Here is a 72,089-nt window from a genome sequence, read left to right on the forward strand (position 1 = left end):
TTTTTGTTTGCTTCTTCTTTTGTAGGTCTTTTTAGGGTTGCTTCATTATCTTTTATGGTTGTCTTTTAACTATTGCACTTTTCTGAGTTCTTCATGGAAACAAACTCCTCTTCCAGTTTCCTATTTAACTCTCTTCTAGCTGAAATAATCTCAAGCTCTAATCTCTCACACTATACCTATTTCTCCTTTCGCTGACTAGTCATCATCTCTTCAATTCTCCTTTCCTCTTCAAGCTGGGTCTTCAGACTAATAATTTCTTCCTTGAATTGATGTTCTTTTTTTCTTCTCCTTTTCAACAGTGCTACTACTAGTGTCTCCTTCATGCGTGAGTTGTAACTTTTCCCAAATTTCTTTTGCATAATTTAAATCTATAACCATCTCAAGATCCTTATTTTGAAGATTGTTACACATAACAAATTTTTCCTTAGCATTCCACTAATGTTCTTGCACGGAGGGAGATTCTTTGTAGTAACTATCACATACAAGTTTCCATACACCAGGTCCATAAGCCATCAGATATGTTTTAACCTTATCTCTCCATTCATGAAAGTTTGATGTACCAAGCACAAATACAATTTGATAGTCAATGACTCAACCAAACCTACATTCAAGTTCTTAGGCTTACACCAAACTAACTTGGCTTTGATACCAATTGATGAAAACTTGACTAAACTGAGGGGGGGTGAATCAATTTAGTCCATTCAAGGACATTAAAACAAAAAAATAACTTATTGACACATAATGACTAGCATATTTATTATGAAAACAAAAAGTAATAAGTAAACCAAAAACATCACATCAACACATAATAGCAAAAAATATGGACACCATATATAAGTGGAAACTCATAAAGGGAGAAAACCATGATTTTATGATGCAAAGGAAAGCTCCTACTCCCTTATTACATCTAATTTTATGTAGGATCCAACCTACAGGAGGTCACTACCTCAATTTTTCTGCAAGCTACAACATGCAAGGAAGCTCCAACTCCCATAATTTTTCTATAGGATACAACCCACAGGAAGCTTCTACCTCAATAGACTCCAACTTCTTGTTTATCAAGCTACAACTTGAAAGAAGACTATAATCCCTCGATGCAAACAAAAAACAACAATGTGCTATTTTACCTGGTCATCAATTATGCATATCTCCATCTTCATCTCTGCCTCTTCTTCCCTTCAAATTTGCTTCACATAAACTTCATATGTGCTAAGTAACTAATTCATAACACCTCAATCATCTCTCACATTCTTTAAATCCCTAACCCTTTTAGCTCTCCAACCTGACACAAAGTTATAAATGAGCTTTGATGTTTATTAGTATTTCGTTCACATGAATATGAAATGACAAAATTTGTCTCTTTGCATTCCAAATGTGTCTCTTCAATTCCAAGACTACTTAAACTTAAATATTAAAATACATAAAAGTAATTTCATCATGTCCAAATGTCATGAATTCATACTCTTCCTGTCAATAAAATAAATAAATAGCATGCAATAACACAATCTTTCATTCATATTAAAATAGCCTTACATCATAATATGTTTTCATGTCTTTGCTTTTCCATTGTTGTCATGGAGTCTTTCCTTTGCCTTACATCACAACAATTCAGCTCAACCAAGCCATTCTTCAAATCATCCTTACACAAAACATGTTTGTAAGCATAACTCAATGCACCATATCAACCATATCTAGTATACCTTGTTTATTCTATGTGTTTCTTGCTATTAGTGTTGCTATCTGGAAGGATGTTGCAAGAATTCATGATGATAGTTGAGGTAAGTTCAACTGTATGGATGAAGGATATTGAGGGAAGGCTCAATATCTAGTACTTGGCAACTATGAAGTCAAGATATGAACACTTTTGGATCAAAATGTAGCAGTGAAAAAAGATAACCTAGAGGTTAAAGTAAGATCACTTTCAAGAAGAATCCATGATCAACTTGAATATTGAGAAGGCTCAATGTAATGCCTTCATATCAAACAATAAATTGATGAGCAAGAAGATTGGCCTAGAACCTGTCACAAGATTGAAGAGAGAAGGTGGCTCCATAATACCTCGAAAAGAAGCAAGATTGATGCATGAGATGCAAAAGAAAGAGGGAGCTATGCAGCTATGAAGAACTGGTGGTTGATACTCTGAAGAAGACAAGCTATGAGGCTTATGGTGTTGACTTCTCAAATTGAAAGGAAGTCGGAAATCTCCTTAGATTTAAGAGGGAGAAAAGGAGTCTCCTTGAATAGGAGCAAGGTTCTACTCTCAAGATTAAGGGAGAATAAGGATGTCCTCTCAGTTTGAGAGGGAGTGATGTTAGACATCACATGTGACTTCTCCTCTTTAGGTGATGAAGAGAGAATGGCAAAGAATTGGATAAGAATATGTGGTTTCCTTAAGGATATATCATCCAAGAAAGGGAAGGTACTGACACTCTTTGAGGATGGGATAGGTATCCAAGAGAAGAGTGGTTGAAGAGGATCGATATTCTTTGAGGGCTCAAGATTAGAGATCCAAGATAATAATAGTCCTAAAAGGACATATCTTGTAGACATCTATATGGGTTATGTACCTTGTATATGTAGTGCAGTATCACATGTAAAGCCTCCCAACATAATCCTCTTGATTAAAGTAGAGCTTGTCTATTTAGGCCTTCGAGACAGTGTTGGTCATAATGATGATGCTTACAGTATGGCTTATCAATCTGACTCTTCTTGTGAGAACTCTTCAATTTCAGATATGATGTTGTACTGGTTGTACAATTATGAATACCCCCCTAGTTAAGAGGGAGTTTTGAAAATGTAACTAGTTTCGGTCTTCATAATTGTTGTACTCATTTCAATATGTATCCTATGCAATAAACAAGACAAGAAAAGAGAAAAAAATTATTCTAAAAGCATGGGTTTCATGCTCATTATTGATGTTCTTCTAGGTAAAAGCATGTTCTTCATGCTTCTAGGGTTTGTTAGGTCCTAGGATTTATTGTTTTGAGTCAAAGAAGTCAACATCATATTTATAGGACCCTTCTGGGAAAAAATATATATTTGTAAAAAAAAATTATTTTTTAGTCTAAAAGGGCTTGGAAGCTCCAAAATACAAGTTAGCCTTGGGAACATCAAGTTGGCCTAAAGGAGGGAATTCGACCCCTTGAAAAGGCAATATAAAGAAGCAGTTCGACGTTATTTAGAGGCACTCACTCACAAGTTTGATCTACAATAAAGAGTTTTATTTGTAACTAGGAAGGATAGAAAAAGGAGAGCATGATGAAATTTCTTGTTTTTGGATCTATCTCTCTCACACATGTGAAATTTTAGGGTTTATGGGTTGCAGAAACGGGCTGAAGTTGCAAGTCTGAATTGCAGTATGAAAAAGTGCAAAACTTGGTAACTGGAAGAGGTAAAACCCTTACCTTGACCTCATTAATGTTTGGAGAGTTTTATTTCTCTAAGTAGGTATCAGGAAGATGTTATATTAGAGTTTCCAATAAGATGCAAGGATGAAGTTGCTGGGTCAAAGTTGAAAGCCGAGTAGCAATGTTGTAGCTAGCAAGTCAAAGTTGCAGGGTGTAGTAGTTTGCTGCAGAATAAAGGAAGGACATGAGAAAGGGATGACTTGGTACTGGGAGAAGGACTTGGTCTAGAGATTGGGTCTTCGTATCTCATTTGAAGCAGATTCTAAGAAGAGAAGAGTTTATGGGTTTTCCCCTTGGATGGGGTTTTGCCCTGGATGAGAGCCTAATATATGTGTCATCTATTGTTGCAGTTTATGTTCTTGGTATTGTTGGATGAAAGATATAATGAAAAGAAAACAAGAAAGCTAATAAGTTCACAAGAAAATATTAAGGTTAAGGAAAATAAGATTAATAGTTTCCACTATTGATTTTTTCCAACATGGAAGAGAGGTTAACCTGCAATCTTTAGTCAAGTGTCCAAAATTGTGGCATTTATAGCATTCTATCTCATTGTTCAAGTAACTAAACTTGTTATAGGTTTTATTTTAATCTCCTTGAGGATTTCTAGGATAATTAGTCCTAGAGTAACTTGCAAGGTTGCTTTTATTCCTATTATAGCCCTTGCAATTTGCAGCTTTGTGACTAAATTTTTTGTAAGAATAGCAAACACCAAGAAACATGGTTTGATACCTAAGAGGGGCAGATATTCTTTGGGATGTTGTTCTCCAAGAACCTTCTTCTTGAGGTTTCTTGATGTGAATAATTGATCATGTGCCTTATGAAGATTTCATCCTTATTGATGGATCCTTTAATGATTTATGCATAAGGTTTTTGTTCATCTCGTTTCTATGTTGTTGAGGAACTCAATTCGTTCACAAATGCTTCCTTGTAGCCTATTCTTGTCTTATCATTGCATGGCCTTTTACTACTGATGATTTCATCTAATGCCTTACCATTGTTTGTAAAGATTTGTTGGACATTTTTCCTTTATGCTTCCTTTTGTAGAGAGACTACTTCTGCTTCTAATCTTCCCTTGCTTTGTTTCTTTCTTCTATTTCTCTTCTGAGTGATTCTTCAATTTTTCTAGCTTATTCCAATTGCACTTTAAGGATTATTATGATCTCTTCTAATTCTTTAGTCTTTTTATTAAGGCTTCTATTATGTTTTTTCAATCCCTTAAGTTCAGCTTCTAGTGATTTCACATTTCCTCTTTCAACCTTGAGATCCTTTATAACTCTGAGAATCTCCTTTTCAAATTTGACCTCGTCAGCTTCTTCTTCTTCAGGAGCTTCCTTCCTGTTATCTCTAGCCATGAATAACACTCTTCGTGTGTCATTTTCTTCATCACTTTCGCTTTCTTCTTCATATGAGGAACTATCTTCTTTTGAGTAGAAGCTTTTCTTAAAGCCCTTATTTTTACCTTTGTTGAATCTTATTTGATTCTTATTTGCTTTCATAGGAACTTCTTCTTAACCATCAAATTTATTATGAGGACACTTAGCAAAAAAGTGACCAATATCACCACAATTGAAACAAATTAAGGGAAGTCTTCCCTTGAATTTCCATGTTCCTCTTTCCAACTTTCTCACAAAGTAACTTCTTCATCTAAGTATTTGTATTTGCAAGAGTTGGAGCTTTGTGTTGATTCTTGTTTTTTTTTCCTGATATCTTGGATGTGGTGAAGGCTTCTTCTCTTTTAGATATATTTTCTTATTATGTTATAATTTCGTAAGTTACAAGTATTCTATGAAATTTGTCCATACCAACCTTTCCTAAATCCTATATTTCTTCTAACACTAAGACTTTAGCATCGAACCTCATTGGAAGTGATCTTAGAACCTTTCGGATGGATATCTTAGTAACCATTGGTTCTCCCAATCCTTATATGGAATTGACAACTTCATTTATCCAGAGAAAATAGGCTACAATATTTTAATATTCATTGATTTTCAGTTGCTCGAATATTCCTCTGTAGGTTTGGAGTTTGGCCTCATTGACCTTCTTGTCCCCTTCATATATATTTTGGAGCTTGTCACAAATTTATTTTGCTAATTTATAATGCATTAGTTTGATGTGTATTGATTCTTTCAAACCACTTAAGATCGCACTTGTAGCTTTAGTAATATTGTCATATATCCTTTCACTATTATCATCTACTAGGGGTTTTGAGGGTTTTGTGTATCTAGTCTTTACAGATTGCCAGACATCATATCCTTGTGATTTCACATCTTCTTTCATCCTTCCACTCCAAAGTGCATATTTCTATCCATTAAATATTGGAACTCCAGGCTTTATGCACTTCATGATCTCTCTTCTAGTGGTTAAACTACTTGTGAAGGGAGCTTTCTCTGATGCCAATTGTTAGAAATATGGAGAAGGGGATGAATCCATATTTCTTATCAATTAGTAACTTATTAAAATTTTAGAGCATTAAAAACATATAATGAATCAACACATCAAGAGAACAGTGCACAAGAAGTTTTTAGGTGGAAACCCTTATGGGAGAAAAACCATTGAACGATTTTCTAATAATTTTATGAGTACATAAAATTCTTCAGCTCCAACTGAAAATGGAAGCCCCAACTCCCTAGTACTCTACAAAAGCATTCAATTTTATAGGTCTAACTAGAAGGACGCTCCAACACCCTTGTTTTATCAGCTGCTGCTAAAAGGTTCCTCCAACACCCTTGCAAGATCCAACTTGCCCTAGCACCAGCCTACCACCCTGAAGTGTTTTCAGGCCACAACCTGAAGGTGACTTCAAACACCTGCCTAGAACCACCCAACCACCCTAAAAATGATAATAAATCATACCAACTATTGTGGACTCTTGTACGAGGGATAATGACACACTTAGAAGATATGGTGGGCTCTTATACCAAGGATAATGACCCACTAACAAGATATTTGATCCAAACTTAAACAGGAACGCAACAACTTATAGATATAATCATAAACACAGAGATGCAACAGAAAAACACTTCATTCCATTAATAGAAAAATACTGAACTATCCTTACAAACAGAACGGAAATAAGATAGCTTAGGCAATGGTAGCTTATCTCTGAGAAGAGATGTGGTGCTACCTGCCTTTGAACTGGGTTACAATGAGGCTCAAGGGCCTTTTTATTATTGAACAATAAGAGAAAACCCTAAACAACTAAAACCCTAACCCGAGGAGTTGTAACACCAAGATTTTATGGGCCCTGTTGGGGTTAGTTGGCCAGCCAACTTCCCAGGGTTGTAACTTGGTCACATTATCTCCATTTGACGCGTATGATACCTCGTTGGAAATATCTCTTCGAGGACTACAGTTGCCAATGTGATTGCCTAGCCAATCACTACAGCAATTTTGCCAAAAAACAGTTGTTTAGGGCCTCAAAACGGCTCCAGAAGTTCAAGACCCGAAAAACTGCCAAAAATAGTAAATTGTGCTACAAATAAGGAAACTGAAAAATTGAAAGAGACAATGGTGAGGTCCAAGTGGGATAGGCAGGTGGCCACCAATATCCACCTAGATCATTCATCCTCCCTTAGGAAGAAATGGTCCCCATTGAGTTGAGTTCCTCCATGAGATGAGGAAACTTCTACTAGTGTTAGTTGTTCTGCAATGTTTGATGTGTCCAGTAATGGTGGGAAGCATGGTCAAAGGCGGTCCACATTGAAGGTTGGGTGCAAGCCAAGGAATGGGGGGCTATTGCACTTCAAATCATTATCTCCTACATCTTTGGTAATGGTGTAAGGACCATATCGGAGTGGTCTGAGCTTCCGATGGGCTCTGGTAAGGCATTCTTTCCACAAATGCAACCAAAATTTGTCGCCCACTTGAAACTTGTGGGACACTTGATGTTGATCATGTCACTGCTTGTACTTGGCATTTTCCACAATGGAGTGGTGATATATCAGCCTGTTGAGTAGAGGTGCTCCGGGAGTCAGATCGAATGAATGCTTGACCTGACAGTGCAATGGTACCCCTGTGGGTGAGGAGAAGATGTCCCTATATTCTTTCATGATCGTATCCACCTACTTCTGCTGCATGGAGGAACCCTTTCCGGGGTTCATGGATGTGGCTATGATCTTCCCCTTACTTTGAGAGCAAACCAGAAAGAAAATGAATTTCTTAGACTGGGAGATGATCTCACTGCATTTCTTAGCAGAGATCAAAGAGGTGGCGGTAGGTGGGGCTACCTCTGGTATCCTGTATAATGAATTACCCAAAAGTAATCATAGAGAGAGGTCTAGACTCATATATAGCATGTTGTTTCCACAGTATGTGTCAGGCCAGGCAATAACTCCATAAGGCAAAAATGATTTGTGTGTTCTATTCCATCAGGTAGGTGTTCGTTATATACATGAGGGAGAGACTATTCAGTTCATCTCCCAATGACTGTTCATATTTCAAATTTATTTATTTACATAAATTCACCCAATCACAAGGATTAGGTGTCAACATTCCCCCCCCTTAATCTGAAGGGATGTTGGTGAGTCTAAGCATCATTCTGAATCGTTCAAGCTTTTCTCTTCCAAGCGCTTTGGTGAAGATGTCTGCAATTTGCTCATTTGTAGAACAATGATGGAGATGGATTGTTCTGGCCTCAACATGATGTCGAAGCAGATGATATTTAGTATTGATGTGCTTCGTTCGATCATGGAATTTTGGGTTCTTGGCCAACTTTATTGCAGAGGTATTGTCAATCATGAGTGGAGTTGATTGTACTTGTTTTACCTGCAAATCTTCAAGAATTTTCCTGAGCCACACAATTTCTTTTGTTTCTTCAGCTACTGCCACGTATTCTTCTTCTGTTGTGGAATATGTTGGAACTAATTGTTTGCGTGATCTCTAGGAGAAAACTCCTGATCCAAGACTCATAGCATATCCTGAAGTTGATACCCCAGTTTCTTTGTCTCCATCGAAGTCTGAATCAGAGTATCCAATCAAGCTGAAGTCATCCACCTATGTATACTTGATTCCAAAGTCTTGAGTTCCCTTCAAGTACCTTAGAACTCTTTTTGCAGCAGACCAATGTCCCTCACAAGGTTTTTGCATAAACCTGAAGAGGATTCCAACAACAAACGAAATGTTTGGTCTGGTAGTAGTTAGGTAGTTGAGACTTCCTAAAAGTTGTCTATACTTTGTTGCATCCTCAAATTCTTTTCCTTCAATAGATGTGAGCTTTAAGTTTTGTTCCATTGGAGTAGTAAGAGGATTGCACTCTGTCATGCCAAACCTGTTCAACAGATCTCCAATGTATTTCTTTTGAGAAAGAAATATGGACTTTGGATGTTGGGTTACTTCAATGCCAATATAGTAATGAACATAGCCCAAATCAGTCATTTCAAAACTTTTCCCCAATTCCTTCTTTATGGATGCAATCTAGCTTTCATTGTTCCCTATCATCAAAAGATCATCTACATATACCACAAGATATACAACTGTTTTGCCAACTTTCTTGACAAATAAAGTTGCATCATCAAGATCAAAATGTTTGAAATTGAGTTTCAGAAGATGCTCAGTTAGTTTTTCATACCAGGCTTGCGGTGCTTGTTTGAGGCCATACAAGGACTTCACAAGTTTTCATACTTTATGTTCTTGTCCTTTAACAGCAAATCCTTTAGGCTGGGACATAAAAGCATTCTCTTTTAGATCTCCATTCAATAAAGCAGTTTTTACATCCATTTGATGGACTTTCCAACCGTTCTGAGCTGCTAGTGCAAAGAGTGTCTGGATGGTAGCCCATTTTGTTGTGGGGGCAAAAGTCTCCTCATAATTGACCCCTTCCTTCTGTGCAAAACCTTTTGCCACAAGCCTAGCTTTGTGCTTGTCAAGTGAGCCATCAGCTTTATACTTGTTCTTGTAGACCCACTTGCAGCCAATTGGTTTGGTTCCTAATGGAGGATCAACCAGCTTCCAAGTGTCGTTCTTTATGAGGGCATCATACTCCTTTTGCATCGCTTCTTTCCATTCATCATGAGAAGTAGATTCTTTGAAGGAAGTTGGTTCAAAATCTATAGACAAGTTCAATTCACAATCATAAGAAACATCCATATCAACAAGTGAATTAGAGTCATCTACATCACCTCCATTTTGCCGGTTTGAATTTCTGGTTCCTGTCTTTCCAAATTCATCAGGATGAACACTTTCAAGTGTCTTTGTCACCCACTTTGGGGGACCTTTTTTAGATGGTCCAGGCTACTCCATTGATTGAGTTGGGACTGAATCAAGATTGAGTCTCCCAATTCTATCAATTACATCACTTAAAGCATCATCTGTTGTTGGAGTTTCATGCGGGGGAGAGTGTTCTTCAGAAGAAGATTCCACATGTTGATCTAGTATAGGAATCCCCCCTTCAAGATGTGGAATCTGATTATCAAATTCTTGAAATGATTTTGCTTTTGTGAATCTATCCAAGCGATCAAGTTGCCGCTCAACAACATTGTCAGTTTTGGATGATTCAAGAAAAACTACATCTCTAGATACAACAAACTTCTTATTTACTTCATCATAGAGACGATATGCTTTGGAGGTGTTTGAATACCCCAGGAAGATACACTTACGACTTCTAGCACCAAGTTTGTTTCTATGTACCTTTGGTATCAAGGCATAACAGGTGGAACCAAAGACCCTCAGATGCTTTACTGAAGGAACATGTCCATACCACATTTCATATGGAGTCTTGTTTCTTATAGCATTAGATGGAAATCTATTCTTTATATATGCAGCACATAGAACAGCATCAGCCCAAAACATTATCTTTACATTTTTGAAGAAGAGCATGGATCATACCATATTTAAGATTGTCCTATTCATTCTTTCAACTACACCGTTCTGTTGGGGATTATAAGGCACAATTGTTTGATGTTTGATCCCAAGTTGGCGAAGATAGTTTTCAAATTCATTTGATGTGTATTATTTTCCATTATCAGTGCGAATAGACCCAATATGATATTGTGCATCATTTTCAATCCATTTATGAAAATTCTTGAATGTTTGAAAAGCATCAGATTTGTTCTTCAATAAATAAACCCAACACATTCTGGTGTAGTCATCAATAAATTTCATGATATATTTATTTCCATTTGTAGAAGGAACAAGCATTGGACCACATAAATCTAAATGAATGAGTTCAAGTTTTCTATGTGCTCTTGAATGTGAATCATGAAAAGATTGTTTGCTATGCTTTCCTAGAATGCAAGCATCACATTGCTTAAATTTCCTAGGAATTGTAGGCAAACCAGCAACACCATTTTTCTTCAACAAGCGGAGACTATCATAGTTCAAATGTCCAAATCTAGCATGCCATAATAAACTTGATGGAAGTGTACCTTCTTCATGATAAGAATTGTATGAGAAATGTTGTGCATGAGTAGAGGTTCCTTGCAGCTTGAGAAGCCTTTCTTCTTCTAATCCCCTCATGACAAGTGAGTGGTCAAATGCTTTTCTTACCTCAAGCTTGCCATCAAACATATGAATGGAGTGACCTTACTGGCGGATGTGGACCAGGGACAGCAAGTTTCACTTGAGCTGTGGGAGATATAGAACATGATGCAGAAGAAAGTCTAGAAGACCAGGCAGTTTAAGCCTGATTGTGCCAAGCCCTAATGGTTTGATTTTTGATTGGTCTGCAAAGTATACTACTCCATCAACATTGTCAGTGAAATCTTCAAAAAAATCTTTTCTATGAGTCATGTGGCAGGTTGCTCCTGAATCAAGCAACTAGTCATTTTTCCAAGAAGCAAGTGAAGCATTAAATAAATCTTCATTTACTCCAATGTTACATTTTGCCACAACATAGTGAGCGGATTCAGGTGCTTTACCTTTGTCTGTATCATCAGTTTTACCTTTTTGTTGGTTTCTTTTCTACTCAATTTTGTCCCATGGTAGCTTGCATGTAGAGGCATCATGTGATCCATTTCTTTTGCAGCGAATACAGTGCAAATCTGCCTTATCTCCTTGAGAATGTCTGCCCCCCTGCCTCTGAAATATCTTCCTCTTCCTCTTCGACCACCTCTTCCTCTTGTAGAATCTTGAGAAGGATGCTTTTCTTTATGAGCAAGGCACACAACCTCTTCAGAAGATTCAGGGGCTGTCTTCTTTCCAAAATCTTTCTCTCTTTCAGCAAACTTTTTCACAAGAGAGTCAAAGGTTATATCTTTGAGATTTCCATTTGCTTGCAATGACTCAAGATAATTGGAGTAAGTAGGATAAAGTGCCTTGAGAAAAGCAATAAGAGGAATATCCAATTCAACCTTAGTGGATTTGATATCATGCATTATAGACTTTACTTCAGATGCATGAGCAAGAGGATCATTATTTTGCAGTTCAAGAGTGAATAGTTTAATCATGAGTTGAACAACTTCAAGTGCAGAATGTGAGTCATAGAGTTCTTTCAGCTTTTATAAGGCTTCAAAGGCAGTTGAATATGACGAAATATGGCGACTCACCTCTTCATTTACAGATGTTGCGATTAATGCATAAGCTTTGTTTTTCTTGTTTTGCCAAATGACAAGCTCTTTGTCTGAGGTAGGTTGTACTAGTTCATTGTCTCTGTCTCCAACACACACTCCTTTCCACAACTCATTGAAAATGAGGCTGTGTTTTATCATCCGGGACTATTCAGGATAGTTCTCCTTGCTAGTGATAACTATTCCCACCATGGATATGATTGAATGCATTCTGTAAAAAAAAAACTTCTGCTGATAGAAAAATACCTCTGCCAATATACTGTGAAATTGTACTTCTAGTGGTAAATTTTTTATTTTTATTTTTTTTGACAGCAAAATAGTTGTAATATTTATCAAAACTTCAAGAATCACAATACCATGTTAGGCTATGTGGAGCAGGCTAGTAGTGTTCAGGTGAACAGGCAACGTTCAGTCTACGTGGAGCAGGCTAGCAGCGTTTTGTATGGACAGCTATTTTGAATGGAGAGCAGAGGAGCAGAGGAGCAGAATAGGGAGTTACAAAGGGCATAAAAGCTGAAAAAATGGCGTTGGCTTTGATACCATGTCAAGCCAGGCAGTAACTCCATAAGGTAAAAATGATTTGTGTGTTCTATTCCATCAGGTAGGTGTTTGTTATATACATGAGGGAGAGACTGTTCAGTTCATCTCCCAATGACTGTTCATATTTCAAATTTATTTATTTACATAAATTCACCCAATCACAAGGATTAGGTGTCAACAGTATGGTTGTCCTAATAATACATCACAAAGGTCAAGAGGAGCAACAACACACAATACCTCATCTGTGAAGGACTTGATGTTGTAAGGAATGTGACATTGTTGGCTAACTCGGAGATCTCGTCCTTGGTGAACCCACCTGATGTTGTAGAGTTGCAGGTGTGGTACAGTCAATAGGCCCAACCGCTTCACGACCTCTGCTGAAATGAGGTTCTTTTGGTTTCCACTATCGACAATGAATTGAAGCGGTGAACCCTTCACCCACATTTGTGAGTGGAAAAGATGCTCCAACTCCTCTAGATCTTCGGGCTCATTCTTTTGGATCTTGGTGGTGGAAACAATGGTACTAGGCTTCGCATCAATAATCTGCTTCCCTTTGTCATTCCTCTTGTCGATTTTTGACTCAAGATCAGAACATGCATCTGATTCTAAAGCCTTCAACTCAGCCACCAACGATTTATTGGTCCAACACTCACTTGTGTTATGAGAGGGGCTCTTATGGAACTCACACCACTTTCCTGTGTCCTTCTTTGACTTTGTGGTTGTGTTCTTCTCTTGCAGCTTCGAAGAGTTGTCTTAGGTCACCCTGCATTGGTTTTATCCTTTGTTCTTCGAATTCGCAAATCCAAAGTCTCACTTCTGTTGTTTAAACTTTTGCTCGATCTTGATAGTGTATCATTACGTCGTGCCAAGCGAAGAGATGTACAGGAACTACATCTTGTCCTAGATGTACCTATGTAGGTAGCCGCAGTATTTGGTACTACAGCCATAGTATTTGAGTACCAAATTCCGCTCAGAATCCTTAATACCCAACTTTGTGCGAAGGGTATGAAAAATATTGGTAAAAGTCGACACGCCTTAGTCCCTTCCTTGGTACAACATGGTCCACTTTATGTATTTATCCTCATAGCTTTCGACAGGGTAGTACTACTCCTTGATGGCATCCCGGAATGAATTCCAAGTGGGTGCAGTTGAAAACAGTGAGGTCATACTTTCATCGTTCTGCTCGCAGTAGGTTTCCCACCAGTCCTTCACGTGGGGGGCAGCATTAAGGAGTGGAAAAGTAATCTTTTCCTAGAAGGAAAAATAATGAACAGAAAAATATCCTTCTAGCATATTTAACCATTTATATACGGCATCTTCATCTATTTGACCCTCAAATATGGGAATGTCAAAGTTAACTTGTACCTTAAAGGGTGTGGCACTTCCAGAGTAGCTGTTGGAAGTAGATGCGTCACCCCTGGGTAGTCGCTGAAGGATATGGGCAAAGTTGTCCATCATCACGTTCATTTGTCGCTTGAGGGATTCCTCGAGCACAATTTTGATAGGATCTTCTATCCCCTTGTCTTTCTTTTCATCTGCCATGGGAGACTATCGGGATTTGTGAGGCTAGTCTTGCAAACGTTTGACCAGTTCAAGCCTTAATGCCTTATATCCCGACCTCGTTGGGGACACGCAAAGAAGAACATAGAAATAGTAGACCGCTCTAATACCACTAATTCAAACTTAAATAGGAACGCAAAAACTTACAGATATAATCATAAAAACAGAGATGCAGCAGAAAAGCACTTCATTTCATTAATAGAAAAATATTGAACTATGCTTACAAACATAATGGAAATAAGATAGCTCGGGCGATGGTATCTTATCTCTGAGAAAAGATGTGGCGACTACCTACCTCTGAACTGAGTTACAATGAGGCTCAAGGGCCTTTTTATTATTGAACAATAAGAAGAAACCCTAAACAACCAAAACCCTAGCCCGAGGAGATGTAACACCAAGAGTTTATGGGCCCCGTTGGGGTTAGTTGGGAAGCCAACTTCCTGGGGTTGTAACTTGGTCATATTATATTCATTTGACGCGCACGATACCTCATTGGAAAGATCTCTCTAAGGACTACAACTACGAACATTATTTCCATTGCAATCATTGAAGAAATTTTTCCAAAAAAGAAACATTGTTTAGGGCCTCGAAATGGCTCTGGAAGTTCAAGACCTTAAAAACTGCCAAAAATAGTAAATTGTGCTACAAATAAGAAAACTGAAAAACTGAAACAGACAATGGTGGGGTCCAAGTGGGATAGGTTGTTGACCACCAATATCCACCTGGATCATTCATCCCCCTTTAGGAATCAACGGTCCCCATTGCGTTGAGTTCCTCCGTGAGATGAGGTAACTTATGTCGGTGTTAGTTGTTTTGCAATGTCTGATGTGTCCAGTAATGGTGGGAAGCATGGTCGAAAATAGTCCACATTGAAGACTGGGTGCAAGCCAAGGAATTGGGGACTATTTTGATCCAAAGCATTGTCTCCCACATCTTTGGTAATGGTGTTAGGACCATATCGGAGTGATATGAGCTTCCAATGGGCTCTGGTAAGGCATTCTTTCTACAAATACAACCAGACTTTGTCGCCCACCTGAAACTTGTGTGACACCTGATGTTGACCATGTCGTTGCTTGTACTTGGCATTTTCCACAATGGAGTGGCAATATATTGGCCCATTGGGTAGAGGTGCTCCAGGAGTCAAATCGAACGAATGATTGACATGACAGTGCAATGATACCCTTGTGGGTGAGGAGAAGATGTCCATGTATTATTTCATGACCGTATCCACCTGTTTCTGCTGCGTGGAGGAACCCTTCCTGGGGGCCATGGATGTGGCTACTATCTTCCCCTTACTTTGAGAGAAAACCAAAAAGAAAATGAATTTCCTAGTTTGGCAGATGATCTTACTACATTTCTTAGCAGAGATTAAAGAGGTGGTAGTAGGTGGGGCTACCTTCGGCATCCTGTATAATGAATTACCCATATAAATAATCACAGAGCAAGGTCTAGAGTCATATACAACATGTCGCTTCAACGGGTATGGTTGTCCTAATAATACATCACAAACGTCAAGAGGAGCAACATCACACAATACCTCATATGTGAAGGGCTTGATGTTGTGATGGAAGGCGGCACTGATGGATAACTCAGAGATCTCGTCCTTGGTGAATCCACTCGATGTTGTACGAATTCAGGTGTGGTATGTTCAATAGGCCCAGCCACTTCACGACCCTTGTTGAAATGAGGTTCTTTTGGCTGCCACTATCGACAATAAAATGAAGCGATGAACCCTTCACCCACATTTATGAGTGGAAAAGATTTTCCCCCTCCTCTGGATGCTCAGGCTCATTCTTCTGGATCTTGGCAAGTGGCAACAGTGGCACTGGGCTCCGCATCAATAATCTTCATTCCTTTTTCATTCCTCTTGTTGGGTTCTGATTCAAGGTCGGAACATGCATCTGATTCTGAAGCCTTCAACTCAGCCACCAGCAATTGCTTGGCCTGACACTCACTTGTGTTGTGAGTGGAGCTCTTATGGAACTCACACCACTTTCATGTGTCCTTCTTTGACTTTGTGGTGGTGCTCTTTTCTTGTAACTTCGACAAGTTGTCTTGGGTCACCCTACCTTGGCTTTGTCCTTTGTTTTTCAGATTCGCATATCCAAAGACTCGCTTCCTTTCTTTAAACTTCTGCTCGATCTTCACAGCGTATCGGTATGACGTGCCAAGCGAGGAGATGTCCATGAACTCCATCTTGTCCTAGATGTACCTGTGTAGGCAGTCGCGGTATTTGAGTACTAAATGCCACTTAGAATCCTTGATACCCAACTTTGTGCGAAGAGTATGAAAAATACTAGTAAACTTTGGCACGTCTTGGTCCCTTCCCTACCACTGCGTGGTCCACTTTATGTATTTATCCTCATAGCTTTCGACAGGGTAATACTGCTCCTTGATGGCATCCCAGAATGAATTCCAAGTGGGTGTGGTTGAAAATAGTGAGGTTGTACTTTCATTATTTTTCTCATAGTATGTTTCCCACCAGTCCTTGACGTGGGCAGCGGCTTTGAGAAGTGCAAAATTGATCTTTTCCCGACTGGAAAAATCATGAACAAAAAAATATCCTCCTAACAGATTTAACCATTTATCTATGGCATCTGCATATGTCTGACCCTCAAATATGGAAATGTCAAAGTTAACTTGTACCTTAAAGGGTGTGGCGCTTGCAGAGTAGTTGTTGGAAGTAGATGAGTCACCCCTGGGTAGCCACTGAAGGATCTGGGCAAAGTTGTCTATCATCGCGTTCATTTGTCACTCGAGGGCTTCCTCGAGCAAGATTTTGATAGAATCTCCTGCTCCCTCATCTTTTTTTTTCATCTGCCATGGGAGCCCGTCGGGATTTGCGAGGTTGGTCTTGCAAAGGTTTGACTAGCTCAAACCCTAACTCCTTATATCCCAACCTTGTTGGGGACATGCAAACAAGAACAAAGAAAGAGCAGACCGCTCTGATACCATTGATCCAAACTTAAAGTGGAACACAAAAACTCAGAGATATAATCGTAAACACTGAGATGGAGCAGAAAAACACTTCATTTCATTAATAGAAAAATATTGAACTATGCTTACAAACAGAATGGAAATAAGATAGCTCGAGCTATGGTGGCTTATCTCTGAGAAGAGATGTCGCAGCTACCTACCTCTGAAATGAGTTACACTGAGGCTCGAGGGCCTTTTTATTATTGAACAATAAGAGAAAACCCTAAGCAACCAAAACCCTAACTCGAGGAGATGTAACACCAAGATTTATGGGCCCCGTTGGGGTTAGTTCAGCAACCAACTTCCTGGGGTCGTAATTCAGTCATATTATCTTTGTTTAACGTGTATGATACCTAATTGGAAATATCTCTCTAATGACTAAAGCTACCGATGTGATTATCGTTGCAATCACCAAAGAAAGTTTGCCAAAAAACGTCGTTTAGACCCTCAAAACGGCTCTGGATATTCAGGACCAAAAAAACTGCCAAAAATAGTAAATTGTGCTACAAATAAGGAAACTGGAAAATTGAAAGAGACAATGGTGGGGGTCCAAGTGGGATAGGAAGGTGGCCACCAATATCCACCTGGATCATTCCTCCCCCCTTAGGAAGCATTAGTCCCCATTACATTGAGTTCCTCCATGAGATGAGGAAACTTCTGCTGGTGTGAGTTCTTCTACAGTGTCTGATGTGTCCAGTAATGGTGGGAAGCATGGTCGAAGGCAGTCCACATTGAAGACTAGGTGAAAGCTAATGAATCGGGGACTACTGTGCTCCAAATCATTGTCTTCCACATATGGTGTAAGGACCATATCAGAGTGGTCTAAGCTTCTAATGGGCTCTGGTAAGGCATTATTTCTGCAAATGCAACCAATCTTTGTCGTCCACCAGAAACTTGTATAACACCCGTTCTTGATCATGTCATTGCTTGTACTTGGGATTTTCCACAATGGAGTGGCGATATATCGCTCTGTTGGGTAGAGGTGCTCTGGGAGTCAGATCGAACGAATGCTTGATCTGACAGTGCAATGGTACCCCTGTGGGTGAGGAGAAGATGTCCCTATATTCTTTCATGATTGTATCCACCTACTTCTAATGCATGGAGGAACCCTTCCCAGGGGCCATGGATGTGGGTACGATCTTCCCCTTACTTTGAGAGAAAACTAGAAAGAAAATGAATTTCTTATGCTGGCAGATGATCTTACTGCATTTCTTAGCAGAGATCAAAGAGGTGGCGGTAGGTGGGGCTACCTCTGATATCCTATATAATGAATTACCCAAAGAAATAATCATAGAGTGAGGTCTAGACTAATATACAACATGTCACTTCCACAAATATGGTTGTCCTAATAATACATCACAAACGTCAAGAGGAGCAACATCACACAATACCTCATCTATGAAGGGCTTGATGTTGTAAGAAAGGCGGCTATTGGATGACTCAGAGATCTCGTCCTTGGTGAAGCCACCTAATGTTGTACAGTTGCAGGTGTGTAATGGTCAGTAGGATTAGCCACTTCACAACCTCTGCTGAAATGAGGTTCTTTTGGCTACCACTATTGACAATGAATTACAGCGACGTACCCTTCACCCACATTTGTTAGTGAAAAAGACGCTCCCCCTCCTCTAGATCTTCAAGCTCATTCTTCTGGATCTTGGCGGTGGCAACAGTGGCAATGGGCTCCACATCAATAATATGTTTCCCTTTGTCATTCCTCTTGTCAAGTTCTAACTCAGGGTTGGAACTTGCATATGATTTTGAAGCCTCCAACTCGGCCACCAGTGACTTCTTGGCCCGACACTCACTTGTGTTGTGAGTGGGGCACTTATGGAACTCACACCACTTTCATGTGTCCTTCTATGACTTCGTGGTGGCGTTCTTTTCTTGCAGCTTCGACAGGTTGTCTTGGGTCAACCTGCCTTAACTTTGTCCTTTGTTCTTCAGATTCACAAATTCAAAGTCTCGTTTCTTTTGTTTAAACTTCTTCTCGATCTTGACAGTGTATCAGTACGTCGTTCCAAGCGAGGAGATGTCCAGGAACTCCATCTTGTCCTAGATGTACCTATGTAGGCAATCGCGATATTTTATTACCAAATGAGACTTAGAATCCTTGATACCCAATTTTGTGCGAAGGGTATGAAAAATATTGGTAAACTCCGGCACATCTTGGCCCCTTCCCTACTGCAGTGTGGTCCACTTTATGTATTTATCCTCATATCTTCCGACAAGGTAGTACTACTCCTTGATGGCATCCCAGAATTAATCCAAGTGGGTGTGGCTGAAAATGGTGAGGTCATACTTTCATGCTTCTACTCGCAGTAGGTTTCCCACCAGTACTTTATGTGGGGGGCGACTTTCAGAAGTGCAAAAGTGATATTTTCCCAATTGGAAAAATCATGAACAGAAAAATATCCTTCTAACAGATTTAACCATTTATCTATGGCATCTACATCTATCTCATCCTCAAATATGGGAATGTCAAAGTTAACTTGTACCTTAAAGGGTGTGGCGCTTCCACAGTAGCTGCTAGAAGAAGATGTGTCACCCTTGGGTAGCCGCTGAAGGGTCTGGGAAAATTTGTCCATCACCGTGTTCCTTTGTCGCTCGAGGGCTTCCTCGAGCAAGATTTTTATAGGATCTCCAACTCCCTTTTCTTTCTTTTCATCTGCCATGGGAGGCTGTCGGGATTTGTGAGGTTGGTCATGCAAAGGTTCGACCAGTTCAGCCCTAACTCCTTATATCTCAACCTCAATGGGGACATGCAAAGAAGAACAGAGAAAGAGAAGATAGCTTTGATACCACTAATCCGAACTTAAATAGAAAAGTAACAACTTACAAATATAATCATCAACACAGAGATGTAGAAGAAAAACACTTCATTTCATTAATAGCAAAATATTGAACTATGCTTACAAACAGAATGGAAATAAGATAACTCAAGCGATGGTAGCTTATCTCAAAGAAGAGATGTGGCGGATACCTGCCTCTGAACTGAGTTACAATGAGGCTCAAGGGGCTTTTTATTATTAAATAATAAGAGAAAACCCTAAACAACCAAAACCCTAACTCGAGGAGATGTAACACCAAGAGTTTATGGGCCCCATTGGGGTTAGTTGGGCAGCCAACTTCTCGGGGTCGTAACTTGATCATATTATCTATGTTTGACACATATGATATGTCGTTGGAAATATCTCTCTGAGGACTACAATTCCCAATGTGATTGCAATAGCAATCACCAGAGCAATTTTGCCAAAGAAAAACGTCGTTTAGGGCCTCAAAACGACTACGGAAGTTCAGGACCAAAAAAACTACCAAAAATAGTAAAGTGTGCTACAAATAAGGAAATTAAAAAACCAAAAGAGACAATGGTGGGGATTCAAGTGGGATAGGCAGGTGGCCACCAATATCCACTCAGATCATTCCTCCCCCCTTAGGAAGCAATGGTCCCCATTGCGTTGAGTTCCTCCATGAGATGAGGAAACTTCTGCTAGTGTGAGCTATTTTGCAATGTCTGATGTGTCCAATAATGGTGGGGATCATGGTCAAAGGTGGTCCACATTGAAGACTAGGTGCAAGCCAAGTAATGGGGGACTACTGTGCTCCAAAGCATTGTCTCCCACATCTTTGGTAATGGTGTAAGGACCATATCGGAGTGGTCTGACTCATCATTCCTCTTGTTGGGTTCTGACTCAGGGTCAGAACATGCATCTGATTCTGAAGCCTTCGACTCGGCCACCAGCAATTACTTGGCCTGACACTCACTTGTGTTGTGAGTGGGGCTCTTATGGAACTCACACCACTTTCCTGTGTCCTTCTTTGACTTAATGGTGGTGTTCTATTCTTGCAGCTTCGACGTGTTGTCTTGGGTCACCCTGCCTTTGCTTTGTCCTTTGTTCTTCGGATTTGCAGATCCAAACTCTTGCTTCTTTTGTTTAAACTTTTGCTCGATCTTGATAGCGTGTCGGTACGTCGTGCCAAGTGAGGAGATGTCTAGGAACTCCATCTCGTCCTGGATGCACCTATGTAGGCAGCCATGGGATTTGAGTGCTAAATGCAGCTTAGAATCCTTGATATCCAACTTTGTGTGAAGGGTATGAAAAATATTAGTAAACTTCGGCACATCTTGGTCCCTTTCTTGCCGCAGCATGGTCCACTTTATGTATTTATCCTCATAGCTTTAGACAGGGTAATACTACTCTTTGATGGCATCCCGGAATGAGTTCCAAGTGGGTGCGGCTGAAAATAGTGAGGTCATACTTTCACCCTTTTGCTCACAGTGGGTTTCCCACCAATCCTTGACGTAAGGGGCGGCTTTGAGAAGTGAAAAAAGTGATCTTTTCCCAACTGGAAAAATCATGAACAAAAAAATATCCTTCTAGCATATTTAACCATTTATCTACGGCATTTGCATTTATCTGACCCTCATATATGGGAATTTCAAAGTTAATTTGTACCTTAAACAGTGTGACGCTTCCAAAGTAGCTGTTGGAAGTAGATGCGTCGCCCCTAGGTAGCCGCTGAAGGATCTAGACAAAAATGTCCATCATCGCGTTCCTTTATCACTTGAGGGCTTCCTCAAGCAAGATTTTGATAGGATCTCCTGTGCCCTCGTCTTTCTTTTCATCTTCCATGCGAGGTCGTCGAGATTTATGAGACTGGTTTTGTAAAGGTTCGACCAGTTCAAGCCCTACCTCCTTACATCTCGACCTCGTTGGGGACATGCAAAGAAGAACAGAGAAAGAGAAGATCACTCTGATACCACTGATCTGAACTTAAACATGAACGTAAAAACTTACAGATGTAATCATAAACAGAGAGATTCAGCAAAAAAACACTTCATTTCATTAATATAAAAATATTGAACTATGCTTACAAACAGAATGGAAATAATATATCTCAAGCAATGGTAGTTTATCTCTGAGAAAAGATGTGGCGGATACCTGCCTCTAAACTTAGTTACAATGAGGCTCAAGGGCCTTTTTATTATTGAACAGTAAGAGAAAAACCTAAACAAATAAAACCTTAACCCAAGGAGATGTAACACTTTATGGGCCCCGTTGGGGTTAGTTGGGTAGTCAACTTTCGGGTTTGTAACTTGGTCATATTATCTCTGTTTGACTCGTATGATGCCTCATTGCAAAGATTTCTATAAGGACTATAGCGGTTGACTTGACTATCAAGGCAATTGCCAAAAAAACGTCGTTTAGGGCCTCAAAATGGCTTTGGAAGTTCCGGACACGAAAAACTTCCAAAAATAGTAAATTTTCTACAAATAAGGAAACTGAAAAACTGAAAGAGACAATGGTGGGGGTCCAAGTGGAATAGGCAGGTGGCCACCAATATCCGCCTGGATCATTCATCCCCCATTAGGAAGCAATGGTCCCCACTTCGTTGAGTTCCTCCATGAGATGAGGAAACTTCTGCTAGTGTGAGTTGTTCTACAATGTCTGATGTGTCCAGTAATGTTGGGAAGCATGGTCAAAGGCGGTCCACATTGAATACTGGGTGCAAGCCAAGGAATGGGGGACTAATGCGCTCCAAATAATTGTCTCCCACATATGGTTTAAGGACCATATCAAAGTGGTCTGAGCTTTCGATGAGCTCTAGTAAGGCATTCTTTCTAGAAATGCAGCTAAACTTTGTCGCCCACCTGGAACTTGTGTGACACCTGATGTTGATCATGTCGTTGCTTGTACTTGGCATTTTCTACAATGGAGCAGCGATGTATTGGCCCGTTGGGTAGAGGTGCTTTAGGAGTCAGATTGAATGAATGCTTGACCTGACGGTGCAATGGTACCCCTGTGGATGAGGAGAAGGTGTCCTTTTATTCTTTCATGACCGTATCTACCTATTTCTGCTACGTGGAGGAACCCTTCCCGGGGGGCCATGGATGTGGCTATGATCTTCCCCTTACTTTGAGTGTGAACCAGAAATAAAATGAATTTCCTAGTCTAGGAGATTATCTTACTGTATTTCTTAGCAAAGATCAAAGAGGTGGTGGTAGGAGGGGCTACCTCTGGTATCCTGTATAATTAATTACCCAAAGAAATAATCACAGAGCGAGGTTTAGACTCATATACAGCATGTCACTTCCACAAGTATGGTTGTCCTAATAATACATCACAAACTTCAAGAGGAGCAACATCACACAATACATCATCTGTGAAGGGCATGATGTTGTAATGAAGACAACGTTGTTGGCTGACTCGGAGATCTCATCCTTGGTGAAGCCACTCGATGTTGTACGGTTGTAGGTGTGGTATGGTCCGTAGCCCCAGACACTTCATGACCTTTGCTAGAATGAAGTTATTTTGGCTGCCACTATTGACAATGAATTGTAGTGGCGAACCCTTCACCTACACTTGTGAGTGGAAAAGACATTGCCCCTCCTCTGGATCATTAGGCTCATTCTTCTGGATCTTGGCAGTGGCAACAGTGGCACTCAGCTCCGCATTTATAATCTGCTTCACTTTTTCATTCCTCGTGTCGAGTTCTGACTCAAGGTCAAAACATGCATCTAATTTTGAAGCCTTCAATGCGGCCACCAGCTATTTATTGGCTCGACACTCACTTGTGTTGTGAGTGGGGCTATTATGGAACTCACACCATTTTCTTGTGTCCTTTGACTTCATGGTGGTGTTATTTTCTTGTAGCTTCGACGAGTTTTCTTTGGTCACCCCGTCTTGGCTTTGTCCTTTGTTCTACGGATTCGCGGATCCAAAGTATCACTTCTTTTGTCTAAACTTCTACTCAATCTTCACAGCGTATCAGTACGCCTTGCCAGGCGAGGAGATGTCCAGGAACTCCATCTCATCCTGGATGTACCTATTTAGGTAATCACAGTATTTGAGTACCAAATGCCGCTCAGAATCCTTGATACCCAACTGTGTGCAAAGGGTATGAAAAATATTGGTAAACTCTGGCACGTCTTGGTCCCTTCCCTGCCGTAGTGTAGTCCACTTTATGTACTTATCCTCAGGGCTTCCTACAGGGTAGTATTGCTCCTTGATGGAATCCCAGAATGAATTCCAATTGGGTGTTGTTGAAAACAGTGAGGCTGTACTTTCATCCTTTTGCTCACGGTAGGTTTCCCACCAATCCTTGACGTGGGGGGTGACTTTGAGAAGTGTAAAAATGATCTTTTCCCAGCTGGAAAAATCATGAACAGAAAAATATCCTTCTAGCATATTTAACCATTTATCTATGACAACTGCATCATCTGACCCTCAAATATGGGAATGTCAAAGTTAACTTATACCTTAAAGGGTGTGGCGCTTTCAGAGTAGTTGTTGGAATTAGATGCATCGCCCTTGGGTAGCCGTTGAAGGATCTGGGAAAAGTTGTCCATCATCGCGTTCCTTTGTTGCTCGAGGGCTTCCTCGAGCAAGATTTTTATAGACCTCTTGCCCCCTCGTCTTTCTTTTTATCTTCCATGGGATGCCGTCAAGATTTGCGAGGTTGTTCTTGCAAAGGTCTGACCAGTTCAAGCCCTGACTCCTTATATCCCAACCTCATTGGGGACATGCAAAGAAGAACATAGAAAGAGTAGACCACTCTGATACCACTGATCCAAACTTAAATGGGAACGCAACAACTTACAGATATAATAAAAAACACAGAGATGCAGCAGAAAAATGCTTCATTTCATTAATAGAAAAATATTGAATTATGCTTACAAACAGAATGGAAATAAGATATCTCGGGCAATGGTAGCTTATCTTTGAGAAGAAATGTGGTAGTTACCTGCCTCTGAATTGAGTTACAATGAGGTTCAAGGGCCTTTTTATTATTGAGCAACAAGAGAAAACTTTAACCCAAGGAGATGTAACACCAAGAGTTTATGGGCCCCGTTTGGGTTAGTTGGGCAGCCAACTTCCCTAGGTCGTAATTTGGTCATATTATCTTCGTGTGACGTGTATGATACCTCGTTGGAAAGATCGCTCCAAGAACTACAGCTATTGATGCGATTGATTTTACCATTTCCAAAGCAATTTTGCCAAAAAAACGTCGTTTAGGGCCTGAAAACGACTCTAGAAGTTCATGACCCAAAAAACTGCCAAAAATAGTAAATTGTGCTAGAAATAAGGAAACTTAAAAACTGAAAGAGACAATGGTGGGGGTTCAAGTGGGATAGGCAAGTGGCCACCTGGATCAATATTGGATGAACTCCTTACTGCAAAACAACGAAACACTTACTATAAATGCAAAACTTCAATGATAAGACATTGTAACCCTTACTGCTAGACTATTGTAGGATGATATTTGGAAGAAACCCTTATTGTTGCATGATGATGAGTCGGCGAAATATGAAGCCCTTATTTCCTACTACAAAATCATGAAACACTACTACAAAATGATATTATGGTGAAGATATTGTTACAAGATGTAACTATCACCCCTTAAATATTGTAGCAAAAATATGATGATGCAAACTACTACAAACAAACTTCTCACTGCTTAAGAGAATGTATATCATTGTATATGGAATTAAGAAATTATTTTCTCATGATTAGTGCATAGAAAGGATTTTCTAGTTTGTCACCAAACAAGAAGAACTATCTAGAATATAACCATATCGTCGCAAATGGAACCTTCACTGAACAAACTGAACTTTAATGAAATCTTCAAATACTAACCTCTATCCTCTAGCTTGATTGCAAGAGAAATGTACCTTTAGAACAATAGCGCTAACAATTTGCAAGAGTGAAACATACCTTCAAGTATTGTTAGGTGTTGTCAAATTAGCCAGCGTCCCAGCGGATTTCTTAACCTCATTAACCACTCAATTCAAGAAGCATATCACTTCATTTGGACGTTCACCGCAGGTTTGGACTTTGGATTGCTTAGAGGGGTACCTTAACTTATTGTTTTGGAGTGATCACAATCTTGACAAACCAATGCTCATACCCTTCACTGTTGTTCCTCAGATGCAAATAATAATGTGCTTTAAGGTCAAAATTATAGGACGCAACACTTTAGGATAAGTTTATAGATTGGATTGCTACAAGAGTTAGCCCTAACTAGGGTTGAATCATAGCACTAAATATAAATCAAGTCCACTAAGATTAGGCAATAATGTCACTAATCTTCAAAGGTCCTGGAATATACTCAAAACCCCAGTGCTAAATGGAACAAGAAGCCCTTATGCTCATATTTTTAGATTCCAATCGCGGGCCTAAAAGTATTTAGGTCGTTGCTTAAGGTGATCACAATTCAAGTTGCAGTACCTTAATTTACTGTGCATTCAACTGTAGGATTAGACAAGCCCTGACCCATAAAATTTATGCCAAAAAGCCACAATACTAAGTTGTTCCTCAAGGCCGAAGTGCATAGAAGTTTGCTTCAAGGTGTATAGTCCTCAGTCCTCTTTCGAAGGAAGGCTAAATGGCCTAGGGTATTTTTGGCTGGTCTGAGGAGCCACAGAAACAAGAGACCAAACCCCTCATGCACAGATATATTTTCCTAACAAGGGTCAAAACCACAAAGACAACCCCTTTGCCTACAAGAAAAATCGTCGAATCCCATAACTAAATGCCAAAAACCAAATGCAAAACCTCTCAAAAGCCTCTCATTAGATGTGACACTTCTCCATAGGGTCCAAATGAATTTCAAAGCTTTCTTTCCTTACGATCTGTGTTCAAAATGCATGCCTTGGAGAAATGATCGAATGTCATTATATAGTTTTTGGAGGGCACCAAATAGGGTAACCGGCTTAATGTTTTAGGAGGGAAAGCCACATTTAAAATTCAAAATTGTTGCAGGGGAAATCCCTTTGTGATGAGGCCGACTAGAAGTTGACATTTTTTAATTTGAAATTCAAATGCCTTTGGTGTCAAAACCCTCACATTCTCTTAATTTTAAAAACATTTTTTCATAATAAACTTTTTGCCACAAGAAACATTATTTTAATTCTTGGTGAAGAGCCTTATCACTTGAGCATTTGTCTTGGCCAAAGAAGAGTTTCCACATCATCAATTTTTTATATTTTTTCCCACAAGTTGGGGCTTCAACTTCAATCAAGCATATTTCTCAAAATATGAAGGCTCTTGTGGTGTGCCATATACCACTGGAATCAGCACGACGAGGAGAATCCAACAAAGATGGTTCAGACTCGAGAAACTATTATTTTCTATGTCATTTTGGTCAACAAAGGAGGGGCATATTCTAGCATCGCTTGGGTTGACAACAATGACAACCAAATTTAAACACAACCATGTATTTTATACTTCCATTTGAGCTAGCTAACTGGAGTAAAAATACATTCAAAGATAGGGCATCCAAATGGAGGATCAAAAATCCAAAAAACCATTTATCTTCAACCGTAAGGAGTTAGAGGGAGTGTCATATACCATTGGAAAGGTGTTTATAAGGGCTACATGATGATATAGTCCTTCCTTGAATTTTCTTTAGCTTTGACCACCTTTTCCTTGATTTTATTTTGACTATCAGTTTTGCATTTGAGGGCTTAAACATTTTTTTCTCTATATTGATTCTTGAACTATTATCACATGCTTTGATCATCCCAAAGCTAGGGAATCATCCCTAAGATTGGGCCTTTGATAACATTGACAAAATTACTCAACAATGACACATTCACCATTTACATCAATGACAAATTTCATCCAACAATCTCCCCCTTTGTCATTGATGTCAACACTCATGATCCCCCTATCTCCATGCTTCACTTCTTGTGTATCCATATTGCACTTCCTTTTCTCTCCCCTATTGACATCAATGGAAAAAGGTGAATTATGTCTTTGGGGTTGCTCCCCCAAAAGTTATGGCACTCATAAGGACTTTCATCTTCTTATCCTTCCCTTCTTTGTTGTCCTTAGGGTTCTTTTGATTAGCTAGATTTTTATTTCGCTCTACTTGGTTTACAACAAATATGTTGTTTGGTCTTCATGTGGCTATTACAACCAATCTTCCTGAGTCTTTTTCTTTGATTTTACACTTCTGAGATTCAAACAAGATATTATACCCTTGATCACACATCTTTCCAACACTAAGAAGATTGTGCTTCAAATCCTTAACTAGAAAAACATTTTGTGCCTTCATATGTTCACTTCCAAGGCTTGCTACACCTTTTCCAAGTATCTTGACAGAAGAGTTATCTCCAAACGCAACACTAATGCTTTTTTCTTTTAGGCTGACAAATTTGTTTTGACCTCTAGTAATATGTTTCAAACATCCACTATGTATCGTTCATCTTCTTTATCTTAATCAATCAATGTTATATTGCAATTGTCCTTCTTTTTCTTCTCCCATGTCATAGTTGGCTTCTCTGTCTGCATGATTCAATAATTCTCTTTCACAAGCTTGCAATTTTGTGCCTTGCGACCAAGATTATTTCACTTGTAGTATACAATGCTTTGGTTCATTAGTGGTTCAAATGGATTGTAGTTCCCATGGACATTTCTAGGTCTAAATCCATAACTGTTCATGTTTCTTGCATAATTGCATCTTGTATTGATTTTACAAGGAATTTATTTATGCCCAAAAATTCCACAGGAGTAACAGTGACTAAGAAAGGTATTTTCATATCCGGAAGAGTAGGTTGATCTTATGAAGTTTTCTTTCCTTGGAGGAGGTTGAATCCACATTCAATTTCCACGATATTAGTGTCTGGGATAGGATCTTAAATCTATGATGTTACCAAACCAAGAATCACAATGAAACTACTTTGCACAACAAAATATATACAATGGTAAATCTACTAGTGCACAAAATATAGACAACTTTTTACAAAATATTGTACAATAACCCAACATCGTTATATTGATCCCACTAAATAATACAACAATCTAAGGCTCCCATACGAAGGATAATGGCCCTCATGCATTCACTTATATAAGAATGCAAACCTGGGGCTTAGTGTCAATCCATCGACAACCAATATACCATCAACAAGATATTCTGACCGTCTAGTTGATTTAGAGCTCCTCACCACTGCCTTGGTCATACCCTGTACCTGCCCGGTCCTTCAGCCCCTAATCTGTAGTACTACCTCTATCAACGATCCAAGTCCATCTGGCCACTAAACCTTGGCTCTCCAATATTCTCACTAGTTAATCGTTCATCCATCAAACGCGTCAACACATTGAGAATCTTGTTGAGTTGTTCACAACTCTGTTTTTGAACAACTCACAACTACCCACTATTTCTCCTCATCTACTCAGGGACTCCATCCCACTATGGTCTTCCTGCGCTACTCCAATGAAGACCAACATAAGGCAGAAAGGGTTACCGCCTGTTACTGCAAGATGTCCATCTCCCACAATGAACACGGGTGAGGAGGACTTCCCATCGTCCATTCTATATGTCCTTCTCCACACAAGTTTAGGGTTGTTCAACTGCTCCTCTGGATGATCAAACCTTCAACTGAACTTCTACCACTCTAGCAACCATCTAAGTCCATGAAGATGGTGCACACCAGCCTCCAACTTGGAAACTATCACCATATCCTCCACCAAACCATAAATTCCCACTCCTCATTCACACTTTCTCCACTCTCATGCTCCTCTCCAACAGACAACGAGTGACCAATCCCGTTGTAGCATCTGCTCCTAGTTAGGGCATACACCCAGGAAACCCTCCTCTTGGCTACCAATATACTTCTCAACTATCCAACCCTTAGACACCCATCCAACTAGAAAATCACATCACCAAGATACCATCTTCAACCAATCTGTTGTTTCCTTCTTTCCCTTGGGATTTGTGCACCTTTGAGCTCTAGTTAGGGCATCACAACAACCCTACTTTTTCTCCAATTCATTGCAACTCCCTTTCCCAAATAGGTTTCTTATCCTTGTTATCCTTTTAGGCATCATTATACATCATTGTTGGCCTTGGAACCTCCACAGACCACCCAACAACATACAGACTTGTTCTAGCAACACAAAGAAACCCTCTAGCAAAGGTAACCACCATTTTTTGGGTTGCGGCCTTCTTTAAATTTCTGCGACTAGGAGAGAAGGTATCACTAACCCTCTTGGCCCTCACAAAAAATCACAAAAACTTGTTGGTGTAGCAACCTTTCTCTACAGCCCAAAAGAGTGACAAAAACTCCATGAAAACATGCACAGAATTCACTCAAACTCACCTCTAGAATGTGGCTAGGATCTGCACCTTTGGTCTGCTACAATGCTAATCAAAAACATGTCCAAAACACTCTTGTTGGATGCTCCTGACCTGCTTCCTTGTAGATCAAGGAACTCGCACCCTAAGAAGATCCAAAAGTATGCTCCATGCCTCCTTTCATCCTCCCTTAGGATTGTTGTCCAATCACAAAGGTATTGTATGATCAGATTTCTCCTTGGATGTGACTCTAAGCCTCCACACATGAGCTCTATTTATACGTGTTATGTGCAACTTCTAGCCCACCCTTGGGCTCTCCAACAACAAGGTCGACTTGTATTATGGTGCACAAACCCACATGTAAACTTCAAAATTCATTTCTCTTCAACGACAAATTGGACTTGGATGATTCTCAATGCATTAGATTCATCTCATCATCTACTATCATCCTCATCCATCACATGTCGCGAAATCGTCACGATTTTGGCCCAAACATCGATGGGTGTAAAACCCTAAGCTTGGGTTTCAATCCCAAAAGGTCACTTATGGATCTCCTTCCTTGAAACCCTCGATCCTCAAGGCTTGGAGTACCTCCCAAGCTACAAAAAATCAACACTCCCTCTTAGCGAGGGAGGTACTTCCAAGACTAGGAAGTAACCATCATCATCTCCTATGACACTAGCCCATTTGGCATCCATTATTGTATAAAACTCTGTAGAATGACTGGGCAAACCTCAGTAGTTCCACTACCTCATCTCATCTGAACCTGAAGATCTCAAACCTCCATAGGGATTATCCCTCTGAGCCTACACAATCTCCACTGGCTCAGTCCTCTAAGCACTCTTCCTCCTGGATCAAATACCACACGTGAAAATCCCTCCAATCTTGGATATGCAACATCACAATCTGATGAAGATGCTAGCCTGCCAATTTGCAGTCCATCACATGAATCCATATCAATCATGTTGATCTCGTCCATGCCAAATAAATCCTTGGGTTGTCCCAACCATCCATGAAAAATCAACAAAATTCCATGATCAACAATCTACCCTACAACAAATTGTTGTTCACCAAGCTCAACACCAATCCACCAGAACTCCTAGCCAATCTCGCTGCCAAGCCAATCAAGACTACATCTCCATGTCTTTAGTTGAACCCTATGCTCCATTATCTAGACACCCATAACTCCCTCTGAGTTGCTTCATTGTGCACACTCTGATTCATTGTCCCTCAAAGTAGCTTAGATATGATCTGATACCATGTTCAATTTCCACGATCTTGGTGTTCGGGATAGAATATTAAATATCTTATGCTACCAAACCAAGAATCACAATGAAACTACTTTGTATAAAGGAATATAAACAACAGTAAATCTACTAGTGCACAAAATATAAACAATTTTTTACAAAATATTATACAATAACCCAACATCGTTATATTAATCCAACTGAATAATACAATAGTCTAGGGCTCGTACCAAGGATAATGACCCCCATACATCCATTTATACATGAATACAAAATTGGGGCTTGGTGTCAATCCATCTACAACCAATCTACCCTCAACTAGATCCTCAGACTGTCTAGCTAATGTAGAGCTCCTCATCGATGCCCTGGATGTACCATGTACCTACCCAGTCCTTTAGCCCCTGACTTGCAACACTACCTCTATCAACGATCCAAGTCCATCCGGCCACTAAACCTTGACTCTCCAATCTTCTCACTAGTTGATCATTCGTCCATAAATGCATCAACACATTGAAACTCTTGTTTAGTTGTTCACAACTCCAGTTGTGAACAACTCACAAATGCCCACTGCTACTCCTCCGTTACTTAGGAACTTCAACCCACAATGGTCTTCCTGTGTTGCTCCAATGAAGACCAACATAGGGCACAGAGGGATGTCGCATATCACTGCAAGATGTCCATCTCCCACAATGAACATGGGCTAGGAATACTGCTCACCATCTGTTGTAGAAGTACTTCTCCACATACAAGTCTAGGGCTGCTCAACTGGTCCTCTGGTTGATCAAATCTTGAGCACAACTTCTACCACTCTAGCAACCATCTAATTCCATCAAGATGGTGCACAACAGGCTCCAAATTGGACATTATCACGTTGTATTCCACAAGACCATAAATTCCCACTCCTCGTTCACACTTGGTGGACTCTCACACTGCCCTCCAATAGACCACGGGTGACCAATCTTGTTGTAGCATCTGCTAGGGCATCCAAACATCTAGTAAATCCTCCTCTTCACTTCCAACAAACTTCTCAATTGTCCATGTTATGCAACCAACTCACGAAATAGAAGAAAAGATAGAGCAACGACTTGAAAATCAGCCTCTTAGAGGGGGAAACCTCCTTTACATTACACAAATAAATAATTCTTGGATGATACAAATGAAAAGACCTCATTTCTATATATAGGAGTCTAAGGGGTCACAATATAGTCAAAGCCAACATAACAATAATAATGTAAGGGAACAACAATAGCAATAGTGGGCTTCTATGGGGCACAATAATAACAATACGGGGACAACATGGGCACAACAATAGCAATAAGGGCTACAATGACAATAATTATAAGGGAATACACTAGTATTATAGGGACTTAACATGCCCCTCTCCTTCAGAAAAGTGTTTTCCTCAACGCTTGAGTAGTTCTGGATGCTTCTGTATAAAATTATCATCCTCCCATGTGGAATCTTCAGTGAGTAAGTTCTTCTAGTTTATGAGATATTATGAAATTGATCGATTTCGTAGCTATCGAGTTCTTGTCTTTGTGACTTCTTCAGGTTCTAATATGATTCTTCCTTCCTCATCAAGTTCTGGCAATATTGTTTGAACTGGGAACTTGTCACCTATAACCTTCTTTAAGCATGAAACATGGAAAACTGGGTGCACTCGGGAAGGTGTAAGAAGCTCCAATTTGTATGCCATAGTACCAATCTTTTGCAACACCTTGTACGGACCATAATACTTTGGTGATAATTTAATATCCTTCTTAGCTTGCTTGAGGGACACTTGTTTGTATGGTTGTAGCCATAGAAATACCCAGTCACCTACATCAAAACATCTTTCGTTGCGATGTTGATATGCCTGCTATTTCATTCTATTCTATGCCAAAGTGAGGTTATCCTTTAATATTTGGAGAACTTGTTGTCGATGCTCGATGTGATCTTCCACTGCTTCAACCTTAGAATTTTCTCCTAAATATGATGTGATGGATGGTGGATGATATCCATAAAGTACCATAAATAGGGTCATTTTTGCGGCAATATGTAAGGAAGTGTTATACCACCATTCAGCTAGAGGCACCCATTTGAACCATTGTGTTTGTTTATTAGATACAAAGCAACAAAGATATCCTTCCAACCATTTGTTCACTATCTCGGTTTTCCCATCAGATTGAGGATGATAAGATGACTTATGAGCTGATTGAGTACCCAGACAAGAAAGTAATTTTGTCCAAAAATTTCCAGTGAAAATGGGATCTATGTCACTTACAATAATCTTTGGGTTTCCATGTAGCTTTTGAATTGTTTACATAAATGCAGTAGCAACTATACTAGCTTTAAAGGGATGAGATAATGCACAAAAGTGTGCATACTTGGTAAGTATATCAATTACCACCATGATGACACTCTTTCCTTCGGACTTAGGTAAACCTGTGATAAAATCCATTGAAACCTCCTCCGAACATTGACTTGGAATGGATAAAGGTTGTAATAGACCTGGGGTCTTAATTGTTTCAACTTTATTTTGTTGGAAAACCAAACAACCCACCACAAACATTTGAATATCAGATTTAAGGCCATCCCAAAAAAATTCCTTCTTAACCCTGTGGTAAGTTTTTAAAAATCCTGAGTGCCCTCCTAAGGGAGAGATGTGAAATTCCATAAAAATCTTTTGTTTGAGTTGGGAATTCTTACAGAGGTATAAGCGATCTTTGTACCATAACGAATCATTTTTCCAGCTAAATGTATCAGATGTATTAGGGTCTTGTTGTAACTTTTGAATGAGTGCCCACACTTCTCTGTCATTCTTCCATTCATCCCTTGCTTTGTTTATCCAATCTGGTTGGATAATAGAAATGGTGCAAACCAATGCTTCCACATCCTCATCCTTTCTTGAGAGTGCATCTGCAACAACATTTTGCTTTTGTTTTTGTAGATTGTTTCAAAGTCATAACCCAACATCTTTGTGACCCATTTTTGTTGCTCTTCTAAAGATAATCTTTGTTCTAAAAAGTATTTCAGACTATCATGATCTGTTTTTACCTTGAAGTGATTTCCCATTAGGTAAGGTCACCATTTCTCAAGTGCATGTAGTATTTCCAACATTTGCTTCTCATAAATAGCTTTATGTAAATAGCTTCCTTTGATCTGAAGACTTTCAAAAGCAATGGGTCTTTCTTCTTGCATTAAAATAGCACCAATTCCATTTCCTGAGGAATCACATTCCACAATAAAGGTTTTTGTGAAGCCTAGCATAGCTACGACTAGTGCTTGGCACATTGCCTCTTTAAGATGTTCAAAGGCTTTTGTTGATTCTGGACTCCAAGAAAATGCTTCTTTCTTCAGTAATTTTGTTAGAGGTGTTGTTATTCTCGCATAATGCTTAACAAACTTGTGATAATACCCTGTCAACCCGAGAAATCCTCGTAGATGCTTTATGGATGTGGGGATTTTCCATTCCTTAATGGCTTTAATTTTGCTAGGGTCTACCTTAAAACTTTCATGAGATACAATATGACCCAAATATTACACCTCTTGTACTCCAAAGAAACATTTGGAGGTTTATGCATATAATTGTTTCTCCTCCAATAGTTTGAGCACTCTATCAACATGTTGAACATGATCCTTCCAAGACTTGTTGTAGATTAGTATATCATCAAAAAATACTAGCACAATTTTTCTAAGGAAGGATTTGAAAATGGAATTCATCAAACCTTGAAATGTAGAAGGTGCATTGGAAAGGCCAAAAGGCATGACCAAAAATTCATAATGACCCTCATGAGTTCTAAATATTGTTTTCAAAATGTCTTCATTCTTCATTCTGATTTGATGATATCATGAACGAAGGTCCAACTTGTTGAAGTAAATTGATCCATGAAATTCATCAATGAAAAGAATGGGAAATTTATCTTTAATAGTGAGCTTGTTGAGCTGCCTATAATTTGGATACATGCACCATGATCCATCCTTCTTGTGCACCAATACTACTGGAGCAAAGAAAGAACTTTGACTAGGTTGAATTATACCAGCCTCTAGCATTTCTGCAACCATACGTTAAATTTCACTCTTTTGGGCATAGGGATATCTATAACGAATGATGTTTGGAGGAACACTTCCTGGAATCAAATGAATAGCATGATCATGATCACGAATAGGTGGGAGGCCTTTGGGAGTCTCAAATACCTTGGAATGATTGTCCAAGACTTTTTGGAGATCTGGAGAAATAGATGATTTCGACGTGGGAACCTCTAGCAAACATAATTGTGCAATTACACCACATTTTTCTTTCTTTAGAAGCTTTGTCATGCCGTTAGAGCTTATTATCTTTCTTGGTTTCCCTGCGATACCCCTTAATTCAACTTCCTTTCCTTCTGAAAAAAATTTCAAGAAAAGTTCTTGAAAATTAAAAGCTATTGTACCCAAAGATTGTAGCCATTTGACTCCTAGTACAACATCAGCACCACCCATTGGAATGGAAAGAATTGGACTATTCAACACATATTCTCCCATGGATAGCTTGATATTGTGGAACTTTCAAGACCAATTTGTGGTTCTTCCATTTGCAACCATCACTTGACACTCTGGTGCTGGATATAGGAAGCAATTCAATTCCTTCGCTATCTTACAATGAATAAAATTATGGTTATTACCCTAATCAATCAACGCTATTACCTTTTTCTTCTTGATATGTCATTCTATCTTGATAGTTTGAATGGTTATTCTGGCCAATGCATTACAATATATGGTCGGATTCATTTCTTCTTTCTCTAGGCTTTGTTCCTAGTGTGTATCATCTTCTTTTGATGTTTCTTGTTCATTTTCTTCTTCCTCTTCATAATCTATGTAAAATAATTTCTTCTCATCACACTTATGACCTTTACTGTATTTTATATCACAACTGTAACAAATCCATTTTTCTCTTTTTTCTTCCAATTGTTGTGGTGTCAACCTTGTAGGTTGTGGAAGGCTAGGGGCAACAACACTTCCATGTTTATAGTTTTGATTGGTAGGCTTCCTTGTTGCCATAATTTTGCTTTCAATTTTTCTTGCCAACCTAAATACCTTCTCCAATGAATCAGGTTCCCAAAGGCGAACCTCATGTTAGATGTTATCCTTTAATGTCCCTGTGAACACATCAATCCTATGCTCCTCTGGAATATCATTTACCCTTATATTCAATTTTTGGAAGTCCTCAATGTGCTCCACCATTGAACCTTTTTGTTTGAGATTTATCAATTGGCTAAAAAAGGTGTTTCTTTTTGTATCTTCATAATTGTTATAGACATATTTCGACATTGCAACCCCAATCTTATATGTCGATAAACCAAGGGCTCTTTAACTCCTAAAAGTGTTGTTTCACACCCTAAAGGATCATGTTCAACTGATTACATCATTCCCCAAAAGTTCCACCTGAAAAACCACTCAGAACTAGCCAAAACTGGACCATACTAACTGCCCCACTGTCAAGGTATGATGCATATTGACTTCTACACTAGCCAGGTGTGATGCATACTAAAGAGGCCTTCTGTAGGGTGCAATGAGCGAGGATGGACAAATGTCAGAGACAGTTTGCTAAGTGGATGCTCATGGAATCTTCTAGAAACTTCTCTTGTGACACTTGCCTCTCTGAATTCGCCCAGGGATGAGTAAGAGATCCAAGAAATCTCCAAGTGGAACCAAGAACAAAAATTGGAATGACACTAATCAAAAACCCAGAGATGACTCACACCCTTGCTGACATCTATAAATGGATCCCTCATCTAAGAGATCTAAAGGCGAGAATTTTGTAATTTGTAAGGAAGTGTTGATAGTTTGTCTTTGAGAAAGAGTATTGTATTGTTGGGTGATCTTGCTTTTCATGAGGTGAAGAGGGCTTTGATGCTGGGAGGATGATGCTGGATCAGATAGCTGGGTTGTAATTCTCCCTTCTATTATTAATAAAGTTCTTTGAGTTTTCCTCCATACAATCGTGTATTTGTGAATGCCATTGTATGATTAATGTATTTATGATTCTGCATTGTTTATGATATAATAGATCGAGATGCTTTGATGGTGTTTTGTTACTTTGTCACTACAGGTATTCATTGAGCGAGACAAGTAGGAGAAGAGGTGCAAGATCTATCAAGGGAGAGAGAAATCAAGCAAGGAGTCAAACGGAAGAACTAGTTTGGTCCCTTTGCTCCTCTCTTATCTATCATACATAAAGGAAATCGCAAATTGCTTTGATTGTTTGTTTCTAGGATAGCTGCCAATCCTAGTGGGACTAGTAGATCGAAAAGACACTAGTTTTCCCAGAAACAAAATGGCGACTCCGCTGGGGATCAAATAGTTTGTTTGTTTATTGTTGATTGTTTGTTTTATAAACTATAGACGGAGCCTGAAGTTAGCCAGATAGCCTTCGAACTGCTTTTGCTCTGCAATTGCGAAGTAGATGAATGCTGCTTCAGTCTATCTCCAGTTTAGTTTATGATTTGAACATCTAACTTACAAACATTCTAGATGCCCTGTTGGTAGCTCAATAACCTCCCAAGATCATATCTATGTACTTTGCTTTTGCTGTCCATAATAGCTCAGCTTAATTCACTGAAATCAGCTGCAAATTTGAGCCAAAACCCATCTCAATTCCGCTCCCTGGCCCATCGCACTGTCTACCACTGGAAACCAGTATGCATCACACTTCCCGAGTGTAGCAGGTGAGATGCATCCCTGTTTCTGTGAAGCACAGGTGCGATGACTAAGTAATCCTATTTCTTTCCTTGAAATTTGGGTTTTTGTCCTTGTTTTCAGCTCTCTTTAGTTGTTTTTCTACTTATGAACAGAGTCTCATTGCTAAAGCCTCCTTGCATTACATAGACCAACCTTCATTGATTAGTATTAGTAAATGTTTTTATATATTTGTCCATAATTTTCATTCCTTTGTCGAAAAGTTGTGTAAATCGATCTGTTGTCTTGGTGAAAAAAGTGTCGTAACTGTCATTTTGTATCAAAAAGAGAAGTGTCGTTGAATCTTCCTTCCTTGGATAGTCGATTGGACTTTTTGTCGTGTATTTGATTTGATTTTTTGATATTTGAAGTGTCAAAAGCATTTTCTATTCGAAATTGAAAAGTGTTGTTTAAGTCTTCCTTTCATTTTGAAAAAGAAATTGTCAAAATGTCACTTTAAAGAAAATATTTCAGATCTATACTCAGTTTTCCTTTTTGGCATTTCTCACATTAAGGGAACGAAAAACAAATACATGCATTTGCATTTTCATTTAGACTGTGTGCGAAAAATGATTTAGGAAAAGTGCATTTAGTGTGTGTTGTTTGCTCTCTGTTTGAAAGAATCGTAATCTTCTTTCCTTAGTAGCTAGGATTTTCATTGCTAAAAAATAAACAACGATTATTTATCATTTTAGATTTCATATTTAGGAATTTTACATATACATCATGCGGTGAACCTTGAAAGGCAAACTTCTAAGCAAGATTATCTCTAAAATAAATTTCAATGAACTTAACAACACTTTAGAACCTAACGCAACACATCTAGAGGTCTAGGCTAGAGACGTGTTCCGGCGTCGTAAAATCTAGTAACTATCATTTTCATAGAAATTTGGGTGATTCCTCCTCTTTGATACGACAAGTGCTAGTACGGACTTGTGCTCCCCGTACCGTCGAATATATATTGGGAGACCATAATAGGCTGATATCCTTTATCCATAGGAAGTCGTGTCTACTGCCCTATCGATCGCAATGCACTGAACACAACATTCGGGAAGATTGACTGCCATACATAAGTCCTTGGTAATTTCTCTTTAATTTATCACCAAGGTGTATTTTGCAGTTTTGTGATTGGTTTGGTAATCCCTCTGTCTAGATTTCCAGAGTAGTCACTTTCATTCCTTTTCGACTCCTTAAAAGAAAAGTTCCATCTGAGCACTTGTCACTTTAGGCTCATTAAAAATCGAAGGGGACTAGAATCATCTTTAGCTTTTTCTCGACTCTTAAAAATTGAAAAAGCAAAGTTGTGTCAAAGCGTCATTAAAATTTATTTAATTCGGAATAACATCCCTGTTCCTTCATTGATCTTAGGTTGAGTTAATGGAGTCTACCAATCATGGAATCCCTCTTGAGGGGATTCCTAGCCCTTTTACATCTTGGGGAAATATTTGTGCACCGCATATGGCCACATTGTCTCTACCAAGTCTGACTATTGGCTTGCCAGTGTGGCTGTTCTCAACCTCTGTGATTCAAAACAACGTGATTCCTCAGCAATCGAATCAACATCCAGTTGATATTGAAGTTGACCCTTCACCTTCCTCTTCATTTGTTTCTCCCTCCCCTTCTTCATCTTCCCTTGGTGAAAATAGTGATGCTAGTAACCAAGTGCCTGAGAAGAAGAAAAAAGCAAAGGAGAAGAAAAAGAAGAATTTAGTTAAGCAAGGGGGCAACCATGAATCATCTGGTGAAAATCCGCACACTAAATCTCCAAAATATCCTTGTCTAATTTGTGAAGGAAACCATTTTCATCGAGATTGTCCTTGCATTCCACGGATCTTGAGAGAATGGTCTCCCCGTTTGCACCGTCCGGTGTCATCAACCTCTGGTGATCATGTTGACAACACACCATCAACTAGTGAAAATGAAATTCCTGGACAGAAAGGAAAGGTCAGAACTCCATGTGGAATATGTGAAGGGGACCATCGTCTTCCCCATTGTCCTTTTTTGGATGAGGCCAAAAGAGTCTTGCATAACTGTCCTACTTCACCGCAGTGACTTCCACCTGGATACAAGAAACTCTCCCCTAGTCCTTTACTAGTTGAAAATCTGACTGACTTAACTGAACCATTGGTCGAAACACCTATCGTTGAAAGTGAATCTTCTGAGTCCATACTAGACCAAAGTCAATAGGTCGAGATGGCAGTCGACCCAATCTTGCCTTCAGAAGATCCACCTTCAGATGATATCATTCCCAAAGAGAGTGAGAACGATACTGTTCAAATTATTTTTGTCAATTCAGAGCCCGATGAACTTGGGGGCAATCCACCCATTCCTTCACAACAGGAAGAGAATCCCCCAATTCCCGCTACTCAAGGGGTTATTTCACCCGTTTATTCGGTACCCCCTCCAAGCAGTCTAATCGCTTCCTTTGATTGGAATCAACTAGCAAGATCTCGCCTTCCTTATAATGTACCATTCTGAATCATAGTACAAGTTTACAAAATGATCGTGTCTGGCACTATCATAGATGAAGGGGCTTCAGTGAGTATCCTTTCCTCAACTGCTTGGAAAGCGCTTGGTTCGCCATCGCTTATGCCTGGTAAAAAAATTTGTTAGGCTTTAATAAAGGAACCAATCGACCGTTAGGGATCCTTCCTAAGTTGCCGATAAATTTGAGAAGGAAAACCATTCACTTGAACGTGACGGTCGTCCAAGGGCTGTTAGATTACAATCTACTCCTTGGACGTGACTATGTTTATAGCATGGAAGTTATTGTTTCCACACTCTTTTGAGTGATGTGTTTCCTGCATGAAAGCAAAATTGTCCAGCTTATTGACCAGCTTTCTTTCATGGTTCAAACACAGTGCCAAGTCAAACATCATCCCTAAATTGTCTCTTTGAGTCGAGAATGACTCTTCAACCTTCATTCCATCCACCTAATTACCGTGAGTAGTCCGGTGAATGTAATGAAGCTTAGGGGCATGCACCCTTGTCTATTTTGAGATGAACCCAGCTGAACAGATAGGTTTTGCTGTAGGTTATGTGATTGGTCCAAAACACCATTCACTTTTGTCTGCGCTGCAGACGAAGCCAAGGAAGTGTTTTTTCTATTCTATGGATGAAGCCATCCTACCATATGAATTTCCCTGTAAGTTAAGTGATTGGTCTGACACACCACTCACCTTTGTCTAATTGGCGGACAAAGCCAAGGAAGTGTTTTTGTCTAACCGTTGACAAAAACAATCCTGCTTAACTACAGTGATTCCCATATGGTTACTGGAGACTCTCCTTTTCTCGATGCCTGGGGGCATGCAAACCTTTTTATGCAAGTGAAAAACGACCAATTTCATTTTTTAGCTTTTTAGATTTTTTAGCATTTTATTTTTAACTCCTGAGGTCAGGTGATTGGTTTGACACACCATTCACCTTCGTTTATTCTGCGGGCGAAGCAAAGGAAGGATTTTGTCTAAACAAGTTGATGAAACCATCCTACCTAACCTCAGCAGTTCTTTAGCTTTAATAGTTTTTTTAGCTTTGTAGTTTGGTCATTGCTAGCCTACATAAAAAGGCAGTCGAGCATACTTTCCATAAGGTTTGAGCTCATCGCTAAAAAATGAACCCGCACTCTAATGAGAAATGTTATCGTATGGTTCAAGCTCGTTAAAAAATAAACCTACCAATGAGCAATGTTATCATATGGTTCAAGCTCGTTAAAAAATAAACCTACCAATGAGCAATGTTATCGTATGGTTCAAGCTCGTTAAAAAATGAACCTACCAATGAGCAATGTTATTGTATGGTTCAAGCTCGTTAAAAAATAAACCTACCAATGAGCATATGTTCCCCCAGAGTTCAAGCTCGTTGAAAAATGAACCCACCTTTGGTAAATAACCCTTGTGATCACAAATTATATCAGCCCTTTGAACCTTGGTTGTGTTCCCTCCATCGCCTCCATCCATTTGGCCGATCATATGCTTCCACCTAATTGTTTACCATTTTGAGGAAAAGTTGCGATGAGTGGTCTTGTTAGCCACCCTCTTCACATCACCAAGTTTTGAGAAGTTCCAAGATTACCCGGAACCAGTTGCTACCCCGGATACCACTCGTTCCTAAAAAAAAAACGAGTCCACTTTAAACCCTTTTCAGACTCGCTAAATATGAAAAGATTGTCAAGCAATTGGCCTCTCCAACTCGCTAAAGTGATTGGAAGTGCCATCCCTCCTGTGTATTTTAAAATTTTCAGACCTGAGGGATTATCTCATAAAAAGTTCAAGCACTTGTCTTTTTCAGCTCGCTAAAGTTATCGAAAACTCATCTCTTTGTATTATTTTAATCTTTTTTGGACTTAAGGGATTATGCTGCGAAAAAGAACTACTGGAGTTCTCTTTTCATCCCTTTTCAAACTCTCTAAACATGAAAAGGACCGAGTTGTCTTTGTCATTAAACTCGTTAAAACAATAGTGACAAACGTGTCCACCCAGACAAGAACGAGTTTCCTTGTTGCTAGACTCGCTAAAACATAGCGACAGGTTTGCCCGAGGGAAAATTATAGAACAAGCATATGTTATCCTCCTCAAGCTTGACAAAAATAAAGAGGTATTGGTCAACAATGATTGGGGAAAAAGGGAAGAAAACTTAAAGAATTTTATTGGTAGCAGGTCGCTCTTGAACATGACACTTTCACTCCATCACCATGATTGAGTCGGGTTGGGTCATTTTGTTCACCGATCATATCGCCATTAGTCCTCCATACCATCCATCTTTTGGGGTTAACGCTACCAATCCATCTCAATTTCGCCGATATGTTCAAGAGAAGTCATTCAGAGAATTCACCATCCAGTTGATGCCTCATCCACTACAATACCTTCACCCTCCATTTTTCATGGCCGCCATTCCTGAACCTTGTATCATCATATCACTTTCACCTCCAGAAAATCATTAGCTTCGTTTCTTGTCCTAGATGTGAGATACATTAAGGCCCTCCTACAACGGGTGACTTCTTGTTGACATCAGCTCATTATCCAAGAAGTTGAATTAGAAAGAACCCTTTCAGTACTTTGAAGCTTGCATGCTCAATGGCAAGTTTCTCACTTCCAGCGACAGGTTTACATCAATGGCCTTTGACCGAAAGATTTTGTGTGGTGTTCGACATTGGATCATATATTCACACCAATTGAATTGTACTGTAGTACCTTGAGGGTCATTATCAATATCAGTGATTCCTCTCACGCCTGTTAACAACTTATATTATTGGCTAGTAATCAGGCGATGTCTTTCCATGTTCGACTTCAGAACATCTTTTCACATGGATCGACTTGTACATCGGGCGAAGATTGAATGGGTTTTGAAGACCCTGTATCTAGTTTCATCCATCCAGGCTGTGATATATTCAGGAATATGACATCAAATGTACAAAAAAGCTGCACAGATAGTCATCTAAGCCAGGGAAGATGACTCTTCATTATGAAGAATCACCAGTCTGCAACTGTAGCATGGGAATGCCCGCCTCAGCTAGATCATGAAAATAATATGATGATGATGTATTATATTGTATATTATATAGGTCATCTTCAAGTTCGAATACCTCGGATCCTCATGATAAAGAATTTCACCTGACATCAAAAGATTTACGACTTCATGCTTTAGGGGGCAACTGTTATAGACATATTTGGGCATTGCAACCCCAATCTTATATGTCGATAAACCAAGGGCTCTTTAAACCCTAAAAGTGTTGTTTCACACCCTAAAGGATCATGATCAACTGATTACTTCATTCCCCAAAAGTTCCGCCTGAAAAACTACTCAAAACTGGCCAAAACTGGACCATACTTACTGCCCCACTGTCAAGGTGCGATGCTTACTGAATTCTACACTAGCCAGGTGCGATGCATACTGAAGAGGCCTTTTGTAGGGTGCGATGAGCGAGGATGGACAAATGTCCGAGACAATTTTATAAGTGGATGCTCATGGAATCTTCCAAAAACTTCTCCTGTGACACTTGCCTCTCTGAATTCACCCAGGGATGAGTAAGAGATCCAAGAAATCTCCAAGTGGAACCAAGAACAACAAGTGGAATGACACTAATCAAAAACCCAGAGATGACTCACACCCTTGCTGACATCTATAAATGGATCCCTCATCTGAGAGATCTAAAGGCGAGAATTTTGTAATTTTTAAGAAAGTGTTGTTAGTTTGTCTTTGAGAAAGAGTATTGTATTTTTGGGTGATCTTGCTTTTCATGAGGTGAAGAGGGCTTTGATGCTGGGAGGATGATGTTGGATCAGACAGCTGGGTTGTAATTCTCCCTTCTATTATTAATAAAGTTCTTTGAGTTTTCCTCCATACAATCGTGTATTTGTGAATGTTGTTATTTGTGAATGCCATTGTATGATCAATTTATTTCTGATTCTTCATTGTTTATGATATAATAGATTGAGATGCTTTGATGGTGTTTTGTTACTTTGTCTCTACAGGTATTCATTAAGCGGGATAAGTAGGAGAAGAGGTGCAAGCTCTATCAAGGGAGAGAGAAATCAAGCAAGGAGTCAAGCAGAAGATCCAGGTTAGTACCTTTGCTCCCCTCTTATCTATCATACATAAAGGAAATCGCAAATTTCTTTGATTGTTTGTTTTTAGGATAGCTGCCAATCCTAGTGGGACTAGCAAATCGAAAAGACACTAGTTTTCCTGGAAACAATAATGTGCTATCATTTCTTCCGTGAAAATTGCCCAAGTGACAATTTTTTTACAAGAGAAAAGCGATCGATACCATATAAACTAATTGGTTCCCAAATATAAAGTCGCAATGCATACCTTTCGTGTGTTTTGCACATTATGGAGGTCGAAATATTGCTCCATCTGTAGTATCCATGTTACGGGATCCTTGCCATCAAACTTCCTCATATCAATCTTTGGAACATGGTGGGTCTTCAATCCAATGTTAGAGTCTATGAAATCATGACTAACATTTCTTTTTTTCTCATCATGAGTTTCCTCTACTACCTTTCCACCATTAGGAAGCATTTGTTGTAGCAAATTTTCCAAACCTCCTTCTAAACCTTCCATGTCTTTCTTCAAATCTTCAATGTTTACTTTTAAACCATCTATCTTAGCTTCCACGCCATCCATCTTAGCTTCCACGCCATTCTTTAAACCATCCATCTTAGCTTCCACTCCTTTCTATAAACCATCCATCTTAGCTTCTGTTAATTTTTCTGAGAGTGAAATTTGTTGCATTTGGTCTCGTAATTTTGATATATCATGTTGCATTTATTCCTCTTATTCATGAGTTATACTAGAGCTTTCAGGTTGCTTACTAGGTGTTTCCATTTTCTTTCTTTGAGGCATCAATTAATGATAATTATGCTTCACTATGTCCTTTGAATTCCTTCAAACTAATTTTTCAAACCCAACTTATGCAAAATTTTAAAAAGACCGCACATTTTTTCACTTTAAAGAAGCTTGATATTGAATATGTTGTATCTTTGTAATTTCGGATCTCCAAGGTCTAAAATTTCGTCTTGTGGTAGCCCTCTAAGTCCTTGTTCCAATCCCACAAGTCTGATCAAGATTGGATTCTCCAAGAAAGAGTTATTACAAATCTCCCACGATATCTGATTATAGACTGGTTCAATAGAGCGAACTTGTATGAAGTGCCACGTGTCACGATTTCAACCTTTGGACCTGAAATAGATATAAATAAAACTACATTCTATCCTCTTTTTGTACCTTTTTACGAAATTTCAATCTGATGCTCAAAGATAAAGTTATGACGATTTTCCCCAAGTCACCTTTTTGAGATATAATTCAGGAGCCTACAAAAACCCTAACTTCCTTGGATCATATCTCTGAAAATTTAGTGAGACAAGATCTGAAATGCGTACTTGAGGTTCGCCAAGATTTCGACTCAAATGGGTTTTAATTTTAGCTTTTGAAACATCGTAGAAAAAAACATTATAGTGAAAATTCCACGATGACATGTTTCGAGCAACGAAACCCTTGAATCCAAAGCTTTGATACCAATTGTTATGCAACCAGCTCATGAAATAGAAGAAAAGATAGAGAAACGACTTCAAAATCAACCTCTTCGAGGGGATAACCTCCTTTACATTACACAAATGAAAAATTCTTGGATGATTGAATGACAAGACCTCATTTCTATATATAAGAGTCTAAGGGGTCACAATATAGTCAAAGCCGACATAACAATAATAATACAAGGGCACAACAATAACAATAGTGGGCTTCTATGGGGCACAATAATAACAATATGGGGACAACATGAGCATAACAATAATAATAATGGGCTACAATGACAATAATATTAAGGAAATACACTAGTATTGTCGGGACCTAATAGTCCAACCCTTGTACACCCATCCAACTAGCAAATCACATCACCAAGAGACCATTTGCAACCAATTTATTGCTTCCCTCTTTCCCTCGGGATCTGTGCACCTTTGATCTCTAGTTAGGGCATCACAACAGCCCTACTTCAACTCCAATTCACTGTGACTCCCTTTCCCAACTAGGTTGCTTATCCTTGCTTTCCTTTTAGGCATCATTATACATCGTTGTTTGCCTTGTAACCTCCACGAACCACCCAAAAATATACAGACATGTTCCAGCAACACAAACAAACCCTCTAGAAAAGGTAACCATCACTGTTTGGTTTGTGGCCTTCTTTAGATGTCTACGGCTAGGAGAGAGGGTCTCACTAGCCCTTTCAACACTCACCAACAATCACCAAAACTTGCTACTATAGCAACCTTTCTCTGCGACCCAAAAGAGTGACAAAAACTCCATGAAAACATGCACAAAATTCACCCAAACTCACCTCAGGAATGCGGCTAGGATCTGCACCTTTGTCTTCTCCAATACTAGTCAAAAACATGTCCAAAACACTCTTGTTGGATGCTCCTAGCCTGCCTGTAGCTCAGGGAACTCGCACCCTAAGCAGACCCAAAACAGTTCTCCATGCCTCCTTTTTTCCTCCCTTAGGCTTGTTGTCCAATTGCAGAGGTATTCTATGATTAGATTGCTCCTTGGATGTGACTCTAAGCCTCCACACATGAGCTCTATTTATACATGTGTTATGTGAAACGTCTAGCCCACTCTTGGGCTCTCCAACAACAAGGACAACTTGTATTATGGTGCACAAAGCCACATGTAAACTTCAAAAATTCATTTCTCTTCAACGACAACTCAGAATTGGATGATTCTTGATGTGTTGGATTCATCTCGTCATCTACTATCATCCTCATCCATCATATGTCACAAACATGTCATAATTTTGGCTCAAACATCGATGGGTACAAAACCCCAAGATTGGGTTTCAAGCCAACAAGGTCACTTATAGAGCTCCTTCCTACAAACCCTCGATCCTCAAGGTTTGGAGTACCTCCCAAGCTACAAAAAATCAACAATCTATTGATCATCTTTGTGATGGATGTTCTTGGGAATATCATCAAAACTTCTTAAACAAGCAACATTTCAATATTCTCCTTTAACTTTATTCTTTAAAGGCTTGAATCTTGTGTCTTCCTTGATTGAGGATGCACCTGTATAGCCAAGACCGGTTTTATCGCCTTATGGTTTTTGACAGCTAAGAATGGTATCCAACTTTAGTGAGCTATTCAAGTTCTTATTAAGCCTATCAACTCCAACTTTCAATGACAATTTCTTCTCCAAACTTCATACACTCTTCTTCTCTCTTCTTCATCTAGGTATTCAACACTTCCTCAATTCTCTTTGCTTCTTCAAGATGGACCTTTAAAGAGATATTTTCTTCATCATGTTTCTCAACTAGGTTTTTCAATTCTCTTTTTCTATTTCTAAGACATTTTAATTTTCATTGTTCTTCAACTTTCCTTGAATATCTTCATCTTCTTGTTCAGTCTATGAATCTTTTTTGAGTCCCTAGAAGGAATCTGTTCTCATATTTGGTTCTTCGTCATCCAAATCATTGACTTGTTCATAATCGTGATCATTATCTTGATTTTATTGGGTTATGAAGAGAATTTCTCTTGAAGCTAGATCTTCTGTATCACTTTCATTTGAAGTGTTGTCTTCTTTGGAATAAAGAATGTTTCTTGTGGAAGCTTTTCTTTTCCTTAAAAGGAAATTTTGTAGCATAATAACTATTTTTCCATATTCAAAACATTTCAAAGGTAACTTACTTTTGTGTTCTCTAGATCCCCATTTTAGCTTCCTCATGAAATTTGCTTCTTCTACTTCTGAATCATTACATGGAGTTCCTTCAACCTTGAGTTCTTTGTTTCTTGTCTTCCTTGTGGCTTTAAAATCCACTTCTCTGGTTTATAGTCCTCCTTCTATATCTATTCTCATTTTGTATGTTGTAAGAGTGCCATGTAATTCTTCCATTGACATCTTCGTCAAGTCCTTGGTTTCTTCTATGGCAGATACCTTGGCATCGTATCTTAAGGGAAGCAATCTCAAAATATTTTGTACAATCAAAGGATCTTCAAATTTTTCTCCTAATCCTCTAATGGAGTTGAAAATTTCATCTTCTCTGAGTAAGGAAGTCACAAGATCTTCATTTTCATCCATTTTCATATTTTTAAACTCAACTCTATACTTTTGAAGATTGACTTGCTTCACTTTATCATCACCTTCATACAAAGTTTTAACTTTACCCCAAACTTCTTTGGTTGTGGTGCAGGACATTACCTTGGAATTAATGGTTCTTGACAATCCACCCATGATGGTATGAAGAGATTTTGAATTGAAACTAAACAACTTATTCTCATTGGGATCAATTGGAGGCATTTTAGGAACTTTGTAGCCATTTACGATGGAAAGCCAAACATCCACTCCTAAATCCTTCAAGTAGGTTCCATGCAACAACTCCATAGTGGATAATCATTTCCATAAAACATCAAAATTGTTCTTGAAGAGATGCCTTCCATTTCCATATATGCTCACGGTTTTCCTTCCAGTGATTAGACTGTTGGAGGGTAAACTTCTCTGATACCAATTGTTGGAAACACTCGGGGGGGTGAATAAGTATTTCATAAATTTCAACAATTTAAGCATCAAAAAAATTAACCATTAACATCACATCAAAGGAACACAAGATATATACGAACAATATATTCATAATACAAGGGAAGCTAAAAATTTTGTTTTACTAGCTATAACTAGAAGGGCTACAACCCCAAGATTTACCATCTCCCACTAGAAGGAGGCGAGAACCTCCTGAAGGAAGCCACAACTTCCTTCCCTAGCACAACCTTGCAATTTTTGGTAGCTGAGGGAGAAATTCCCTCCTTGGAGGAGCCCTAAAAAGCCTAATGAGACCCCACAAGCACTTGGAAAAAAAAAAAAATCAACATGGGAAAATATTATTTTTAATATGGGTCCAAGTCACCTTCAAAAGTACAAGTCAGCCTAGAAGAGGAAATTTGACCCCCAATACAACATATAAATTCACATCACTTAACATCACTTGTAGGAATCATCACACACATCATTCCTTCTTCATTTAGTTCATCTGGTCTAAAATTGCAAGGTCCAAGTTCACATGTCTAAAGGAGAGAGGACATTTTTGTTGAAGGAGTTTGACTTCTGTTTTGGGACTACTTAACCAGCGTTGACTTGGGGAGTGTTTGACTTCGTTTGAATGATATTTGGATCTATTTTGGGAGGCCAAGTTGACAGGGACTTTGACCGAATGTTTACGGACACCTTGGCCAGCATTGACTGCAGATGCACAACTAGGGTTTCCACAAGTTCACTTTGACTTTGACTAGAATTTTTGGACAATTTTTTTTTTATTTTTTTGATTGATTTTGACTGAGCAAAAGCAGTTGCATTCTTTGACTAGTTGACCAAATATTTTGGAGCTGATTTAACCATTGACCATGGACAGTTCAAGGCTACATTCATTTTTGTTGACTTTGACTAAAAATTGCAGAACTGGTATTTGACCAGATTTGACTTTTATGCTCATATTTGATTAGATATTGATTGGTTGACTTGGTTGGTCAGTGCTTTGACCTTTGACTAGTTTTTTATGAACTTGGACTATGTATCTCTCTATTGAACATTTGATTACCATCTAATAGAAGAAGAATTTGGTTAGGGTTTCCCCCTTGTGTGGTTTTTCCCTAGTCTTTGACCAAAATTCTTTGTCTTTATTGATCTTTGTTGTCTTCTATTGTGCATATTGTTTATTGTTTTATCTACAATTTCTTACTATTATTGGGTGATTGAAATTAATTGGAAAAGATGTTTCTATTGTGAGAAAAAATTATCTAAGTGATTGTTACAGGATAGAAAATTGAAAAATTAACATGGTATCAGAGCTGAGGTGAATACAAGCCCAAGGAGAGAAGAGAAATCGTCCTTTGAATATATCTTATCTTCTATTGAAGATCATTTGACTTGGTCAAGATGACTACCTCATATTTCAATATTGAAGAGAAGTTAAATGACTCATCTAAATATGTTGTCTGGAGAGTCTGGGTGGATTTGACTTTGGAGGAGACTAATGTCATGGAATATTTCGAAGGAAAGATACTTGAGGCTCCAGAGAATGATTTCGTTGTTGTCAATTCCAAGTAAAATAAAGGTGAGGTCAAAGCTAAGAAAATTATTACTGACTCTTTGAGAGATATTTTGATCACTTATGTTTCAAAGTTGAAGAAGTCTAAGGAAATGTATGATACATTGGTTGGGATGTATGAAGTCAAAAACTTGAGCCATATTCTTTCTTTGAAGAATAAACTCAAGGACATCAAGATGAACAAGTGGGATATTGTTCAATCATACTTCATGAGGATATCTCAACTCAAAGTTCAACTTTTTTCTATTGGAGACATTACATCTGATAGAGAGCTAATACTAATTTCCCTTGGAGGTATTCCTTTGATTTTAGAGACATTTATTACCACCATTTGCAACAATGGTAGGTTTCCCATGTTTGATGAGATCTTAGGCAAGTGCACTCAAGAGGAGACAGGGGTGATCTCTAGAGGAAGGACTGAAAATCATGAATAAGGAGAACCTTATTAATTCGATAGCTTAGGGACAAATTCCCTCCTTTGGACAACCTTCCTCATCCGAACAAGACCCTCTTTTCCCTTGGAAGAATTTAATTTGGTCAAGGAAAAATATATTCTTACTATGAAAACCCACATGTGCACGAAATTTTAAGTCAACCTAAAAACAAAATTGGGTCTCCAAAGTCACATATAAATACAAGTCAAGGCATCCTCATTTGGAAATCACATCAACACACATCTTCTTCTCTCTCCCCTTGTGATTGGTTCATACAGGTCTAAAGCAGGGCAGTTGAGTTCACACATCCGAAGGTTTAAAGGGAAATTCTAAAATTCTGTATTGACTTTTTGATTGGGTGACTGTTGACCAAGTTTGACTTGGAGTCTTGACCTCCTTTGACTTGCAAAATTTCAATCTTTTGAGGCTGAGTTTTTCTGTGGAGCTGATATTTTTTGGGAAATTTTGACTACTGTTGACCATTGACTTTGACCCCTAAAATATGAAGTTCGAGTACAGGAATATTCTCTCTCCTTTGACCAATTTTGACCGAGTTGTTGGGACTGTTTTGACTAAGGTTTGACCAGCTTGGAGGGTCAAATATTTTGACTGTGTTGGAAATATTGAGAGGGGAGGTGAATCAGTGTTCCTTTTCAATTGTTACTTTTACCAATTAGATCACTTATATTTAGAACACAAAATGAAAAACAATAAGAATAAACGCTTTTATTAATTTCTTTAATAAATCAAGTACAATATATGTAGGGCTCCAACCCTAGATGAAGACACCAATCTTCAATCTCCCAGGCTCCAACTTGTTGCCAAGCACCAACTTGGACTTTCCAAGGCACAAACCCCAAGGACTCAATCCTATATCTGCTTCAGGCACCGACCTGGTTTCTTGAGGACTCCAATCCTCTAGGGCTCCAACCCTATCAGTTTTGGGGCACCAACCCCAAGGACTCTAATCCTTTATCTTCTTCAGGCACCAACCTAGATTCTTGAGGACTTTGATCCTCTAGGGCTCCAACCCTATTCTCCAAGGCACCAACCTTGTTGTTCGAGGCTCCAACCTTCGAGCACCAACCCTCTAGGCTCCAACCCACTCTCGTACTTTGTCTAGATGTGTTTGATAGTATTTCGTTGATCCCAATATCTTCTTCAACCTGCCCTGTCAATCTCTAGCTTCATTGTAATCTTCCACGCTTCAGCATCAATGACAACCTTGATCTCTTAGAAGGTGTCACCACTGCTCTTCATCGTACCCAAACAATTTCTCCAAGATCACTTCATGATGACTTCATCACAACATCATGTCTCCAATAGTGTCTTCAAAATGTCTTCAAGAAACCTTTCCAAGTCTACTATACAGATGACATTCAAAAGTCTTCAACTCTACCTTATAGAGGATTGCTTCAAAGTGATTTCAATCAAGTATCTACAATAGACTGCTTCAAGGGCCAAGAATCCACCGATCTGCCTCCACAAGATTGGTTCCTCCTTCCAACTAGGACTATCCACACTTGTTTAATATGAGCCTCAACAAGAAAGGATGACTGTACTGACCTTACAATTTCCACAGATTCACTTCAGGTTCAAGGGAGTTATCTCCTTAAATCTGCAAAGTGTGCTCTCACGGATTGCTTTTCAAGTCCAAGAAGGTGTCTCCAAATTGCATGATTTAGTTCTAGCACACAGCGTTCAAAAATGTTGTACACTAGGCTCCATGGATATGCATTCTAATAGTGGATTTTCTTCCTCAAATGACTGTGCAACAAACTGCCTTTACCGAGTCCCCTTTACACCATTGAAGTGGCTACAAAACACTTTATCCAAACCCTTCCTAACAGATCACTTCAGCACCCAATTTCATATTAGAAGGCTCCATGTAATGTTGCACCTGCAGCTTGAAGAGAGCACCTTTAGACAGTCCTCCATGGTTCTGCAATTCTCCATAAGTGTTAATCACAGGTTCGATCTCTAAACTAAGCCTCTTCACAGGTCCAGACTAGAAAGAGATTCTTGCAGGTCTGTCCAAGTCAATTTAGATGACTGTCCGGCTTCCTACGGGTTTACCACAGGTTTGAAGTCTTAATTCTGTTATCCGAGCTTGACAAGAGCCTTCCACACTTGTTACTTTCTTAAGGTGATCTCAGCTTCAATAGGAGACAATTCATAACATTGTTGCAATTCGAATTTTGTTCAGGTTCTAGCCTCCTGACTGTGTTTTCACCGTGCTAAAATATTGTTCTCAAGATGTTTTAACCCAACAGAAATATTTTTAGCCCAAAACAGTGAACTTCCTTGTCTCTTCAACCTCCTAAACTTCTCTGCCCTCTCACTGTATTAAATCTGAAATGCTCGACCAAAAACATTGTTGAAATGAGAGACCCGAAGCCTTATTTATACATGTTGTTGGAAATAATACTGAGAGGGGGGGGTGAATCAGTATTATCAAATTCTTTTAATAAATCTTCCTTATTTGTTCTTTGAATTATTTTGCATATCAGTACCATAAAATAATGAGCATGAACAAGAAAAACACCAAAGAACACCAGATGTAAGGTGGAAACCCAATGTGGTGAAAACCACCTACTGCAATATGTCTCTATCTTCTTTCAAATTAGAAACTCCTTTTACAATGATTTTGTACTGGTACAGTCCTTTACCAGTACACAGGCTGCAACCTGCAGAGAGCTACAACTCTCTCTCGTTTTCCAGTCTTTCCTGGAAGGGAGCTACAACCCCCTACTTCTTTTCATAAAGCATCAAATGATCATCAAGTACATGTAAGTTACACAGTCCACTACAGTAATCAGATCAGTAATAACAGAACTAACCCAGAACACCTTATCAACAGAAAAATTCAATCAACAGAAGATCTTAAGACAGATACGCAGTTTTTCCTTCTGTGGCCTGCGTCGCTACGCACTTCACCTTCTGCTTCCCTGCGTATACCCGCAAAGATCCTTCTGCCGCACTGCGTGTCCACGCACTGTTTCTTCAACCGCACTGCGTACTGTTACTGCAGGTACGCACCCAGAGACACTATCGTGCCGCGTACTTTTACTGCAGGTACGCACCCAGAGATACTATCGTGCCGCGTACTTTTACTGTGCGTACGCACCTGAACCTTTGTCGCTCTGCGTACCCACACAGTTCTCCTTCTTCTGCTCTGCGTACCCACGCAGCTCTCCTGTTTCTGCTCTGCGTACCCACGCAGATCTCCTGTTTCTGCTCTGCGTACCCACGCAGCTCTCCTGTTAAACACCTGCGTACTTCTGATTAGGGCCGAATTGACAGTCCACCAGAGTGGCACAGTTGCTCAGATCTGATCATGCACTCGAGAGATCACCCTTCACAGATTCGCTTTCATATAGATCAAGCTTTTAAGACAATAACCCAATATTTCAGATCTTAATATATTCAATTGCAAAAAAGATACTTAGCCAAGTGATCTCCTTTGCTTTATATAGGCAAGCTCCTCCTAAAATCATGGATCAATACCACGAGCCAAAACCATAATAACACAAATACCGTCGGCTAAATACCAAGGGTTAAACATAAGAAACCCCACGTGTGCTTTTCTCTGCCTTGAAATGAGTGCACTGGGGGTACGCACCTCCTGAACGGCTGACCTGCGTAACTGGTCGCGGTCCCTTCACGGTGTACCTGCGGGTACGCACCTTCTGAACTGATCTCCTGCGTACTTCTTACTTTTCAACATATTGAGAGCCTTGCCACGGGTGTTGCCATCAAGTACAACATCTGTAACATATAGCCATACCAGAAACATAATGCCAACAATCTCCCCCTTTGGACTTGATGGCAACCTCAAAGACTTCAGCTTCATTCTCCCCCTTTGACATCAAGGGCAAAGGGTTATGCTCCCCCTTAGAACATGCTCCCCCTGAATATGAACCAGATCTGCCACGAAGAACCATAATCCACCATGAAAGAGATAGATACATATTGCAGCTACTTTCATGATCTCCTTCTGTACATCCTCCATAATGCCAACAATGCATTATATGCTCCCCCTGAACCTGTGCCATCAATCTTCAACCAATCAGCCACCCAGCACATGTACGCATATACCCCAGATGAACCATGCGTACAACCATCAAACAGAAGAGTTTCAACAATAAGATGATGCATCAACAACCCCCAGCTTTTGCCTGAGGTATTCAAAAGTGTCCCTGGGCAATGGTTTGGTGAGTATATCAGCAACTTGTTCCTTAGAAGGAACATACTCCAACTTGACCTTCTGTTCAAGCACTTGTTCCCGAAGAAAATGATACTTGATTGGTATGTGCTTGCTTTTTGAATGCATGACAGGATTCTTTGAGATGCTGATTGCACTTATGTTATCACATAAGATGGGGATAGGTGGTGTACAAGTGATTTGAAAATCCTGCAAAGTCTGCATCATCCAAAGGAGTTGAGTGCAACAAGATGCAGCAGCAACATATTCTGCTTCAGCTGTAGACAAAGCAATCGAACTCTATTTCTTGCTAAACCAAGATACCAGTCTGGAACCCATAAAGAATGCACCACCACTTGTGCTTTTCCTGTCATCCACGCTTCCGGCCCAATCTGCATCTGTATAAGCATGAAGTGTGAGATCTGTATCTCTAGGATACCATAAGCCATAATTTTGAGTCCCCTGAAGATATTTGAAAATTCTCTTCACTGCCTGAAGATGAGTCTCCTTCAGATTTGCCTGAAATCTTCCAACTATTCCAACTACATGCATGATGTCCGGTCGGGTACCTGTCAAATAAAGTAAACTTCCAATCATAGATCTGTAGGTTGGTTGATGTACTGCTGCAGATTCATCATTTGCACTGAGGCTACATCCTGTGACCATGGGTGTACATACTGGTTTTGCATCTTCCATGCCATATTTCTTCAAAATCTGCTTGAGATACTTGGTTTGAGATAAAAAGATTCCTCCTTATTTTTGTTGGATTTGAAAACCAAGGAAATATGTCAGTTCTCCCAGCAAGGAAATTTCAAATTCTTTCTGCATGACCAAGGCAAAGCTTTGACTCATAGCTTCTTCATTGCTGCCAAAAATAATGTCATCTACATACACAACAAGTATTAGCAATTTGTCATTTTCAACTTTTATATAAAGATTTCTATCTGCTGATCCTTTTGAAAAACCTTGTTGATGAAGATATTTGTCCAAACGGTAGTACCAAGCCCTTGGGGCCTGTTTGAGACCATAGAGAGCCTTTTTCAGTCTGCATACAAGATTTGGATCATTTCCAAGAATGAACCCATCTGGCTGCTCAATGTATACTTCTTCTTCCAAGTCTCCATTCAGAAAAGCTGATTTCACGTCCATTTGAAATACTTTGAAGTTTTGAAAACTTGAGAGAGCAAGGAACATTCGGATGGCCTCAAGTCTTGCAACAAGAGCAAAGGTTTCTTCAAAGTCTATTCCTTCTTGCTGCGCATACCCTTTACAAACAAGTCTGGCCTTGTTTCTAATTACTTCTCCATTTTCATTCAATTTATTTTTGAAGACCCATTTTGTTCCGATAACATTCTTATCCTTTGGTCTAGGAACCAGCTCCCAAGTGTTGTTCTTTTCGATCTGCTCAAGTTCTTCATCCATTGCTTTCACCCAACATTCATCTTTGCATGCCTCTTTCACATTTTGTGGTTCACTGGAGGAGAGGAATGCCAAATAGCTTAAAGCTTCTGCAACTGTTCTTCTTGTTTGTACACCTGCTTCTTTCTGCCCCACAATCTGAGATTCTGGATGATTCTTCTGAACATATCTGGATGGAGTTTTCTCTTCTATTCTTGTCTGCTCCTCTGGTTCTTCTTGAGGTTCATCTTGAGGTTCTTCTTCTTCATCATTCTGTCTTTGAGGGTAGCCTTCATCTTCTTCGATGTCTTCATGATGTACTTGCCTAGGAATGTATCCCTTCTCATCAACCACTACATCAATGTTGTCAACAATTCTGCCAAGTCTTTTATTGTAGCATTTGTATGCTTTGCTATGTGGAGAGTAACCAAGAAGAATTCCTTCATCTGCTCTAGGTTCAAGTTTTCCAAGCTGCTCATCAGTATTCTTGATATAGCATTTGCTCCCAAAGATTTTGAAGTGCTTTACCGAAGGAGTCTTACCACTCCAGAGCTCATGAGGAGTTTGAGTGTTGTTCACCCGGACATTTGTTTTGTTGAGAATAACAACCGCAGCATGTGCAGCTTCACCCCAGAAAGTTGCGGGAGTTCCTGATTCATCAAGCATAGCACGAGCCATTTGTTGGACTGTTCTGTTCATTCTTTCCACAACTTCGTTTTGCTGAGGAGTTCTAGCTGTAGAGAATTCTCTTCTTATCCCATGTTCTTCACAGAAATCGAAAAATTCATTTGAGGTAAACTCCCCACCTCTATCGGATCTGAGGCACTTAATTTTATGACCTGATTCATTTTCAACCAAGGCTTTGAAGGATTTGAATTTTTCGAATGCTTCATCTTTGTGCTTCATAAGTCCTAACCAGACAAACCTGGAGAAATCGTCAATGAATAATATCAAGTATTCTTCTCCTCGAGGTGTTCTTTTCCTGAATGGACCGCATGTATCTGTATGTACTAGCTCAAGAGGCATGCTAGCTGATCCTTCCTTCTCTGGAAAGTTAGTTCTGGTTTGTTTTCCAAACTGACATGATTTGCATATGGTGTTGTCAGGAATTTTGATATCTGGAAGATCACGAACTGCCTGATATTTGCATGCTTTCCTTATTTGTGAAAAGCTTAGATGCCCCAACCTCCGATGCCATAACCAGTGCTCATCATCCTTGCTCAGATAGCATTGTTGTTGTCCTTCTTCAAATATGTACAGATTATTTGGAGTTCTTTTACCTTTGATTACTGTTTTACCTGTATCAAGATCACGAACAAGACATCCATTTGATCTGAATATCACCTCGGTTCTTTGATCACACATCTGGCTGACACTTAGAAGATTATGCTTCAATCCATCAACATACAAAACATTTCCAGCCTTGACCTTTTCTTTTAACTGGGCAATGCCTTTTCCTTTTATAGTTGCAGGAGTGTCATTTCCAAAAGAAACTTTCTTTCCTTTTTCTAGAGCAGAATATGACTCAAGTTTTTCTTTATCACCTGTCATATGCTTCGAACATCCACTGTCAATGTACCATATATTTTCCTGTCCCTTTGCATAAAATTCTATCCCACATCTTTCTGTTTGTGGTTCCTTTATTCTCCATGTTTTGGTGCTTGAGGCTTGTTCCTTTTTCTGCTGAAACCTGCTCCTGCATTCAGAATCTTCATGACCAAAGTTATTGCAAATAGAACATTCAACTTCATTTTCAAGAGCCGAAAAGTTGTTATAGGTCCTTTTTGTAATCCCGGTCATACTTCTTTGTTTTTGAGCTTCTCTAGTCATGATTGTTTTATATGCAACACATTGAGCTGCTTTGTGACCAAAGTTATGACAAGAAAAACATTGTCCATTGAAGAAACTTCTGCGGTTATCAAATCTACCGGCCAAGTGATTGTAATCTCTATTGTCATTCATTCTTGAACCAAATTGAGAAGATTTTACCTGTGGCTGGTTGTAGATTTTGTTCACTCTTAAGACGGATTGCCCCTGATAGTCTTTGTTTGCAATTCGTCCCTGCTTTACTTGATAGTCTCCATTGTGCTTTTGCTCATTCCTTTTTGCTGCATCAAGATAACTTTTTGAAGTGGATGCTTGAGAAGTTTCTCCATTATAGGCCAGACCTATCTTGTTTAGAGGAGAACACTGTACATTGATAATCTCATCCAGAGTTTCAGATCCTTTGACAAACTTAAGATTAATAGCTTTTGTTTTCTCAATTTCTTTTCTAAGAGCAACAATTTCACCTTCTAATTTTTCAAGATGTTTTTCCTTTTCATCAATTTGAAATTGTAGAGTATCAATGATCATATTCTTTTCTTCTATACAGCTCTTGAGTCTACTAATTTCTTCAAAAAGGTTATCCACATCTATAGCATCCATATAATCATCATCTTCAAATGCCATTAACAGTTTATATTCATTACCTTGTTCATCTTCATCACTATTTGATAGACCATCACTATCTTCATGAGTGTAGTAGCTTTTCTTATTTGCACCCTGTTTCTTGTTCCATCTAGCAGGTTCCTTTCCTTTATCCTTATAAGGACATTTTGCAGCATAATGACCTACTCTTCCACAAGCAAAGCATTTAAAAGGTAACTTACCTCTGAACCTTCCAGAACCCCTTTGAAGATTTCTAACAAAATTTGATTCTTCTTCTTCTTCTTCTGGTACGTGACTTGCTTCATAATAATCTCCTTTGCATGACACCTTGAAAGCAGCTTCTCTTCTGTCTGATGGACCTCCCTTTCTCATTTCATAAGCAGTTAGAATTCCATGTAGCTGAGACATAGTAAGAATTCGTAGATTTTCCTTTTCTTCTATTGCAGATACTTTAGATTCAAACTTGGGGGACAATGATCTTAGAACCTTTTCAACCACAATAGCCTCTTTTATTTCTTCACCCAAATTTTTCATGCAATTAACAATCTCATCTACCCGAAGAAAATAGTTAGCCACACTTTCATCATTATACATCCTGAGATTCTCATACTGAATCTTGAGAGTTTGAAGTTTAGCACGCTTTACCTGTTCATCTCCTTCGTAGCTCAAGACAATCTTGTCCCATATTTCTTTTGCAGATTTATATTGCATAACTTTTACGAATTCTGTTTGAGATAAGCATCCCAGCAAAGTATTGACTGCTTTAGCATTTGTTTCATATTTCTTCTTTTCGGCCGCATCTGTAGGAGTAGCTGAAGGAAAAGTGTACCCTGTATCTATGATATCCCAAACTTCTATACCAAGAGATTGAAGATAGGCAGTAACTCTTACCTTCCAATAATTGAAGTTTGTCCCATCAAAAATTGGTGGCCTGATTGATGCTTCCCTCTCGTAGTTGCTCATGATGAATGATCTTCCTTCAAGCGATCAAGCTTCTCCGAAGGACCTGCTCTGATACCAATTGTTGGAAATAATACTGAGAGGGGGGGGTGAATCAGTATTATCAAATTCTTTTAATAAATCTTCCTTATTTGTTCTTTGAATTATTTTGCATATCAGTACCATAAAATAATGAGCATGAACAAGAAAACACCAAAGAACACCAGATGTAAGGTGGAAACCCAATGTGGGTGAAAACCACCTCTTGCAATATGTCTCTATCTTCTTTCAAATTAGAAACTCCTTTTACAATGATTTTGTACTGGTGCAGTCCTTTACCAGTACACAGGCTGCAACCTGTAGAGAGCTACAACTCTCTCTCGTTTTCCAGTCTTTCCTAGAAGGGAGCTACAACCCCCTACTTCTTTTCATAAAGCATCAAATGATCATCAAGTACATGTAAGTTACACAGTCCACTGCAGTAATCAGATCAGTAATAACAGAACTAACCCAGAACACCTTATCAACAGAAAAATTCAATCAACAGAAGATCTTAAGACAGATACGCAGTTTTTCCTTCTGTGGCCTGCATCGCTACGCACTTCACCTTCTGCTTCCCTGCGTATACCCGCAGAGATCCTTCTGCTGCACTGCATTTCCACGCACTGTTTCTTCAACCGCACTGCGTACTGTTACTGCAGGTACGCACCCAGAGACACTATCGGGCCACGTACTTTTACTGCAGGTACGCACCCAGAGATACTATCGCTCCGCGTACTTTTACTGTGCGTACGCACCTGAACCTTTGTCGCTCTGCGTACCCACGCAATTCTCCTTCTTCTGCTCTGCGTACCCACGGAGCTCTCCTATTTCTGCTCTGCGTACCCATGCAGATCTCCTTTTTCTGTTCTGCGTACCCACGCATCTCTCCTGTTAAACACCTGCGTACTTCTGATTAGGGCCGAATTGACAGTCCACCAGAGTGGCACAGTTGCTCAGATCTGATCATGCGCTCGAGAGATCACCCTTCACAGATTTGCTTTCATATAGATCAAGCTTTTAAGACCATAACCCAATATTTCATATCTTAAGATATTCAATTGCAAAAAAGATACTTAGCCAAGTGATCTCCTTTGCTTTATATAGGCAAGCTCCTCCTAAAATCATGGATCAATACCACGAGCTAGAACCATAATAACACAAATACCGTCGGCTAAATGCCAAGGGTTAAACATAAGAAACCCCACGTGTGCTTTTCTCTACCTTGAAATGAGTGCACTGGGGGTACGCACCTCCTGAACGGCTGACCTGCGTAACTGGCCGCGGTCCCTTCACGGTGTACCTGCGGGTACGCACCTTCTAAACGGATCTCCTGCGTACCTCTTACTTTTCAACATATTGAGAGCCTTGCCACGGGTGTTGCCATCAAGTACAACATCTGTAACATATAGCCAAACCAGAAACATAATGCCAACACATGTTTTGCGTCATGATGAACAGTCATCTATATTGGAGGAAAGGCCGACATGAATATCTGAGTGTAGGTCAGCTAGATTTTAAAAAAATATTATTTTTAAACTTGAAAATTCATTTTCTCACAAATTATTGGGAGTTAGGGGCTTAGTGAGGGCTCATTAGAAAGAGGAAAAATTCCTCTTTAAGATGGTCTATGTCCCATTGAGAAAAGGTGCCTCTAAGGTCAAAAAAAAAAAAAATTTCTTTGTGAATGTCCTTAAATTATATTATTTTTTTCAACTTGAAAAAAAAAAACATTTTCTCCCAATCTAATAAGAGTTAGAGGGCGTGTAATAGCTCGTTGGAAAGGGGAAATTTTCCTCTATGAGCTTATGCCAATTCCTTCCTTAAATGAGGTCATTTTACCTCCAAGAAAGTCATATTTGTGAAACTGTCATTATTTTATTTATGGCAGCCATTGGGATTTTATGTCTAGGGCTTCTTCTTCATGGTCATAGGCCTTTATAGCTTTTTAGGATAAGGGCATCTTTGGGGAATCATTATTTCACAAGATATTTAGGGCTTAGGGCATCCTATATGCCAATCAACATTTAATCATGCATCATAGAAGGGTTTCTGGTAAGGAATTCATCATCATGCATCATCAGATCATCCAAGATAGATCATGGGAATCTAGGGCTTCAATAGATCATGCATCATGGGTATGCTTATTAATGCAAGCATTTCATTAATACACATAGGATTAGGTTTGGGGATTCCTTAGGGCATCATGAGCATTATTCAACATAGGGATATACATGTCATCACAAAAGGGTTATCACAAGAATATTTTCCATCTCCACAAATGCCATATTGACATCAATGACAACCTTGATTAACAATCTCCCCCTTTGTCATTGATGGCAATATTCTTGCCCTTCCAACATTCTCTCCCCCTTTGACATCAATGGAAAACGGGGTGCCCAAGTACTCCCCCCGTCAAGCTGCTCCTTTCCTTCATGACTAGTAGCTCTTCATAGGTATGTTACTCCCCCTGTCATGGTGCTCTTCCTTCTGGAAATGTGGTCCATGATAGATGTGCTTACATTCCTTCATGTGATGAACCAACTCCCCCTGTCTGCACGACCTACTCTAGCTCATGAAAAATTACCTGCTTAGTGATCAAGTGGAAGAGATCTTCAATAATATTTCATGGATGAATAAGGGATCATGTTCTTCAATGGAATTGCTCCCGAGAGACGATCTATCAAAGGATGATTGTCTATGTGGCTCATCAAGGATTTCATAGGGCCCATTCACAGATAGCTTCTGCAAGAATGCTTAATCATCATAAGCTCCCTCTAACTGTATGCATGATCTTCTTTTTGTAAGAGTTTCATTATCAAACACTTGGAATATCATATCTGCCAAAGATGTACTCATTAGATCAAGAGCATGAGTTGATGTCTTGAGTGTTCAAGAGGCTTTCTGATCCAATTTTCTTCCTTCTCCATACTTGTGTAACTCTCCTTTCATGCTTGGTAGTCATGGTTTTATCTTGTTTAGGAACCCAAGTCAAGTTACAATCACGAGCCATATGTCCAATGTTATGACATTCGAAGCACTTTATATTGTTCATATATAAAAATTCATGACTTCTTCTTGCAAAATTGCTTCTCGGAGATTGACGAACCATTATAATTATCTTTGTGATATGCCCTACAATATTTTCCACGTGCCCAAAGTTTGTACAAGAATAGAAATAACCAAGAAATATACTTTTGTACCTGGGAGAAGAAGGTTTCCTTGATGTACTTCTGAAGTCTTTTTGCCTTGGGATCCTTTAATGATAAGCATTGCTTCTTGCATCCTTGACACCATCTACATTTCTTCTTGGAGGAGGGTTTCTTCCATAGTTGTCTTGACTCTTCTCCTTGCTTTTGCTGGAACTGGGAGCATCAACATTTCTTCCAAGCTTCCTCAAATCATTGTTGTTTGAAGCATTAGGGTTTGCATCATTCTTGCTTGAGGATTCTGCATCATTCTTGCTTGAGGATTCACCTGCATAGCCAAGACCTGATTTATCACAGGGAGACCTTTGATGACTTAGGATGTCATCTAGGGTTTGAGAACTTCTCAAGTTCTTATTCAGCAAGTCAACTTCCTTTTTAAGAAAGACAATTTCTTCCTTCATTTTCTTGCATTCTTCATCCTTCTTTGATAGAATGATCTCCATTTCTTCCTTCATCTTGGTTGTTTCACATGATTGGGCCTTAACAGAAGTGGTTTGTGATTTTAACTTGGTGATGTCATCATCATTTTCTTCTAATTGGCATATCATGGTATTCCTCTCCTTTTCTGCTTCATCAACTTGTCCTTCTATGAATGTCAAATTTTTCATCACCTTCTCAGCTCCTTGTGCTTGATTCCTTGCTACTTATAGTTGAGATCTAAGGGAGGAGACCTCTTCCTTGTATTGACCAATCTCTACTTCAAGTTTGTTCAAGCTCTTGTGCCTTTGTTCAAGGTGGCTTGACAAGGTATCTTCTGGTTTCTTTGCCTTATCCAATTGATTTGTCATGGTTAGGACTTCTTCATGATGCTTTCTCTTATTTTGATGATATTCTTCCTTAATCTTGACGAGCTCCTCATCTCATTCTTGTACTTGAAGCTTGACAAGGTCAACTTCCTTCCTTGTCTTGTCCTAGTCACCAACTTGCGCTTTCTTCTTAAGTTCGTCATTTTCCCTTTTCAAATTGTTAATCTCTTCCATGGTAGCCATAGGATTAGTGAGGATATCTTCTTCAAAATATTTTTCATTCTCTTCATCTTCTAGGTCTTCTTTAGCCTTGATGTTATCACTCTTATCTTCACCTTCCTCGATGGGCTTTGAATTTCCTTCTTGTTTTCCATCGTTGTCTTCACTACAAATCATTGGCAATGCTCCTTTTGAGTGAAGATCATGAATTTTATCCCATATGCCTTTTGCTGACAGACATTTTTCAAAATTGGCCTTCATAGAATCAGGTAGCCCATTCAAGATTTCTTTCATTGCTCTTCTATTATGTTCCTCGGATTCTCCATCCATCATGCTATCAACAATCAGCGATTTCCAGACTTCAATGCCTTGTGTCTTTAAGAAATTCCTCATTCTTTCTTCCCATATATCAAAGTTTCCATTGAACAATGGAGCCTTCACAAATTGATTGACTTCAATTTCGGTGGTTGAGTGAGACACATCTTTAGGAGGATTGGAGACTTTCTTCCTTGGCTTTGCCATTTGTGTTCTAATGATCAACCTTCAAGCTGTTAGGCTTTGAGTGAAGGTACTAGCTCTGATACTAATTGTTGGAAATACTGGGGGGGGGGGGGGGGGTTGAATCAGTGTTCCTTTTCAATTGTTACTTTTACCAGTTAGATCACTTATATTTAGAACACAAAATGAACAATAATAAGAATAAATGCTTTTATTAATTTCTTTAATAAATCAAGTACAATATATGTAGGGCTCCAACCCTAGATGAAGACACCAATCTTCAATCTCCCAGGCTCCAACCTGTTGCCAAGCACCAACTTGGATTTTCCAAGGCACAAACCCCAAGGACTCAGTCCTATATCTGCTTCAGGCACCGACCTGGTTTCTTGAGGACTCCAATCCTCTAGGGCTCCAACCCTATCAGTTTTGGGACACCGACCCCAAGGACTCCAATCCTTTATCTTCTTCAAGTACCAACCTAAATTCTTGAGGACTTCGATCCTCTAGGGCTCCAACCGTATTCTCCAAGGCACCAACCTTGTTGTTCGAGGCTCCAACCTTCAGGCACCAACCCTCTAGGCTCCAACCCACTCTCGTACTTTGTCTAGATGTGTTTGATAGTATTTCGCTGCTCCCAATATCTTCTTCAACCTGCCCTATAAATCTCCAGCTTCATTGTAATCATCCATGCTTCAGCATCAATGACAACCTTGATCTCTTAGAAGGTGTCACCACTGCTCTTCATCGTACCCAAACAATTTCTCCAAGGTTACTTCATGATGACTTCATCACAACATCATATCTCCAATAGTGTCTTCAAAATGTCTTCAAGAAACCTTTCCAAGTCTGCTATACATATGACATTCAAAAGTCTTCAACTCTACCTTATAAAGGATTGCTTCAAAGTGATTTCAATCAAGTATCTACAATAGACTGCTTCAAGAGTTAAGAATCCACCGATTTGCCTCCACAGGACTGGTTCCTCCTTCCAGCTAGCATTGCCCACACTTGTTTAATATGAGCCTCAAAAAGAAAGGGTGACTGTATTGACCTTACAATTTCCACAGATTCACTTCAGGTTCAAGGGAGGTATCTCCTTAAATCTGCAAAGTGTGCTCTCATAGGTTGCTTTTCAAGTCCAAGAAGGTGTCTCCAAATTGCATGCTTTAGTTCCAGCACACAGCCTTCAAAAATGTTGTACACTAGGCTCCACAAATCTGCATTCCAATAGTGGATTTTCTTCCTCAAATGACTGTGCAACAAACTGCCTTTATTGAGTCCCCTTTACACCATTGAAGTGGCTACAAAACACTTTATCCAAACCCTCCTTAACATATCACTTCAACACCCAATTTCATATTAGAAGGCTCCATGTAATGTTGCACCTGCGGCTTGAAGAGAGGGCCTTTAAACAGTCCTCCACGGTTCTGCAATTCTCATTCCAATTCTCCACAAGTGTTAATCACAGGTCCGAGCTCTAAACTGAGCCTCTTCATAGGTCCGGACTAGAAAGAGATTCTTGCAGGTCTGTCCGAGTCAATTTAGATGACTTTCCGACTTCCTACAGTTTTACCACAAGTTTGAAGTCTTAAGTCTGTTATCCGAGCTTGACAGGAGCCTTCCACACTTGTTAGTTTCTTAAGGTCATCTCAGCTTCAATAGGAGACAATTCATCACATTGCTTCAATCCGACTTCTATTCAGGTTCTAGCCTCCTGACTATGTTTTCACCATGCTGAAACACTGTTCTCAATATGTTTTAACCCAACAGAAATATTTTTAGCCCAAAACATTGAACTTCCTTGTCTCCTCAACCTCCTAAACTTCTCTGCCCTCTCATTGTATTAAATTTGAATTGCTTGACCAAAAAAATGGTTGAAACGAGAGACCCGAAGCCTTATTTATACATGTTTTTGCAACATGATGAACAATCATGTCTATTGGAGGAAAGGCCGACAAGTATGTCTGAGTGTAGGTTGGCTATATTTTAAAAAATATTATTTTTAAACTTGAAAATTCATTTTCTCACAAACTATTGTGAGTTAGGGGCTTAGTGAGGGCTCATTAGAAAGAGGAAAAAATCCTCTTTAAGATTGTCTAGGTCCCATTGAGAAAAGGTGCATCTAAGGTCAAAAAAAAAAAAAAAACTTTGTGAATGTCCTTAAATTATATTTTTTTTTCAACTTAAAAAAAAAAAAAAAAAAAAAAGAACAAAAAACAAAAAACAAAACAAAACAAAACAAAATATTTTCTCCCAATCTAATAAGAGTTAGAGGGTGTGTAATAGCTCATTCGAAAGGGGAAAATGTCCTCTATGAGCTTATGCCAAGTCCTTCCTTAAATGAGGTCATTTTACCACCAAGAAAGTCATATTTTTTAAACTGTCATTATTTTATTTATGGCAGCCATTGGGATTTTATGTCTAGGGCTCCTTCTTCATGGTCTTAAGCCTTTATAGCTTTTTTGGATAAGGGCATCTTTAGGGAATCATTATTTCACAATATATTTAGGGCTTAGGGCATCCTATATGCCAATCAACATTTAATCATGCATCATAGAAGGGTTTCATGGTAAGGGATTCATCATCATGCATCATTAGATCATCCAAGATAGATCATGGGCATCTAGGGCTTCATTAGATCATGCATCATGGGTATGCTTATTAATGCAAGCATTTCATTAATACACATAGGATTTGGTTTTGGGATTCCTTAGGGCATCATGAGAATTATTCAACATAGGGATATACATGTCATCACAAAAGGGTTATCACAAGAATATTTTCCATCTCCACAAATGCCATATTGACATCAATGACAACCTTGATTAACAGACTGCTAACCGAGCCCTTTTGGAGGATTTTGACTAATGATTGTTGGACTAGTTAGGGCATATTTAACTACTATTGGGTTTGACATAATTGCATACTTTGAATTGTTGACCAGATTTTACTTTGAAGCTCATCTATTGGATATTGGTTAGTAGATCTCTTGGATAGTCAAAAATTGACTTTGACTCTTTTGATGAGCTCAAAATTCAAAGTTGGTTCTGATCCAGATTTATGCAAGAATTAAATGAAATACAAATTTAAACCAAAACATATAAATACAATGAATCAGAATTTCAATTAATAAAACAGCAACTGTTAAAAATTGTTTACATACATAAGAGAAACAAACTAACTCAGGAGATGGTAGCTTACCTCTAAGAAGAGATGTGATGGCTACATGCCTTATGAACTTTGTGACGATGAGGCTCGAAGGCCTTTTTATTATTGAGAAACATCAAAAAACCCTAAGCATCCAAAAACCTAACCCTTGGAGATGAAGCGCCAAAAGTTTGTGGGCCCTGTTGGGGTTAGTTGGTATATCAACTTCCCGGGATCGTAACTTTGGCATACGATCACTGTTTGACATGTCCAAGACCTTGTTAGAAATATATATCCGAGGAAAACAAAATTCTATTGAAAACCCCTACTGTAAGGTAAAAGTTTTCCCATTTTCCAAAAAAACATCGTTTAGGGCCTCAAAATGGCTCCAGAAGTTCAAGACCCGAAAAACTGACAAAAATAGTAAATTGTGCTAGAAATTAGGAAACGCAAATGAAATATTTTTGGGGGTCCAAGTGGAATAGGCAAGTGGTCACCAATATCCACTTGGATCATTCCTCCCCCCTTAGGAAGAAATGGTCCTTATTGCATTGAGTGCCACCATGAGATGGGGAAACTTCTATTGAACTTGGTCCCTAGTGAGCCAATTTCCTTAGTTCAAGAGTAAAATTGGATCCTCTATTGGTGAGTGTTCTTAATATGTGTGTCCATGATTCGATCAGTCGTGTCCTATTTAATGTAATATGGGTTGAGCTATGTTGGTGTCAGTTGCTCAACAATGTCTTATGTGTCCAGTAATAGTGTAAAGTATGGCTAAAGGCAGTCCACATTAAACATTGTGTGCAGTCTAAGGAATGGGAGAATGTTGAGCTCGAAATCATTGTCACCCATGGCCTTGGTGATGATGTAAGGCCCATATCAAAGTGGTTGAAGCTTTTAATGGGCACCGGTAAGGCATTCCTTCTACAAATGCAACCAAAATTTGTCGCCCACTTGGAACTTATGTGGCACCTAATGTTGATCATGACATTGTTTGTACTTGGCATTGGCTTTATCAAGGATGTCATGGACCTGCTAGCAGATGTGGTGGATGAGTTCAATAAACTCGGTGGCTTTATTAGCTTCAGATTGAATATATGCAGATTATGTCTGTGTAGTCGCAAGACGCATTGCAACATCAATGGGACACAATGGTTGAAATCTAATGCCCACTTGAAATGGGTTGTGGCCATTCAAGCTATGTAGAGCTCTGTTATAGTTGTGTTGCACATAGGGAGGACTCTCATCCCATGTTGGTGGACATTTGGAGTTGTACATGCGCAGTATGTGCACTATCATTTTGTTGACAACTTTTGTCTGACCATCAGTATGAGGATGGAATGTGGTTGACTTGGTGAGCTTAGTTTCCAACAACGACTAGAGGCTCAACCATAATGCACTCAAGAACCTGTTATCCTGATCTAAGATCATGGTCTATGGGATCCCAAAATGTACCCACACTCATTCGAAGAAGAGTTTTCCAGTGTCTTCAGTTGTGATGCTCTTCTTGCAAGCCATCAATATAGTTATCTTAGAAAATCTACAACAACCACAAATACACAATCATTACCATGCTTGGTAGAAAGAAGGCCAAACATATAGTCCATGGAAATGAATTCTGAGGGCCGCCTATGAGTAGGAATAGGAGTATACAATCCTTGCTTCTTAATGTTTGGCTTGGCAATGGTACAAGCAGCGCAGGATCTAATATATTTTCCAACATCCTATCAGAGATTTGGCCAATAAAATACTTCTATAGTATTTCCACTGTCTTCTCTACACCAAAGTGTAATGTGACCCAATTGTAGTGCACCACCAAAATCATCTTGGCTCACTCACTTGAAGGAACACAAAGATGTCCCAGGTGGCATAACAGTGCACCCTGGAGGTGGAAGTCTGGAACTTGCTTATCATCCATCAGCATCTGGTATGTGGTGGTGAATTATGGATCATTTTTGTAAAGTTTCATCCATCCAAAAGCCTCTTGCCCACAAGAGTCGAGAACAGTGTTGATTGAGGCAATTTGCAACATTATTGTTGCTACCCTTCTTTTACTTAATGTTCAAATGAAATTGTTATAGGTATGTGGACCACTTCTTATAGTGGTAGTTCTGTAACTTCCATTGTGTTTTATAAATTGAAGAGGTCGATGATCTGTGTGGATGATCATCTCCTTCCCTAGAATGTAATGTTTCCACTGTCGGCAAGCCTGCATGATGGAATACATCTCTTTATCATAGGTGGGGTATTTCTAAATTGTATTGGAGAGTGTCTCACTGTGATAGGCCACCAGATGCCCTCGATGGGTGAAAAGTGCACCAATGGTGTAGTCAAAGGCATATATGTCAATTTCAAATGGTTGTTGTAGGTCTGGAAATGTGAGTATTGGTGTAGAGAAAAGGCGATGCTTCAGTTTAATGAATTCCTTTTGTTGGGACTTAGACCAAAAAAACTTATCTTTTTCTCTACCCTTAGTAACTTGAATCAAAGTCCAAGGGATATGAGAGAATCCCAACATGAACCTTTGATAGAAATTGGCAAGCCCCAAAAAGTTGTGAAGCTATGTTACAATGGTCAGGGCTATCCAATCTCAAATGACTTGTATCTTAGCTGGATCCACATGCACACATTCCTGATTAATGATGTAACCCAGATATTGGACCTGGTTCATGCCAAAGTTGCATTTCTCCAAGTTGGCACATAGTTTGTGTTGTTGCAGGGTCTGAAGGACCTATCGAATATGTTGCAAGTGTTCTTCTCAACTCTTGTTGAAGATGAGGATGTCATCCAGATATACAACCACGAATGAGTTGGTGAAGGATGTCAGCTATTAGCCTCATAAAATTTGCAGAGAATTTTTCAACCCGAAGGGCATGAGAAACCACTCAAAAAGGCCCTCCTTGAATTTGAAGGCGGATTTCCATACATCTATGGGTTCTATTGGAAACTGGTGATAACCAGACTTCAAATAAATCTTATTGAAGTACTTGGCGCCCTTGAGATGGTCAAGAAGGTCATCAATCTGTGGGATTGGATACCTATTCCTAACAATGATTTTATTCAATGCTTGATAATCAATGCAGAGTCTCCAGGTCCCATCCTTCTTTTATACGAGTATAATTGGGCTCTCACAAGGTGAGGAACTTCATCGAATGTGCCCCTTCTGCAGCAAATCCTAGATCCGCAGCTTGATTTTTTCATTTTCCAGAAGAGAGCAGCAGTATATCGACCCACTGGGTAGAGATGCTCTGGGAGTCAGATTGATCAAATGCTTGACCTGACAGTGCAAAGGTAGCCCTGTGGGTGAGGAGAAGATGTCCCTATATTCTTCCACGATCTTATCCACCTGATTTTGTTATGTGGAGGAACCCTTCATGGGGGCCATGGATGTGGCCAAGTCTTCCCCTTAATTTGAGAGTGAATAAGAAAGAAAACAAATTTCTTTGTCTAGGAGATGATCTCACTACATTGCTTAAAAGATCAAAGAAATGGTAGTAAGTGAGGCTACCTCTAGTATCTTGTATAGCTTACTATCGAAAATAATAATAACAATGTGAGGCCTGGACTCATACACAGCATGATGCTTCCACAAGTATGGTTGGCCTAATAATAAATCACAAACTTCAAGGGGAGAAACATCACATAGTACCCAATCCGTGAAGGGCTTGATGTTGTAAGGCAGATGACACTACTAGTTGACGCAAAGATCTTGCCTTGGTGGAGCCACCCAATGGTGTATGGTTGCGGGTGTGTTGTTGTCGGTAGGCCCAACCGCTTCATGACCTCTGTTGAGATGAGGTTCTTTTGAATTCCACTATCGAAAATGAACTGCATTGGAAAACCCTTCACCCACATATGTGAGTGGAAGCGAAGCTCACCCTCGTATGGATCTTTAGACTCAATCTTCTTGACCTTGTTGGTGCAAATGGTGGCACTAGGTTTTGCATTAATAATGTGCTTCCCCTTGTCGTTCTCCTTTTTAGTCTTTGGCTCAGAGTTGGAACATTCATCTGACTCTAAATCTTTTATCTCGGCCACCAGTGACTATTTAGAGCGACGCTCATTTGTGTTATAGGTGGGTCTCTTGTAGAACTCACACCACTTTCCGATGTCCTTCTTCACATTTGTGGTGTTATTATTTGCTTGTGGCTTCAATGGGTTGTCCTAGGATGCTCCTCCTTGGCTTTGTCCTTTCTTCTGCATTTTGGAGGTGCCTTTTCCCTGCTTCAGATTCATAGA

The sequence above is a fragment of the Pinus tabuliformis genome, chromosome X (assembly GCF_031772625.1).
Source record: "Pinus tabuliformis cultivar Carrire ecotype Pingquan chromosome X, CPIR1, whole genome shotgun sequence".
Classification (NCBI taxonomy): domain Eukaryota; kingdom Viridiplantae; phylum Streptophyta; class Pinopsida; order Pinales; family Pinaceae; genus Pinus; species Pinus tabuliformis.